General features: G+C 33.3%; 1 protein-coding gene across 1 annotated transcript; it reads right to left on the reverse strand.

The window, feature by feature from the left end:
• Positions 1–21927: 21927 nt before the first annotated feature.
• LOC130974357 (galactan beta-1,4-galactosyltransferase GALS3-like) lies at positions 21928–25466 on the reverse strand. Its single transcript, XM_057899208.1, has 2 exons — positions 24035–25466; positions 21928–22520 (listed from the first exon to the last, which is right to left on the reverse strand). The coding sequence occupies exons 1-2, from the start codon at positions 25249–25251 to the stop codon at positions 22175–22177; spliced, it is 1563 nt and encodes a 520-aa protein (XP_057755191.1). The 5' UTR covers positions 25252–25466; the 3' UTR covers positions 21928–22174.
• Between the last annotated feature and the right edge of the window lie 46623 nt (positions 25467–72089).

The following is a 72089-nucleotide window of genomic DNA, read 5'->3' on the forward strand; positions in this document are numbered from 1 at the left end:
AAAAAAAAACGATGGTGACACGTTTAAAAATTATTTTTCTTTTAGTTTTGCCAACTAGAAAGAAATTTCAAAATAAAAAAATGGTGTAACCACCGTCAAACGAGTTAAAGGTAACTTTTAACCCATCACTCCACCTGAAATTAATAATTGAGAGACGTTAAATAATTTGACTGATTTAATCAAATTTTTATCTAATAATTTTCAATTATCAATTTCATGTGAAGTTGACGGCACTTGAATTTTTATCCTATTAAAAGGATAGTTACAAATATTAGGATAAAATATATTTTTTATTCTTTAAATTTGTTAAAACTTTTTAAAATATTTTTAAATTTTATTTTATTTTAATTTCATTCCAAAAAATTTTTTATTTGTATCAAATGTAATATTTTTAAAAAATTATAACTATTTCGTAACAATTTTATAAGAACAACTATTAACACAAATAAACTATCTCAAATTAGAGATAGTTGTCATGTATTATTGTTCGATTAATCCTAAATTTTTTGAAAATTTAGTTGTCAAAAATATATTTGATGTAAATAAAAAATTTTTGAGATAAAATCAAATTAAAATAAAATTTAAGAATATTTTTAAAATTTTTGACCATTTTCAAAGACAAAAAAAATATTTTACCAAAAAGATAAATTAAAATTCCTAATATTAGTCTTTTATTATATGTCATGTGCTGTGGTTGCTTGCTTAGGAAAAGTAAACAGTTGAAAAAAAATAATGATCTCTGAAAAAAGAAAACGAGACAACAACAACAAAGTTTTATATGATATCAATTACATGTATCAAATGTACCTTTCTTTATATCATATTTATGTCTTTCTTGAAAAAAAATAAAAAATGATTTGTAGAACCAGAAAAAATTATTATTTCTTATACTAGTTAAAAGTAATTCTATTAGTTTTTGATTTTTTACTGTATTTATCACTTAAAAATTAATTTGTTGGAATCTACCGTTACTGCTATTCCAATTATCAGTTATTTTTGGTTGGGCACTTATACTCAACCACTTTTCAAAGAGTTTGTGATAAGTCACAAAAACAAAAGTTTGTGATATATAGCACATGAGTGGCCCAATCAATGAATTTATATCTTTTGGGCCGCATGACACATATTATTGCTTTAGACAGTCTTTTGTTTTTAACAAAGTCCTTTTCTTCTGACCAAAAACACAAGAAAAAGTTTAGAAAGCCAACTAGAACTTAAGTCAATTTAAATTAATTTTTTGTATTTCTAATTTTAAAATTTAAAAAATTAGAATAGTGAGGAGTTATTTCTTTTTATATAACAACCCTCCTACTTTCCAACTAATTGGCTCAGTTGACTACCCTCTTAGTTGGTTCCTAACCAAACCGAAAATATCATTGTTAGAAAAAAAAAATATGGTTTAATCGTATTGGGTTTTAGGAACAAATATAATGGGACATAGCTATAAGTAGTTGTAGGCCCAGGCCTTAAACCATGGATTGTAATAAATAGTCATGGTTTCATGACCAAAAAGAGAAAAGAAAAAGATAGTCATTGTAGTATGTAGCAACAACCAGCAATTCACACATTTTTTGATTATTTTTCACTGTTATATAAACTGTTTTTATGAATTATTAGTACTATTTTAATTTTGACTTAAAATTGGCAAGTATGGCTCAACTTTAATTTCTCTGAGATTAAAGTATATCTAGGCTGTGATTTTTCAATAATCTAATTTTAGATCTCCTGATAAGTATACTTTAAATACATTTATTCTCAAGCCATAAGGTAATAATAATAATAATAATAATAATAATAATAATAATAATAATAATAATAATAATAAACTTCTACCTAAGAATAACTGTATTAATTAAACATTACTCCATCAAATAGAAACAGCAAAGCATGAAAAATTATGCAATTTTCTTTTTAATTCCAGAAGTAGCCTACCTATTATGACTGATGAGTATAGTGCTCATCAACTTAATTAGAAATTTTTAGATCCTTGTCTCATTGTAATAATTAAGAGGGATAGGTTAGAGATTCCGATATCCATAAAGTAATTGCGTCGAAAGCAAAACTAGAACCACCACCCTTGCAATAATAATGAAAATAAAACAGCCTCTTCTATTATTGTGGCTGCTAAGAAGCCTCGAATTTTATGGCAAAATTTGTTTACTAGAATTACACAAAATACAACTAAATTGGCTTGGTCGTGTATGTGGCCAACTCACTTGTCCGCTTAAAGTTAAATAAGTGTTGAAGGTTTTAATTCCATCTTGTATATGCAATAATTCATTAACAACGACAAATCTTTAAATGAAACTCAAATCCACGCCAAATTAATACTTAATCTAGTGGGCTGGAAGATATAGCAGAAAATAAAACAAGAATTTGACAAAATACATGAAAGAACCAATTAAAAAGATAAAGTGTATGCTATACAAACGTCAGAGTCATTCTAGTTTTTTACCATTACTGTCACAGCCATTTTGTTAGACTATATGTAACACTAGCTACTACAAATACATTTGTAACAAGTCTTCCTTGAGCTTCGATTAGATTATATCTAAAATTTTTTAGGCAAATAAATATGAAAAGGGGTGAAAGTAGTGCTTTAGTTTTTTAAGTTTTAGTTGAATTTTTTAATTTTATTTCTAAACATTTAAATCATCTAAGTTTTATTTTAAATATTTTATTTCGTTCTAATTTTATTCTCTGATTAAAATTAATTTTTTTTAAATATTTTTTCCATTATTCTCTTTTTTTTCCTCTTATTCTTTTGACAGTTTCATTTTAAAATCACTACTACAATTATATTATTATTATTATTATTATTATTATTATTATTATTAGCTTAAATCATCAATTGTATATATGAGTCTATTTTTGTCTTATGCTAAAATTTTTTTGAGAATAATAAAAATCAAAATTTATATTTTTTTAATCATGATATACTCTCTAATACCAGAATATAAAATTATTTATCCCTAAATTTATAACTAGTAAATAGAGATACATAAATAACTACATAATTAACCGAGAAAGAAAGAAGGATTATCTGGTTGGGTAGAGAATTATTGATTCGATTAATAGTGAAAGGAAAAGCTAAAGCTGTGTTATTGGCTTATTGGCTTATTGGCTTATTCCCTTATTGGCATAAACAAATTGTCTATATCTCCGTTGGCTAATTATAATTGCATTATATATATTTGGTTTCCGTGAACAATAATAAACTTCCTATATATAATAAGTGACGAGTCTTTAATAATTCTACTTTCTTAGTCCAATGATTGTTATAGGTTATTAGTAACATGATTACATGTATGAAACTTAATCTCATCAAGAGCTCCTAAATAGGAAGGTATCATCTAAGGCATATTCAACATTTTTATGGTAATACTAACAACAAACAACAATAACAACAAAATTTTGTCTCACTAAGTGGAGTCGATTACATGAATCAAATAATATTATTGTGCTCTGTTATATACCATATCTACAAAAAGACCGTTTACATGTAGATCTCGTTTGACCACCTCATGGATGGTCTTCTTAGGTCTTCCTTTGCCTTTCGCCCATTGTCCATCTTCCATCTCATCTACCCCCTGAATGAATGTTCTATCGGTCTTTTTCTCACACGTCCAAATCACCTGAGATGCGATTCAACCATCTTTTCCACAATGGGTGCTACTCCAACTCTCTCCCTTATATCTTCGTTCTTTATTTTATCCAATCGCGTATGACCACTCATCCATCTCAACGTCTTCATCTCTGTCACACTCAGCTTATGTTCGTGCTCTCCTTTAGCCGTCCAACACTCCGGACCATAAAGCATAGCAGATCTTATAGCGGTGCGATAAAATTTACCTTTAAGTTTTAAAGACACTTTTTTGTCGCATATAAAACCAAATTCACTCCGCCATTTTGACCAACCTGTTTGGATCCTATGATTTACATCCTGTTCAATCTCTCCATTATCTTGTATGATGTACCCAAGATACTTAAAACTTTTAATTTTTGTAGGATATTTTCTCTAATCTTCACCTCTATATTAGAATTTTTCCTTCTCAGACTAAACTTACATTCCATATATTCCATCTTGCTACGGCTTATGCGCAGACCATACACTTCTAGAGCTTCTCTCCATAACTCCAACTTCTTATTTAGGTCTTCCCTTGGCTCTCCCATAAGGACGATATCATCGGCAAAAAGTATGCACCATGGCACAGGCTCTTGGATGTTCTCTGTGAGTACTTCCAAGACTAATGTGAAAATGTATGGACTTAAGAATGATCCCTGGTGTAATCATATACCAATAAGAAATTCCTTTGTCACACCACCTTGAGTCTTCACACTAGTTGTGACCCCATCATACATGTCTTTAATTGCACGAATATATGCGATCCTTACTCTCCTCTTTACTAAAACCTTCCATAAGACCTCCCTTGGTACTCTATCATACGCTTTTTCCAAATCAATAAGCACCATATGTAGATCCCTTTTATTAATACGATACCTCTCCATCATCATTCTTAATAGGTATATCCAGTGATGGATCTAGAAAATTTTGGGAGTGGGAACAAAATAATATAATAAAATAATAAAAAAATATTAATATTAATATATTTAAATATTTAAATTTTGGAGTATATTAGCTAATCAAATTTTTAATAAATAAATATAATTAATACATCTAAAAATATAGTAATTTAATTTAAAAATATTTTTTTATTTTAATATTTCGATAATATTGCATAAGTAATACATTTATTATTAATATTTACGCCTAGTCAAGCATCTAATATTCGTCAAATTATATTTATATTGATTATTTTTTATATGATACAAAAAAAAATTATAACTTAATAGCTAAAAAATCTATGAAAAATATAACTCGAATGAACTAATTTAAAATTTTGACTATTGTTTATTTTAGTGTCTGAATTTTTCCTAAAATTATGTGAGAAAGACAAAAATTTGTGAAAAAAAAAATTAAAATCAAACGACCACAATCATCTTTATATGTAGGTATAGATAAAATAATATATTTTTTCTATTAAACGAATATCAAATAACTTTTCGATATTTAATTGCAAAGTTGACATTTTATAATATTATAGTAAGTTTTTTTTTTAACGAAAACAATATTATATGTATGTATAAACAAAATTAAATTAAACAAAACAATAAAAACTAAATAAATGATATATATTATAAAAAAGTATTAAATATTAATAATCCCATTTATATTTAAAAAGTTAAGTCTAATAAGCAATTAAATAATTAGATTATTATTAGTTGTTATTAATATTTGTTTTAAATTTATATAATACAATAATTTTTATTATTGTATTAATATTTAATAATATAAATGTTTTATACAGATCATTTTTTTTGAAGTGTGGGAGCAAATAAATTATTATAAGGGGGCAATTCTCTACACATATATATACTTGTTATTAGTTTTCAAAAGTTCAATGGGGCAATTGCCCCCACACAGTTACACATGGATCCGTCCCTGGGTATATCGCTTCAGTGGTAGGTCTGCCTGACATAAATTTAAATTGGTTCTCTGTTATTTGTGTCTCTTTTTTCAACCTCCGTTCTATCACCCTTTCCCATAACTTCATGATATGACTCATGAGTTTGATCCCTCTATAGTTTCTACAATTTTGTATATCCCCCTTATTCTTATAGATAGGTACCAATGTGCTCTTTCTCCACTCATCAGGCATCTTCTTTGACCTTAAAATCTCATTAAAAAACTTGGTTAACCAATTGATGCCTTTTTCTCCAATACCCTTCCAAACCTCAATCAGAATATTATCAGGTCCAACTGCCCTGCCATTTTTCATCTGCTTTAGAGCCTCTTTTACCTCGTAGTCTCGGATCCTTTGATAGTAGTCAAAGTTTTTATCTTCTTCCCTTGTGCATAACCGACCAAGGCTCGGAAGAGTCTTCTGTCCCTCATTAAATACTCGTAGAAGTAGCTCTTTCACCTTTCATTAATCTTCTGCTCTTGAGCCAATACATCTCCATCCTTATCCTTTATGCACTTAACCTGATCTAAATCTCTCGTTCTTCTTTCACGGCTCTTTGCGATTCTATATATACTTTTTCTCCTTCTTTCGTGCCCAAAGACTGGTAGAGACCCTCATATATTATTGTTCTTTCTTCACTTACAGCCACTTTTGTCTCTTTCTTAGCCGCCTTATATTTTTCCCAGTTATCTGTGTTACAGCACAAAGACCACTCTTTAAAACACTCCTTTTTTATTTTTATCTTATCTTGTACACTCGCATTCCACCACCAGGACTCCTTGTCTCTTGGTCCTATTCCTTTAGATTCACCAAAGCTTTCTTTTGTTGTTCTTCTAATAACTGCTGCCATCTCCCTCCACATCTCTTCCGTGTTTCCATTCCCATCCCACTTTGCCTCTTCTCCTACCCGTCTTAGGAAGCTTCTTTGTTCCTCACCTTTCATCCGCCACTACCTCGTCCTTGGGTTCTTTGTATGATGTCTTTTCCTCAACTTTTGCTCAACACGAAAATCCATGACGAGCACCCTATGTCTTTTATGGTAATACTAAAGAGATGAAGAATAAGATTTAATTATTCTGTTGTTTTTATAATTTTATTAAATTTTTAGTTAGATTTTTATACTTTTTTTCTTTTCAATTGAGTCTTTACACTCTTTTTAATTTTGTAATTACATTATTTTCATGTTAAAAATATTAAAATTAACATAATATTTTTACCAAAATACATGTGGTCAAAAATTTAATTAAGTTTTTAATTATAAATATCTTCAATTTGCGAAAAAATATTCAGTTAACTCTAATATTTTATTACATTAGGAAGGACTTAATTACAAAATTAAAGCAGTATAGAGACCAATTAAAAAAAAAAAGTATAGGGACCTAATTAAAAATTTAGTAAAACTACAGGAGGCAAAAGAGTAATTAAACCAAAAAAATAATTAGTTCAATCAGTTTAAATTTATTTTATTTAGTATTTATTTGTTATATAATATATTAAATAAAATTAAAAATAATAAATTTTGAACAATTTTTAATTAATATATTTTAATTACAAAATATTTTTGTTATAATTAATGTTAATGCAAAACTTAATCAGTCAATGTTAAAATTAGTCTTTAAAAAATTATGTCACGTAACACTTAATAATTAATGATACATTAACAATAAAAAGTTAATAGAAAGACTAAATTGATTTACTCATGATTTTTTAGAAATTATTTTAAGCAATAACCCAAAACTTAACGCCAGTTTTTATTTTATATATCTATAGAAATAAAGAATGAACAGGCTAATTAAGAAGAACTATTTTTTATTCGTTTACAATAATTATGGGTCGTATGCATATCACGTTGCATGTGCTAGATTCGGAGAAGAAGAGACTTGGAAGAATGATATTGATCTATTTATTTGTAGCTGTTTAAGCTTTTCTGGAAATCAACGAAGGAAAATGCCCCTTTTCTTTAATAGCAAGAGTCAAAACACAAAGTCTTTTCAACCAGAAATTAAATAAAGATTAGATTGCATAACTCTTAGTTAGTAGTTGCCCTAAATCCTAATCTACTAGATTAATATATGCAATTTCTCAAAATTAAAGATTCTATATATATATATTCCTTCGCTTGGAACTTAAAGGATGAAAATTTCATTAGGCCGTAAAAAATTAACCCTTTTTTTAAATGTCATTGTTCTAAAAATTTATTATCAAAATATCAATAATTAGATGTTATTATGTTTTAATCAATTTGAATTGGTTGAGTGGTCAACTCACTTATCCATTTAACCAATTTAAGTTCGAATGCCGCTTTAGCATCTTTTGCTATAGGATATGAAAACTTTTTTAACTTAAAAAAATATCTATTTCCCATTTCCATCTAATTTTCTTCTCATGCCTCACTAATTCCAAATGTGTAACATACTTACCATACACATAAGTATTTACCATAAAAATAAATCTCCCTTATATACTTATTAATCTCAAATATAAGAATTTTATGGTACCTTATATTTAGGTACTGGTTTCACCAGAAATTGTGAGGGGTTGAAAGCCCCACCAAACAGATTGAAATTGTGTATAAATAGAGTTAAAATAAAGTACTATAAACCGTGCAGTAGAGGGCAGAGTGGGAAGTAGGAAGAAGTGAGGAACAACAACCACTGAACTATATGACAACATTAACATTATTATTTCGTACGTAATGAAGTAGGTAAAGCCATTCCTCTCTCTCTCTGTTATTAAATCAACTTCTTCCTACCAAGTTAAGAAATTCATTAATTACATCCAATACAGCAAGTATGCCCCATTTTGCCTTCACAAACAACATTGAACCCCCTCTATGCTTATTTATATACTACCATTTTCGGATAAAAAACTATTCGAATATGTTACGTATATATAAAAATAAAAATATTATATGTACCTAAAAGTTAGTCACAAAATTAATATTATATATTTTTGTATAAATGTATATATTTAATTTATTTTTAATATATATTTTATATAAATAACTGATTTAATAATTTTTTATACATATGACACGATTAATATAAAAATTAGTCAATATTAATTTGATAATTACAAGTTAAATAATAATTAGCAACTGTGGAAAAAGATAATGATTAGAGTTTCCTCTTTAATGGTAAAGGAAATATTTTTCCTATAATAATTATTGATTATTACTTGTCTTATAGTTGTCAAATTAGTGCTTTTTTTAAAAAAAAATAAATAGGGGGTACTCACGTATTTTTTAAGGATTATGAAATATTGACAAACTTCACTAAAATTATCCCTAAAGATATATATCAATATTTGTCAAATTCTTGTATTTTTATTTGAAAAGTTTCGGTTATTTTTAAATCTATTTATAAATAATTAAATATACCAAGTTATGATTTATGAAGCCAACGTGCAGGAGATTTATGACAAAAAGTAATGATCGATCAGCAGCTGGAAACTGGTTTGCAGAATAAAGTAAAAGTTTGTAGAGTACTTATCTAAGGACACATTTTTTATTTTTCTTTTAAAAAAGTTACTTACTGCCAATTGAACGGTGCAATATTTAATGCATTATTGATGGCTTCCTCATGTGCATCAAATAATTAACTGCTAACCTTAACCAACCAATAACTTATTCACATATTTTAAATTTTAATTTCAACAGAAATTATTTTTAATATAAAAATAAAAATAGTATTTTAGTTAAATATTAATACTTAAAATATATTATAATATTGTGAAATGTGAATGTGCAAAAAATGTATCTAACACATATTCTGTATATATTGGCAAAAATATTAATATGTATTGTCAAAATAATAACACGTATTTAACATATACACTCTGTGTATTAACACTTCACTTATAACATTCATTCACTTATAATTATACCAAATAATTTTATTTTCAACAAAAAATACTAATATTTTTTATATAAAAAAATGAACCTAATTTCAATTCTTATGGACCGTCAAATCTAGCATACTATACTCTTCTACACACAGCATAGGTTGGTTTATGATTGGTCTTAAAAGCCTCCTTGTCCTTAAACTTATTTGGATTTTAATAACATATAATTAGTATATATCTAAAACTATAACAAGTAATTTACTAATCCGATTAAATAAATATAAAAGTTTAAATTTTATTTTGTGTATATACTTAATTTAATGTTAGTGATAAATTTTTAAATAAAATTCTAATCTATTATAGGTTAAGGTAATCTATCAAAATGAAAAAAACAATAAAAAAAATAATTAATCCTTACAATTTTCTCTTAATTATCATTAATATTATTATTACATAGGTGTGTTGCTAGGCAGGTATACATACATTCAAGAATTAGCATACCCCACTCCACCAATGGTCAAATTAGGAATCAAATTGTTGAGGAAATGAAATGAACCACATGTTATATGATATAGAACAATGTATTTTGTTTCCAAAAATAATGCAGATACACGGTTCGGTTAACAACGAGCACATTATTATTGAAGAAGAATATGCTTTATCCTAAACAACTCTTTTTATTTTTGTTATATTAAGCTTTTTGATGTTATTAACAGATCACGAGAGAGCATATGGGCATAAATTAAATAAGCATCTAATAATAATACAACTTTCTCATCATTGACCATTCACTTCTTTATTTAGGGTATGCGGTCTTTATACAAGGTAGTATATGTTCGTTCTTTCAAGTAATGATATATAAACGTATTTATTTTGGAAAAAGTATGTAAGAGTGCAGAGTTTTTTAAATATTAATTTGCTAATAGAAAAAGAAAATAAAAATAGTATTATAACTGGATTTTAAATTTTAGTTTTTAAATATAAACTATTAATATAAAATAAGTTTAATTATTCTATTGACTCTTATAATTTTATTATTTTTAATTAGATTCTTATAATTTAAAATTTTGTAATTTAATCCTATATAAAATAAAATTAAAATTAGTAATTAGATTCTTAATAGTTGTTATTTTTCAAAAATAAAAGATTAATTCTATATTTTGCTTTAAAAATATTTCATAATTTATCGTCCATCAAAATAAAAAATGAAAATTTCAAAAAAAAATATTTTTTATAAAAAATAATTAGAAAGGACCTAATTAAAAGCTTGTTTATTTAATATAGGAAATCAATCACAAACTTTTAAACTATAAGAACTTAATTAAAATTTTGATGAAATTATAAAAATATAATTAACAAAATAATTAAAATTATAAAATATATATAATAAATATAGAGTTAAAATTTATTTAATTAACAAAAAATATAACACTCCTTACGTAAATAAGAAACATTTAAAAATGACCTTACATATTATATTAACTTACATTTTTATTACTCCTGAAATGAAAAATAGTCTCACTTTAAGTAGGAATTATTATACTACATTACATTTTAATTAATATAGTACAAGATATAAAATGAGTTTATGAAACATTTTTGTTTATCTTTATGGTTTTAGATATGAATATTGAATAGGGACAGCAGTGGAAAAAATAACAAACTGGAGACAATAACAACAGCAAGATTGGATGTATTCTCCAAATGATTTGTGTTGTTAAAAATGGGTTTTCATTTTCAATTTTGCCAGCTCTACCCTATGACGTGCTACCGCTGCAAATCAAAGGAGGGTCCATTAATTTGTCCTCTTCTCTCATAATAATTTATATCTCTCTTCTTTTCTTATTTTCTTTCATTCCATTTACATGCATCAGGATAACAACTTGTAATGGAATTAATACCGTTAATTTTTTTCTTATATCTATTATCTAGGACATTATTAAAATTTTAATTATATATATTGAGAAGTAAAAATATTATTTATACAAACAAATAGCTGCTATGTATTTATATATTTAATGTGTTAAATTATATTTTATATTTTATATTTTAATATATATTATTAAACTACTCTTTTACCTTAACTCATGACAACAATAAAAAATTTTGTGACCCACAAATTCAATCCAATATAATACATAAATTCAGTTATAATTTTAGTCTTTATTATTTTATTTTTATGTTATCTTCTTATCTTATCTTTATTTTCATCTTTCGTAGGCAATGTTCTATATATATATAAATTATTATTTTCCAAAATGCGCATGGATGAAAAATTGGAATAAAATACGCATGGCCATTTCAGGGGCAGCACACACGAAATGGAATTACACTCCATTCTAAGGATGGTACATACGAAATGGAGCTTCCAACTCACTTGCATCACCCACCAAATGGGGCACAGTCTGACAGGCTCTATTTTGCGTCTGTCCTGGCTGTAATGGTAGCTCCATTTCGTGGGTGATGCAAGTGAGTTGGGAGTTCCATTTCGTGTGCACCATCCTTAAAATGGAGTGTAATTTCATTTCGTGTGTGCTGTCCAGAGATGGCCATGCGTATTTTATTCCAATTTTTCATCTATGCGCATTATGGAAAATAATCATATTTTTATACATTTATAAATAAAAAAGACGAATAAACAATCAATAAGATTTCTTCATCTTTTCTTTTCCTATTCTTTCTCAATTTTATCATGGTATCAGAGTCTTGGTATCCTCTTTGAAGAGGAATAAGCTATCATCTTTCCGGTGCGAAATCACCCTACTTCTTTTTTAACCTCCTCCCACAATAAATAATCAATCTTCCAATTTAGCTCAGAATCTAACCAATCTATATTACATCCATCCAAGTAAAAATCCAACATCAGTCTTGGTTATCCATGTTCTAACAGGAAATAACTATCATTCATGGAATAGTCACTATGGCCTGCACCTTCTTCTGGCAATTCCATCTGCCCCAGTTTCGTCTGCATTCTATTTCAGCAGTCCAATCTTCCTCACATCCTAACCCTAGACACCATGGAAGAAGCGTAGAGCGTCTTCAACACCTTCGACATTGTTTCCGACGTCTCGAACCACCACTTCCTCCTTCCAGACGAAAAATAGGTTAAAGTACAGTGGCAGCCCAGGTGCGAAAATGGTACCTGATGAAGGCCTACGTAGATCTTGGGCGGCCTACGAACCAGGTAATTTCCGAGTTGCCACGTGAGCCTGAACATGGTCTCGCTATACTCACGTGACCACGTCTCATGAAAAGTTTTGTTTACCTGAATCTACCAAAACTCGTTGAAGTATGGTTTTTCATTGAGAACGAGAGCTTGGATTGAGAGCAAGACTTGGAACAATTTCGAGCCTTGTGGGTCCCACTATTCGCCAGACCACGTGTTGAGAAGGCTCAAGCAAACCTTGCCAGAGTTGTAGAGGTTCGGGTTGAGACCAAGCTCAAAGAAGTGGAAGTATAAGATCGGAGGGTTGTTTGGATATTCCAAGGGGAGATTTATGTCGAAGAAGAAGAGACCATACGTCATGGTTGGATATTACTGCTGCAAGGGTCTATCACCGAGTTTGCCCTATTCGGAGGCGAAAATTTTGGGATCTTCTCGGAAGATGTTGAGGGAAGACTTGTACCCCAAACTGGTTCAAATGTTTAAATTAAATTAAATTCAATCAATAAATAATCAATAAAATTTCTTAATCTTTTTTCTCTATTCTTTCACAATTTTATGATGGCATCAAAGTCTTGGTATCCTCCTTGAATAGGAACAAGCTATCATCTTTCTGGTGAGAAATCACCCTGCTTCTTTTTCAACCTCCTCCCACAATGAATAATCAATCTTCCAATTTAGCTTAGAATCCAACCAATCGCTATTACATCCATTCCAGGAAAAATCCAACAACAGTCTTGGTTACCCATGTTCTAACAAGAAATAACTATCATTCATGGAATAGTCACTATGGCCTCTCTGCGCCTTCTACCGGCAGTTCCATCTGCGCCTTCTTCCGACAGTTCCGTCTGCATTTTATTTTAACAGTCATGTCTGCATTCTGTTTCAGTAGTCTAATCCTCCTCAAATCCTAACCCTATACACTATGGAAGAAGTGGAGAGCGTCTTCAACACCTTCGACATTGTTTTTGACATCTTGGACCACCACTTCCTCCTTCCAGACGATAGAGATTCTAGTACGGTGGCAGCCCGGGTGCGAAAATGGTTCCTAATGAAGGCTTCGTAATTCTTGGGCGGCCTGCGAACCAGGTGATTCCCGAATTGCCACGTGAGCCTGAACACGGTCTTGCTATACTCACGTGACCACGCCTTAAGAAAAATTTTGTTTACGTGAATCTGCCAAGGCTCGTTAAAGTAGGGTTTTCCATTGAGAATGAGAGTTTGGACTTTGGATTGAGAGCAAGACCCGGAACAATGTTGAGCTTTGTGGGTTCCACTTTTTGCCAGACCACGTGTTGAGAAGGCTCAAGCAGACCTTACCGGAGTTGTAGAGGATCGGGTTGACACCGAGTCCAAAGGAGTGGAAGTATAAGATCGGAGGGTTGTATGGATATTCCGAGGGGAGCTTTATGTCGAAGAAGAAGAGACCATCGCGTCATAGTTGGATATTACTGCTGCAAGGGTTTATCACCAAGTTTGCCATGTTCGAATGCAAAAATTTTGGAATCTTCTCGAAAGATGTTAAGGGAAGACTTGTACCCTAAACTGGTTCAAATGTTTCAATTAAATTTAATTTAATCAATAAACAATCAATAAAATTTATTCATCTTTTCTTTTCCGATTCTTTCAAATTTTATCATGGTATCATAGTCTTAGTATCCTCTTTAAAGAGGAATAAGCTATCATCTTTTCGGTGAGAAATCACCCTACTTCTTTTTCAACCTCCTCCCACAATGAATAATCAATCTTCCAATTTAGCTCAGAATCCAACCAATCTCTATTACATCCATCCAAGTAAAAATTCAACATCAGCCTTGGTTACCCCTGTTCTAACAGGAAACAACTATCATTCATTGAATAGTCACCATGGCCTGTCTATGCTTTCTTCCGGCAGTTTCATCTGCGCCTTCTTCTGGTAGATTCGTCAGCATTCTATTTCAGTAGTCATGTCTGCATTCTGTTTCAACAGTTCAATCCTCCTAACATCCTAACCCTAGACACCATGGAGGAAGTGGAGAGCATCTTCAACGCATTCGACATTGTTTCTGACGTCTCGGACCACCACTTTTTCCTTCCAAATGAAAAAGAAGATCTAGTACGGTGGCAGCCCGGGTGTGAAAATTGTTCCTGATGAAGGCCTCGTAGTTCTTGGGTGGCCTGCAAACCAGGTGATTCCCGAGTTGCCACGTGAGCCTGAATACGGTCTTGCTATACTCACGTGACCACATCTCAAGAAAAGTTTTGTTTAAGTGAATCTGCCAAGGCTCGTTGAAGTAGAGTTTTTCATTGAGAACGAGAGCTTGGATTGAGAGCAAGACCTGAAACAGTGTCGAGCCTTGTGGGTCCCACTTTTTGCTGGGCCACGTGTTGAGATGGATCAAGCAGACCATGCTGGAGTTGTAGAGGTTCGGGTTGAGACCAAGCCCAAAGGAGTGGAATTATAAAATCGAAGGGTTGTTTGGATATTCCGAAGGGAGCTTTATGTTGAAGAAGAAGAGACCATCGCGTTATGGTTGGATATAACTGCTGCAAGAGTCCATCACTGAGTTTGCCTTCTTCAGAGGCGAAAATTTTGAAATTTTCTCGGAAGATGTTGAGGGAAGACTTGTACCCCAAACTGGTTCAAATGTTTCAATTAAATTCAATTCAATCAATAAACAATCAATAAAACTTCTTCATCTTTTCTTTTCCTGTTCTTTCATAATTATATGATGGTATCCAAGCCTCGGTATCCTCCTTGAAGAGGAACAAGCTATCATCTTTTCGGTGAGAAATCACCCTGCTTCTTTTTCAATCTCCTCCCACAATGAATAATCAATCTTCCAATTTAACTTAGAATCCAACCAATCTAAATTACATCCATCCAAGTAAAAATCTAACAACAGTCTTGGTTTCCCCTGTTCTAACAAGAAACAACTATCATTCATGGAATAGTTACTATGGCCTGTCTGCGCCTTCTTCCGGCGATTCTATTTGCGCCTTCTTCCGGCAGTTCCGTCTGCATTCTATTTCAGTAGTCATGTCTACATTCTGTTTCAGCAGTCCAATCCTCCTCACATCCTTACCCTAGACACCATGGAAGAAGCGGAGAGCGTCTTCAACACCTTCGACATTATTTCCGACGTCTCGGACCACCACTTCCTCCTTTCAGACGAAAAAGAAGTTCAAGTACGGTGGCAACCCAGGTGCGAAAATAGTTCCTGTTGAAGGCCTCGTAGATCTTGGGCGGCCTACGAACCAGGTGATTTCCAAGTTGCCACGTGAGCTTGAACACGGTCTCGCTATACTCACGTGACCACGCCTCACAAAAAGTTTTGTTTATGTGAATCTGCCAAGACTCGTTGAAGTAGGATTTTTCATTGGAAATGAGAGCTTGGATTGAGAGCTAGGCATGGAACAGTGTCGGTCCCACTTTTTTCTGGGCCACGTGTTGAGAAGGCTCAAGCAGATCTTGCCGGAGTTGTAGAGGTTCGGGTAGAGACCAAGCCCAAAGAAGTGAAAATATAGGATCAGAGGGTTGTTTGGATATTCTAAGGGGAGCTTTATGTCGAAGAAGAAGAGATCATCGCATCATGGTTGGATATTACTACTGCAAGGGTCTATCAACGAGTTTGCCCTATTCGGAGGCAAAAATTTCGTGATCTTCTCGGAGGATGTTGAGGGAAGACTTGTAACCCAAACTGGTTCAAATGTTACAATTAAATTCAATTCAATAAATAAACAATCAATAAAATTTCTTCATCTTTTTTTTTTTCTATTCTTTCACAATTTTATCATGGTATCAGAGTTTTGGTGTCTTTTTTGAAGAGTAATAAGCTATCATCTTTCTGGTGAGAAATCACCCTGCTTCTTTTTTAACCTCCTCCCACAATGAATAACCAATCTTACAATTTAGCTCCGAATCCAACAATTTTCTATTATACACATCCAAGTAAAAATCCAACATTAGTCTTGGTTACCCCTGCTCTAAAAGGAAACAACTATCATTCATGGAATAGTCACTATGGCTTGTCTGCGCCTTCTTCCGGCAATTCTATCTGCACCTTCTTCCGGCAATTCCGTATGCATTCTATTTCAGCAGTCATGTCTGCATTCTGTTTTAGCAGTATAATCCTCCTCACATCCTAAAGTTAGACACCATGGAAGAAGCGGAGAGCGTCTTCAACACCTTCGACATTGTTTCCGACGTTTGGATATTCCAAGGGGAGCTTTATGTCGAAGAAGAAGTGACCATCACGTCGTGGTTGGATATTACTACTGCAAGGGTCTATCACCGAGTTTGCCCTATTCGGAGGCAAAAATTTCAGGATTTTCTTGCAAGATGTTGAGAGAAGACTTGTACCCCAAATTGGTTCAAATGTTTCAGTTAAATTCAATTCAATCAATAAACAATCAATAAAATTTCTTCATCTTTTCTTTTCCTATTCTTTCACAATTTTATCATGGTATCAGAGTCTTGGTATCCTCCTTAAAGAGGAATAAGCTATCATCTTTCTAGTGAGAAATCACCCTACTTCCTTTTCAACCTCCTCTCACAATGAATAATCAATCTTCCAATTTAGCTCAGAATCCAACCCATCTCTATTACATCCATCCAAGTAAAAATCCAACATTCTCTGTTCTAACAGAAAACAACTATTCATTCATGGAATAGTCCCTATGGCCTGTCTGCGCCTTCTTCTAGTAGTTCCATCTGCGCCTTCTATTGGCAGTTCCTCTGCATTCTATTTCAGCTGTTTCAACAGTTCAATCTTATTGCGCTCCACGACCTTTTTTTATCGCGCTCTACATGCCCTCTCCTATTGCGCTCTACACACCCTCTGAAGACCTTATTGCGCTATATGCACCCTCTAAAGATCAATCTTATTGCGCCCTAAGCACTTTTTTTAAGATCACTGCTCTCTCTCCCTCAAGCACAGCATCTCCTTTTATATTTTTACCGTCGGCAGCTCTAGATCTGCCGTATGCATCTCCCTCTTCGTCACCACGTCAGACGCGTCTTCCTCAATAATTTCATCGGAACTTATCTATTGTGGATTATTGACATCTTCCATCCACCACCTTGTTGGGGCGTATTAAACTTCTCTTCTACGTTAGCCCATGACAACAATAAAAAAAGTCTCGTGACCCACAAATTCAGCCCAACAAAATATATAAATTCAGTCAAAATTTTAGTTTTATCTTATCTTATCTTATTTTTATGTTATCTTCTTATCTTGTCTTATCTTTACTTTTATCTTTTGTAGACAATGTTCTTTATATATTTAATTTTACCTTCATAATTTAATCAATAAAAATCAATAAATTTTTTTATTTTTTTTATTTTTTCACAATTTTATCATATATTTTATATAAATAATTAATTTAATAACTAGTTTTTTTTATATAGGTAACATATTAATTTATAAGTATAAATTTAGTATAATGTCCCACTGGAGAACGTTTCTATTATTGCATTAGCTTATTTAAAGTGTAAAAATAAACAAGGGGTTATATAATTTCTCATAAAAAAATAAATGATTTCTTATCCAAGGATAGATTTTGTACTTTCATTTTAATTGTGTAATAATATAAAACTTTTTAATTTTTTATATATTTAACGCATTGTAAATATAAAAAATTATTTTTAATATTTTTTAGTGAAATATTCTTTTATAATAATCTTAAAATGTGTCAAATAACAAATTTTTTAATTGTTCTCAAACTCTAACATGGATTTATACACATTGGGTATATGTAAATAATGTAACTATGATGAGACGATGCTTCTAGAATGATAGTACAGTATATATAATTGACTCATATACATATACATTGAGTTAAAATAATTGTTCTTTCCAATATTCAATAATGTAATTAAGATGAAGAAAATGATGAAGACACAAGGAAAGAGTGTATTCGAAGCCATCCCAAAAAACAAAAGCTGCCGAAGGAAGGAACACGGTTGTTGACTATTGTTTAAGGCTCATTTTATTTGGACCCCCCAAAAAAAGGAAAATGTACCAAAATTATTGGTCTTTCATTATTTGTATGCACTTAATTTATAATAATCGCTAAATGCATGTATATATTCAGCAATTAAATATACGTTATACACTAGCTCATTTTTTCAAATTTTTTTAACATTTAAATTCGATGTTATCTCAAAAAAAAAAAAAAAAAAAAACACATTATCGATTTAGTTTGATATATATGTGTGTGTCGGCTGGGTGCAAAATATAGGATACCTCACACCATAAAAGACTTTTCAACCCTTTAAAAAAATAAATAAAAAGATAAATAATAAAGCATGCTAAATTGCTAATAGGCATGTAGGACCCTAGCTTTTTGGCCGAAACAAAAAGAGGTCGTGGTCCTCATGGACCACCCTTATAATCATTCACTCACCATACACTATTCTATTCTATGCTTTTTGATTTACAGTTAGTTATTTTTAGCTTTAAAGGAATGAAAAGTGAAAAAGATAATTAAAAATAAATAATAAAAATGAGAAAAAGAAAATGGGATATATATTATAACCAAGTGATTACTAAAATTTTACTCCAATCAATGTGTGCCTCTCATTTGGTATCGCAACTTTGGAAATGGTATGTAGACATTCTTAGTTCTACCGACAAGACAACAAGCTTCCCATACTAACGGTTGAGACCCATAAAAGCCACGTATTTTAAGTGAATTCAAGCACACATTTTGAGAAATAATGTCATAAAAAAATATTTAAGATAATATAATAAATTGTCCACAATAAAATCATAGAAAAAGAATACTCGGCCTTTTAAAATATTTTGTTTCGGCTTTCATAAGAGTTTTTACATATTAAAAAGTTGTTTCTAAATAATTTATCGCATAGATATACATTGTATTAATTGGGGGAGGGGGAGGGGGGGGGGGGGGAGTTCTACTTAGTTTTTCAGTTGTTTTTTTTTTTCAAAAAATGATTATTCATAATACAAATTAGCACATTGTTATATTTCGGGGGATTCATGCACTAAATATTTAAATTATTTTTTTTCCTTTTCGAAACATCACTTCAAATCTCTATAAGATTACACGGTTTCCTCAGTTTACATTACATCTCAGATTTTTTTTCCCCTTTCATTTCAGACGCTATTTTTCTTTATTTTCATGATTTTGTACGCGGAATTGAGGTGTGACGAAAATATTGAACCAACTCTCTTATAAGTGTAACATGAATCTTTGACTAACCCACGTGCCCTTTACAATATTTGTTTTCTTGATATTACAAGGTAACTAATCCTACTATTAATAAATAATAATGCAAGCTTTAGGGTCTAAAACTGAAAATGATATATTGAAATTAATTAGCCAAGCTACTTCATTTATATTTTAAAAATCAATAAAATGCATAATACAATTGATTATTGTGCCGACATATGTTTATGTGGTTATAAATTGAGTTTTGCTAAAAACTTAGCTTTTGAGGACAATTTAATTAAATATATTAAATAATTATTTATTAATTTTAATTATTAATTTATATAAAAATAACTGTATATGATTTTTTATTTTAATTTTAGATTATTTTTAATAAAATTTTAAACAATCATGTTATATAAATACTAAAATTAAAATCAATCATTGATTAGTTATTTATACAAGAATTGAAAAAAGTATTATAATATCATTTATAATTAAACTTTATAAATAATATAATCTAACTAAATTCACATTATAACCAAAGTACGAATAAAAGATATAAAAGATAACCGTTGTTGATTTTTTGTGTTCATGTAAAGTTTTAATTATTTTAGTCTGTAAAAAAATTTTGATTACTCAATTACAAAAAATGTGATTAGTTTAGTAATTAATTATTAATTATTTAGTAAAAAAGTGTAATATATATCTATCGAAATATATCCAATTCCACCGGATCTAAACTTTTTCCACGGTGGAAAAAGCAAAAAAGCAAAGAAGAACAATACCTATTTTCTTTAAATTATTTTTTGGGTGTAAGAAGTAAGAACTAAAAGGGGGAAGGATCTAAGGGTTCCACTTTGTTGGGTCCAAGCGGAGTGCACTTAATACAATGGCTTCTGAGCCACGCAATATCATGTCTAAATATGTAACATTTATGTCAATATAATAAACCTAATTTACTACTTCAATTTTTTACAAGGAATAAATACATGTTCATCCATCTTATATACGTGACAATGATAAGACTCATGACCATACACAATAACCCTTGTGCATAACATAACCACTTTCTGAATGTGTCGGTCTTAATGTAATTTGTGGTTAGTTATATAATTAATTATTGGTGACTAATGATTCAATTATGTCGTATTATTAGCATTTTCTTTTGGTTTTATTCCACTGTCCTATTCCAATACACAAAACAGAAGGCACTCATGCCACCCACATGTCCTTTTTGACTTGTCCAAAAGTGATGAGCCCCTTTCATCAATGACCCTGTTAAAGAAGAAAATAATAAGGTACCCTTTAATTTCCTTACTGAAAGGATTTATTCACCTTATCCACTTTTAACTTCAATTTCACATCACATAATAAATAAATATAAATGTAAGTGATTAACATTTTTATATTTATTTTATAGTTAAATTAATTTTTATCCTACAATATTTCTTAGTTTTGACAAGTCTATAATTAATTTATTATGAATCTGGATTTTATTTAAAAATTTATTGTCTAACTAAATCTAATTGTCACATACATAAAGTAGGATTTGATTTCTTGACATTTATTTCACCAGATTCAATCAATTCAAATTTATTATAGTCAAATTAATATTAACCGACCAACAATGAAAATTTAATTAGTAACTCTCATGCAAAAGAAAAATATAAATTATTTAATATTAATCATCAATAAAATAAGGAATTGTATTGCTTTAATAATTAATGTCAAAGGTGGAATATCTAAAGACTATTTCAGTAAGGGATTTACATATTAATTATAGTTCTTAATTTATTTTTAATTTAATAAATTAAAAACTAATTTATAACTAATTTAAACTCTATTTAAAAATTTATGATACTCGAGGCGGAATTCAATTATAATTCTTGAGATTTGCTAATTTGGTGATCAGAATACAAGCTTCTGAGTTGTTTCCACTTTACACTTTGTAATATACGGAATAAAAGAGAAAGTGTATGCTTTCATAAAATAATATTTTAAGGAATAAGGATCTGAAATTAGAATTAAAAATTGAAAAAAAAAAGATGCATGCATAACAGCAAAGCAACAGTAGCACATTGGGCAGCATCCACAAGACCACAAGGTGTCAATAGACAAAGGTAATAGGGATACCCTATGCCCAGCCCCACACCGACAAAATAATTAAACCACCATATCAAATTCATCATTTTTTATACAAAATATATAAATAAAAATAAAGGATTTATAGAGAACACATAAAAAAAAGAATATTAAAAATGGAACATGATCATATACCCAGCTGTAAATTAAACATAAGAAATAAATAAATTAAAAATATAAAAGAAAAGGAAAACTATTAAACACAGAATAATAATAATAAAAAAAAGAAACAAAGAACCGCTGAATGAATACCTATTTCTACAAGAAGTTAAATTATTTATATAGTTTATTATTTTTTTTTCCCCTTGAACCAAAAAAAGAAATGAAAGATTGTTCGTTGTTGTCATTGGCGATTTTTCTGTAGCCTAGATCCAATCATCTTGAGCTCAAATTTCTTGATGACACCAGCAATGTCTCTCATGGTAGTGTCCAAAACATAGGGGGTTTTCTCATATGTGAGCTGTGTTGAATTCACAAGCATCTTGCATGATTCTCTCTTCTCTGCTATGGTTCCATGGTAGTGGTAATACATGATTTTCCCTTCTGTTTTGTGAGTTGTTTTCCCTGCTAGATTCTGTGACATGTGAACCCCTGTTGCATACAAGCTACGAGGTTGCACTGCATATTTTCTGTCCCTTCTTATTCCCTTCTTTGAGTCCTTGTACACCAGCTTCTCAAACCCCCATTTCCTACAAAAGTGGAAAGATGATGAGATTTTCTTTCTTAAAGAAAGAAACAGCTCAATACTTATAGTAGCACTTATTACAATTGAAGAATTAAAACATAAAAATTTTGTTTCTGCTGTCCATGTGAGACAGCAAATGAAGATGAAGGTGTTATGGGATTCACAAGTGTGTGTCTATAGTATTAGTGTGAGGATGAATGAGGTGTAGCTATCAAACCAACTAGAAGAAACAATATATTGGACAACTAAAATATGGTTTGTTCTGTTTTCTAGTGAATGGTAACAAAAAATGGAGCAACTACCTTGAGTGACAGCTAGATCTAACTGTTAATGTGGGACTTTATATTATGTACTGTAAAAAAGAAAATGAAAAAAAAAAGTAATTAGGAATAATGAAAAAGGTTTTGAGTGCACACCACCAAATCCGTCTTAATCAACGTTCATTTTGTGGACCCTGCATCATGTGTCTTAATCAAAGGATCTAAATCAGCCTAAATGAACGTTCAGGAACATATTATCAATCTCAATTTATTTATTTATTTATTATTATCATAGCAATTACCAGAACTAACAAGATTTTGACAATGTGCAATTTGGTACAGCAGACTTTAGCCAAGTTATTCAACAAGATGACATTTGTGATTGAATTTAGGAAATTCTTGTGTGATATATTAAAATACTTTGTACTAAAACAAGACCAATTTGCCATTTTTAATATTAGTTGTCATGAGTCATAACTAATAAATAAGAATTTAATCACCTTAAAACAAGGTTCAAAGCTCCAAATTCTAAAACAACCCATGTCCACCTGTCACACAATACAGGAGGAATAGGAAAATAGAATCCATACCAAAGACATGGGCTAATTAATAATTCCCAAAGAGTGAACATCAATTAATTCCCCTCACTTCCCTCACAGGGAAAACAAGAGTATCCAATCCAACCACTCAAGAATCAAGATCCACCATAAACACTAAGCATTAAAACAGAACAAAAGAAATACTGACATCCCTCATAAGATATTGGTCATTACAATTCCCCACAAGCCCACAACCATTCAATAGTCAGTTTAGCCAAAACAATACCACTATAATTCCCCACTCTAAGAGCTAAAAAAGAAATGATACAGAAACCCAATTGAAATCTTACAACTGTTAATCAAAAGCTAAATTAGTATGCAACTTCAATTTTGCAGCACATAATAATAGAGTGAAATACTAAAATTATACATAAAAAAAATATTTTACTCAATGTACTTAAAAGGCTTGCCTTGATTTGTTTTAAGAGTTTATCTAAAAAATCATTAATTTTATCAACTATTATGTTTTATTGATAATTTTAATACTCACGTAAACACCCAATATTTTCAATGCAACAACAAAAGAATAACTAGAAATGCAACCAGAAAGTATTCTTCCAATAAAATAAAAAATAATATACAGATCTAAAATCTATTTTATTGAAAAATATATTTGTAATAATTAGAATGTGAAATCTGTGAATGAACAATAATTTTACCTGTAAGTTTTTCCATAATCAGAAGACAGGCAAATCTTGGAACTCATAGGCATCTGTTCAATGGTGAACTGAGAATACTCAGAAAGTGAATCTAACACAGACTTAATAGTACTCTTGGGCGGAACATATATGTACTCATCAACATCAAAGAAGAACATCCACTTCGCCATGAATTTATATCTATGCAAGCAATCATTCACCACCATGAACTGGTTATGATAGTAACCATCAAACCTCTCTTGATCCCTTATATCCTGTAAGGTTACATACCCAAGCTCAATCCAGGGTTTCAAAACTTCGAGAACCTGCTCATGAACACCACCTGCGTCATGGATCACAAAATGTGACTTCGGACCAAAGAATTTCACGTGGTAAGCGATCCACTCGCGCACGCGCTGTGGGTTAAGATTTCCGTACAAGGAGGAACCACAGTAGAAATAATCGTACTTTGGCGGAGAGGTGAAAACTGAAAGGTCCAATGAATTTGGAGATTCATTGAGTACATCTATTGTATCTGTTATGTTAAAGTTAGTATCGCCTCCACCACTTGTTGAGGCATGAAGGACTAACTTTCCACCAGCATTACCAGCATTAACAGGAGTTGAAAATGTGCAGTTGACAATAACTACAGTGTAAACTCTCCCGTAGCCCCAATCTGGCAGGATTTTGTAACCAACAGTAGTGATTGGTGTCTGAGAAGGAGAAGAAGAGAGCCATTGACACTCATAGGTTGGTTTGGAATAAAGATGAAGAGGCTTTGAAGCCAGACCGATAATAGCGAAAGTGTTGAGGCCTCCCCTGTATGCTCCCATGGTGATGAAGTTATATGCCGCAGAACCATAAGGATTGAAGGCACGTTTTATTATGCCATTTTCGAGGACTTTATCTTGTTCCACCGTTGGTGGTGGCGGAGACGGTGATGGTCGAGGTGGTGGTGGGAGTGTGATTTTTCTTTCTTCGTGTGTTGAAAGGTGTGAAACTGAGGATGATGAAGTGGTTGTTAGTGGTGGTGAAAGTGAAGGTGGTGGTGGCGAAGATTGCACCCTTGAGATGCAGAAGCGTAGATCGGAAGCAGAAATAGTAAAACGAGAAGGGATGAATTGAAGAAAAGTTGCAACTGCACACAACAGAAGTAGCGTTGTGAGAAGAAGTTTGAGCTCTGATGCATAGTTCCCAAGTACTCCAACAAACAGCTTCTTTTCCCTTTCTTTTGCCATTTCTTTCTGCTTCAAAACTCAAATATGCTGCACTATGTTTGAAGAGAACAGAAAAGAAAAAAGAAAAAAGAAAGAGAAAATAGTAATAATGGAGAGAGAAAACAAGGTGTTGCAGATAGATGCAGAGAAAGAAGAAAGAGAGAAACAGAGTACTTATTTGTATTCGAAAGTTGGAAGGGTGTTTATAATCTGTGTTTTTAGCGCAGTGTGTATGACAGAGTGGCTTAATATAAACACCGTGATTTATATTTAAAAAATAAAATAAAATAGTGCAATGTTATGATTGTTGATTGAATGGTGTATATGAACTGTGAGATTATATATGTAATCTAATATGATTTGTAAAGTGAGAAAAATATACCTAAGATGTATACACTAATATTATCATTTAGAATAAAAATTTGGTTAGAGTTATGACTTAACTTTCATGTATATTTATTTTGATTTTGTTGTGTGTCTGTAAGTAGTGACTAAATACTTGTAATTACAAAGTTATTGAGATTGACTGAGTATACTCATTAATTTTTTTTATCCTTACAAAGAATATAATATTAATAATCACTATGAAAAAGAAAAAAAATATTTTTGAAAAAAGAGAAAGTGAATTTTAGATTACATTATTCTTGTCAAAAAGTTATAGTTATTAGAGCCTAAATCTAAAAGTAGTGGGACTGTGAAACAGGACTAGAGAACACAAGGTAAGATAATATGATCTAGAGTATTATTTTTTAATATATTTAATATTTAGTAAAAAATTTATGTATCAAAATAAGTGATGAGTGAGTATATATAATTTGAAAGCAAATAATTAATGAATGTACTTAATAAATATCTAAAAGTTTTTAAAAAAATTAAGGGAAGAGAGAGAATGATTGGAGATTGATGGTGGAATTTTTTACCGTTGAGTTGGATTGGATGATAATAGGATAGATAAATGGTGTCCAGTGTTCATTGTCCACCGATGCAGTGTCAAGTGTCAGCAGCCCTTACGCTAATATCAACTCATCTTTTCCTTCTGGGTTCACTTATCTATCCTTCTATCCTTTTATCCTTTTTTGTTTTACAAGTAATTTCTTTAGATAGGTATTCTAACAAAAATCTTATAGTTGTCTTTATATTAAAATGTTTTATTTTGATCATTAGATATAGGTTATATAATTTAATTTTAATATATTATAAAATATTACTTTTATTTTAAATATGGTCAAATAAATAAATTATATTTTTAAGCAAAAAATATTTATAAAAAATATTTTGATATTTTTAGTAGAGTATATATTTTGATTATTTTCTATTTAAATAAAACTAAAAGTCTAAAATAGAAATACTTTTTAGTGAAAATTCATATATAATTAATTTCATGTGAAGTTAATAATTGAGAGCAACAATTTAGTCAAACTCATTAAATATTCTTAATTATCAAGTTTATATAAAATTAATTACACTTGTGTTTTCGTTATCTTTTTTTTCCAAAAAATTACAATAAAACAAGAACATAGTACTAAAACAAAGTTTAGAAAAACTTTTAAATATATCAATACACTAGTATTTTAGTGATTTTTAATACGATGATCTTAATTATAAATATATAATACATATAATTAAAATCAACAATTAAAATTTATTGATACACTGAGTACCGATATATTTAAAAGCTTTTCCAAAATTTATAACATTTCTCTAATAAAAAATTATATTTATTAAATAAAAAATGTGTGAATTAAATTTAACTTAACAACAGTCACCAAAAAAATTTAACTTAACAACAAAATTATTGAATCCTGTTACACATACAAGCCTTTTTGGCTTACAAGCTATACAAGTTGGTCGGTCCAAGTCCAAGAAAAAACACGCGCACCATTTCTTTAAAATCGAGTGTCCAATGCATGCGTTCATTATGCCACACTCTTCCTCTTCTTCCTCAATCAAAACACAAACCATCAAGATTCGCACTCTTCCTCTTCTTCCTCAATCAAAACGCAAATCGTCAAGATTCAAGCGACATTCGAAACAAAAGACACGTTCCAACTCTTCGCGAAAAGTAGAAGAAATCAAGAAGAAAAGATATAAATCTCCATAAAAAATCACCAGAAAAAACGAAGAAATATTATTCAAGGTACTGTGTTACTGTTCTTCTAGGTTTTTTTTCTAGATTGTCTTTGTCATGTGCCTCATCCTTAACCAGCAAAACAGTAAAAGATTTCAAGAAGAAATATACTGTCTTTCCCATGTTTTGGGTGTATTTCTTAAATTCTTTGAGTGTATTTCTGTAATTCTTTGGGTGTATTTCTGTAACCGTTTCTGTAACCGTTTGGGGTATTTTTGTAATCGTTTGGGTATATTTCTGAAGTTCCATTATCTTCAAAATAATTTCAAAGGTTAATTTCAGAAACCATGAAAATCGAAAAAAAAAACGAAGCAAGAAGGAGATCCAACAAATTTGGCAAGAAATTCGAAAAAAATGAAATCTTTTGAAGAATGGAAGTTATATATTTGTGCGTTAATTGATTTGAATTGATTTAAAAATCTGTTAAAGAGGCACGTAATATAAGCAGCGCGTTTAGTGGGTTTTATTTTCTTCAAACTTATAAAACTTGTAACTTGTAAGCGTAAAACACTTGTATGGAGAGATTATGTATTAAAGTTTAATTATATTATTGTATGAAAAACTAATTTTACTCATTTTGTCGGAACAGCTGTTTGATTAATATTATTTTAAACGACATTTGTTTGACACTTAATTTAGAGAATTTCGATAAAATTCTTATTAATATTATTGTTAAGAAGATAAAATATTTTTATAATATTCATTCATGTTTTGATTTAAAATCTATTATTTTAATGATAACTATTACTTAAAAGAATTAAATTTTAAGGTAATTTTTGAATTTGTCCAATCTCTTTTCTCAAGTTGTAATTGTCTCAAGTTTTTTCATGCACTTAATAAAAACGATTCATAGTTGTCTCTGAGAGTATTGTCAGTGATGAAATGTTGACGTGTCATTCCTGTATTGATAAAATGTTGTCGTTTTATTTTTGGCACTCAAATAGAATAGAAACGACCCATTAGAATATTTAAAGGAGTTTTTAATATGTTAGTATTACTGTTTTTTTCTATCTCATGAAGTCTCTTCTTCTTCTTATTTTCTTCTATAATACCTCTTTGAGAGGAGATTTTGTCTGATGTTCTCTTCGAAACAGGTTCTAAAAACAGGACCAGTCATTAAACTGTTTTAATAATTAATTTATTGGTCTAATTATAGTTCAACCGAAAAAATTATTTTATAATAAAATGATAAACAAATTATAAATAAACACTTTAAAACATAATTATAATATAATATAAATCTTAAAATAACTTTTAAATTTAAAGTTAATACATTACATGAAATGACAATGTCAAAAGTTAGAAAATATTTTTTTTACAGTAGAGGTAAATACATCAGAATGTAATGACAATGTTAAATTTAGTAGATGTGTGTATAGACCACAACAAAAAGGTCACAAAAAAAAAATGTATCACAAGTAGTATTTCACCGTCTCTTTCTAATAAGTCCTTATACATTTTTGCTTTTATTTTATCCTGTTTTAATTACCTAAATTTTACAATGGTTGATTGTGATTTTCATTTTGTTGTGCTGCTTGTAATAATAATAATAATAATAATAATAATAATAATAATAATAATAATAATAATATATTGCAAATGCTCAGATACAATCTTTTAACTTTAACAAAAATTTTAACTCAGCTCAATCTCCTGAACTGAATTCCGATGGAAATACAACTTACTCATGATCTTTGGATCATATCTAACTCACAGAAAAAACAGATAATGCCAAGGGATTTAGAAGGATCACAACCAAGCCTATGCACCTTATGAAAAAATAATTTAGAACAAAGATATGATTTCATTACCAATTTTTTCTTTGTTGTTATCTCAAACAAGACCTACCATGGAGAAGGTTTGACACTCTTCATAGCAAGTCATATGCTGCCACTTAAGAAAGATGGTATAAATAGTGGAGGGCTTGGTCTTGTGAATCCTTGCCACCCTCACCTAGATGAGTACTCTTTTGTGGTGGTGGAGTTTGATACTCACTCAGATCCTTGGGACCCAATAGGCCCAGAGTCATAATCTAAGCATAATTAACTAATTAAGTCACAAAATAGTAAAACACAAACCAACAGCACATTAGTATGCAAAAAAAAAAAAAAAACCCACAAAATAGTAGCACAGTAAAGCGACCATAGCTAATCAATAATCAAATAATCATTCAATAAAAACACAAAATATTCAATAATCAATATGATTTTTGCATAGAACAATCTAAGCATAATTAACTAATTAAGTCATAAAATAGTAAAACACAAACCAGCAGCACATCAGTATGCAAAAAAAATCACAAAATAACAGCACAACAGAGCATCCAGAGCTAATCAATAATCAAATGATCATACAATAAAAACACACAACATTCAATAATCAATATGATTTCTGAATAGAGCATTAAAAAAACCGAAGAGCACTAAGCTTCGATCTGAGCAGGGCAGAGTATGATGGAGAGCGGTTGAACGCGATGGATGACGGCGACCAGACGATGGCAAGTAGGGGAAGAACATGCGACGACCACACCATTGGTGATTGAAGAGATGATGGATGAGCTCGAGGAAGTAGTTGCAACCGATGACAATGAACAGAGGTTGGAGACTTTGAGCACGAGGGAAGCTAGATGGATGGATGGACGGACAACAAACTTTGAGTGTGACAGAAGACGATAGTATGCCACTCCTTGCAGTGGTGGTGTAGGCTTAGATGGCTAAGGTTTTTTGGTTCTGGGTTCTGTGATTCAATGAAAGAAAGAAAGGGGAAGAGGGGCTCGGGAGAAAGGGGCTTTGAGTTCTGTGATCCACAGACGGACGGCGGCAGTGGTTCGATGAATAGGCAGCGGCAGTGACTCGGAGAGAGGCTAGGGTTGGAGAAGGGGGAGTGAGGCTGAGAGTGAGAGGAATGACTGAATGAGAGTGAGAGGCAGGTTCAGTAAGCCAAATTCGCCAGAATGACACAGTTTCTTTCAAATCGGCGGGAATTGGTTTTTTGAGCAGCAGTTTTAAGAGGCTAACCGGACCGTGATTGCTGTTGATTCACGGTTAGACCGATCAGACTGACCAATCCGGTCTAATTTTTAGAATCATGTTCCAAAGGCAAGCAACCATACTGGAATCGTCTCATCTCTGTTGCATACAGAGTAGTATGCGAAGAAGCATTTTGGTTCATAGAGGAAGCTAAAATAGAAAGGAGGAACTAAATACCCACTATCTATTGCTCTTTTTTTATCATGGCTTTTTCATGTTTTTTTTCTGCATTGTTAAGTTGGTATCCATTCGTTCATCTTTTTTTTTTTTGTTTTTGCATTTGTGTTTTGGCTGTGAGTTTGTGAGGGTTTTCTTTTGTGATGTTGGGATATTTTTTAAATACTCTATGTATGAAATGTTTTTTGATAATGTCCACCTTCACACAGACAAGTTTGGATATACTATAAATGGTGTGAATTTATTGGTGAATGTTTAGTTTTATTATTACTATTACTTAGCTTCATTTTTTTCATATTGAATTTGCAAGTTAGCAACAACAATGACAAAACAGAACAATAATTTATTCTATTCATCTGTTTTTAGGTACAATAATCACAACCAACAATTTAGGCTTTTCTATTATACAATATCCAAATTTAACTTTTCCACTTTCATACTACACACACAACTACAACAATTACTAAGATAATAACCAACAACAAATACAATGCCAATTTCAGAGCCCTAACTTCAAATTCCAAGCTTTTAATCTTTCAGACAAATTTTATTCTCCATTTTTCTATTTCAAATCCAGGATCTGCTCTCCCATTTACTTCTTCTTTCTCCTGAACTTTGTTGGCCTAAATAAAAAAACCACACCAAATCACTACGAGAAAAACGTTGAGAATAGTCGGAGTTATCATCGGATTTAGTGGCATCGATTACCAGCGGATTTAGCATCGGGTTTTGCGTTAGATACAAGGCAGCTTGGGTTTCTTGAAATGTTTACCGTCGGGTTTTATATTCCGATGCTAAATCCAACGGTGATTAGTGGCACAAACTATTGATTTGTGGGCGCGAACTTTATCGTCGATTTTACCGTTGGATTTAGTCGATGGTAAATCGCTTTAGTCAAATGTTGCGTTTGACCAATTTACCGTCGGAGTATTCTGACGGTAAATCTGACTGTAAGAAGGGTTTAAAATTCATATACGAACTCTTCCTCCCTCACTTGTCCGAGTTCTCTCTCTCTCTCTCTCTCTCTCTCTCTCTCTCTCTCTCTCTTTCTCTATCTCTTTCTCTCTCCTCTCGTGTTCTCTCGTCGGAGGAGGTGCTGCCAGCGTCACCGTCACCTGCCGGATCCTCTGGTGCCGCTGTCGCTGGAAGTTCTCGCTGCTGGAGCTGTTGGTCACCGCTGGAAAGGTTGGGAACACTGTCGCTATTTCTTGGTGGCCATTGCTTTCGGTGTCGCCGTCACTACTGGTACCACCATGCCTCCAGCATCCTGCAGTCACTATCAAAGGTAATTTTGGCATAATTTTTTAATTTTATTAAGATTTTTATGTGAGTTTAGGATTTTTTGTTAAATAGTTTATGAAATTATTAATTACATTAGTGTAATAAATTCTGTGAATAGGATTTGGTATAGTTTTTTTTTAGATTTTTCGTGACTTTAGGATTTTGTTAAGTATTTCACCAAATTATTGATTAAATTATGGTAACGAAGTTTATGGTTAGGGTTTAGTTTTTTCAGAATTTTTGTGAGTCTAGGATTTTGTTGTTTTTAATTATCAAATAATTGATTAAAATAGGGTAATAAAATTTGTGATTAAGATTTATTATGTTAATTTAATGTAAATAGAAATTATAATTAAGTTAATGTAGGTTAAGTAGGGTGAGATTAAGGGTGTTCAACATTGTTAGTGGATGACTAAGTGGTTAGGACCTACGGATATAATGCTTCACCTTTACCGTAATGGATTCAAGGATGAATATTGGGTGTGGACGGAACACAAAGAAATGGACTAATAAGGAATTAATAGGTCTGCCTCGAATTTGAATAGGTCCAACTGTTGGTCAACATGGGTTTAGGTGGAAAGAGAACTAAACAAGGAAGACATGACTTAAGAAAGTAACCAAGAAAGAGACAACGAGATGGTGTTTGATGCAACATATGTTATAGAATTGGAAGAGGCTGATAAGAGCCTAACCCAGAGGCAAGGATATTTTATCATCTGTTAGAATCTGTTGCGAGACTGTTGTTTGAGGGTTGCATTCATTCAGAGTTGTTTGCATGTATTAGAATAATGTCTATTAAGTCAGAGTCAAATCATACGCAGGAGTCTTTTGATAAGTGGGCTACTCTTTACAATAAACTGGTACCTGTCGGGACCTCTAGCATCCCCCGAAACCACTACGAAGCAAAGAAGCTAGTTTTAAAATTGGTTCTAAATTTGTTGAAAATTGATTCTTGTTTGAATGGGTATATGCTTTATTATAACAAGGATGCAGACTTAGCTGAATGTAGATTTTGTAAATCACTGAGGTTCCAAGTCGAGAGAGAACAGAATGGTAAATGCCGGTTAAAGAGAGTTTCAATAAAACGGATGCACTACTTGCCTTTAATCCCTTGGTTGAAACGATTGTATGCATCAATGAGTTCGGCTCCTTACACGACCTGGCATAGTAACACAACAGAGATGATAGAATATAACGCACCTATCACACAAAAAAACTTAAAAGTATTTTGATCGGGTGCATCCCACATTTGCGAGCGAAGCGAAAAATATTAGACTAATTTTGTGCGCTGATTCAGCAACTTATAATCGTGACACATGCCCCCTTTTATTATTGTAACACCTCATGTTTCACTTCATTTAATTCATTGGAAGCCAAAGAAACCAAAGAAATTGGCCGAAGCCTTTAAGGAACAAAGAAAGAAATGAAACGTGGCTTAATTTTATATATATATAATCATCTTCCTTTTCTTTTCATTTCACCACCGAATTGAGCTTTAAAGATGAGAGAGAGACCGAGAGTGCTCTTATAAGAACTGTGACCATGAAGCTTCCGGCTTCGATTTCTTGTGATCCGTAACTCTAATAAAAAATCAAATCTGATAACAGTGTTCGTATCCTCCTCTTCTACGTATTAACATCATTTTTTTTTGGTAGAAGTTGACGGTGACGTAGTTCCCCTTCTCTTTGAGTTCGGCCAATTGGAGTTCTAAGAGGCACAGACGATTTCTGACGTGTTCTTTTCCAGTAGCTCGATCAAAAAGCTTCTTCAGAGTTTTCGTTGATTTTGAATTCATACGAAAGTAGGGTTTGGTAACTTTATAATAATTAAATGTGAATTTGATAAGTGAATGTTGATTTGATTGATTACTGTTTGAGTTTGATTAAGTTTACATTGAAATTTTGTGAAATTATTGTCGTTTTTTGTGAATTGCGGTTCGGCCATGCAGAACAGCCCAGTTGAGGTTATTTTGATAATTTTGGGGCTATTGTGAATGAGAATTATTGATTAAAATTGATAAGTTTTGATGCTGAGAGATTAAACTAAAAATGTGAAAAATCAGTAACCAAAAAACTCAAAAAGGGATTAAAATACAAGTAATATTTTAAAAGAAAAGGGTTAAGGGTTTTGATTTTGGTATAAAAGAAATAATAGTAATTACATTTTATTTTTTAAGGGTAATATTGTATTTGTATATGAAAATCGAGGTATAATTTGCAATTGTATAAGTTTTCGGGTATGTTGGGTAATAAGTAAAGTTCAGGGGTAAAATGGATATTTTATAAAAGTTCAGGTTATTTTTATAAATATGAAAATAAATGAAGGTTCAAATATAATTTTAGAAAATATTAAAGTTTAAAGTAGAATATTAAAAAGTTCGTGATTTAAAAAATAATTAATAAAAGTTTAAAAATAAGGTTTTATAAACTAAGTTTTAAAAGAAGATTATAATATTATTTTAAACACTTCTTTAAAATTAGTCATTTATATTAAAATAAATCATTATAATTATTAGTATTTATCAAAGATATTATTTTGTAAGAATATTATAATGTGTAATATTAATGAGAAAGCAAACAAGCAGAGTAATCTTAAAAATTTTAGAGAACGCAGACTTAATTAAAGAACTTTATAATTTTTTCCGTAAGACACTTAGGGAGAGGCGAGGGAAGAATGCGAAAATAATTTATATTATGAAATAATAGGAAAGAAAAGAAGAAGAAAGAAAAGAAAAAGGAAAGAAAAATATTAAAGAAACCTCTGCCACAAAAGAGCACAGAGCAAAGATTAAAAGGATCTAAAAGAATCCCTGTTGCAGGAGGGCAGAGCACAGAAAAGAAATGAAAGAAAGAAAGAATGAAAAGAAAATGAGATAAGCAGAGATATTGTTTGGCATTGAGAACGAGCTGAGATGATTGTGTACCTGCTGAAAATGAGCAGAGATATGGTGGTGAGTCCACTGAGATTTGCTTCCAGAGATACATCGGTCAGTCCAGGGGATGGTCACACTTGTAAGACAGAGGTTGCTTACAGAGATTATCGATATACATACATTGGCTAGAGAGAGCCTCACCTATAAGACCGAGGTTGCTTACAGAGGTTATGTTTACATACATCGATTCAAGAGAGTCAAACTTGTAAGACAGAGGTTGCTTACAGAGGTTATGGAACTAAAAACCAAACTCAGACAAAAGTTGCTGAGTTACGTCGGGAGCGGGTCGAAACCGACAGATGAGCTCATTACCTGTACTAGGGATAGACATGCATCATAATTATTTGTGTATATCTTCTATGAATTCTGCTTTCTGTGATTGTGTATGTGTTGTGTTTGTTTTCTCTTTATGTTCTTTAGTTATTGTGTTTGATGCGTGATTCGGTTGTTGTTGCTGACTGAGTATAGAATTAAAACATACTTAACTAACCACCCCGACCCTACTAAGAACTCCCCCGTTCTTACCCCTGCTCTTTTCCTCTAGATGGAAACAGGAACCCTAGTCAAGATCACCCCTATATGTACGAGGACCCAGAGAAGGATATGAAGGTGATAGAGATCTCGTCTTTTAGATGCAATGATTGATTAGAGATAGTAAGAGTTGATAGCGTATTTTGGGTGGTGCTTTCAGTATGGCATAAGAATTTTGGTTTAATCTCTCACTTTTTTATAGATTCACCGAGAGATTAGGAGCTTTAAATACCGGCTAGGCTAGTTTCGGGTGCCAGTTTAGGGGCTTCCTAAATGGACCAGGATTCGGAGTGTTAATTATGTATATAGTAGCAAGATGTGAAGAGCTGTACGCTAACTTATGGTATATATGACAGTACTTTTATTTGTATATATGATCTATGATATATGTTATGTATATATATAATGTTGGTCTTGTGTATGTTTTATTTAATTCCTTATTATGGCTTGTGTATGTTTAATTAGTTGCTCTCGCAAATCTTTTTATAAAATAAAAGTTTTTCCAAAAATTCGATAGTGCACTAATACGATTATAAGCTTAATAATACATAATTAAAGTTTTGGATAAGTAAGTTGGTGACACTCAGTTTTCAATATGATCATAACGTACTGAAAATTGGATCGTTATATCTCACATCTCCATGATTCCATCTTCTTCATCGCTCGAAATATTTTTATTTTAACCTTAATAAAATATTTTTCTATTTACTTAATCTATGCATGTCTATCTTGGTGTGTTTGTTATCATATTATGTGGACATCAATATATTCAAAAAAAAAAAGTCAGTTGCAGTACATAAGTTGTGATAGATGTAAGTTGTTTTGACCTATAAGAAATCTCTGTTTTTGAATTACGAATAACCCCTTCTTTTTAAAATGCTATGGTAGTGCTTAGATTGTACTAAATAAATCATAGGAGCAAAGGGAGTCAGATTTTTTCTGTTCAGTTTGTTAGAAATTTCAGTATTCCTATCTGTTGGGGTGAATGTTGACTGAAACTTTGTTTATTTCCCTCTCCCTTAGATTGTGTGGGTTTTTGGCAATTTTGAAATTAGTGTTGTTATGACAAGACTGGAAAAATCAGGCAAATACATAGGAGCTGTGCTATGATAAATATCTACAAATCTACAAATATATGAAAACTTTTAATAGTCTTTATTTTTTTATTTTTAATATTTGTAGTTTTGTTGTGACTAATATTTGCTAATACGTAAGAGGAGATACAACCCATTATGATGCAGTTGCTAACTCTGCAGCATCTGGAGTGCTTTTAGCTGGTTTTAACTCGGGTTGTTTTCTGTTGATGTTAGTTGTAATATTTAGATACGAACAGATTATGTTTGAATATTCAATTAGCGTATTAATCCTTTAAATGTTGAGTGGAATTAGATTGGAAAGAGACTGTTAAAGTGTGAGGGTTACATCAAATACCTTAGTAATTTTACGTCACTAGGTCTCACTAAGCAAAATATTAAAACTTTTAATTTAATGCAAGCTTGTTCGGTATTAATATAGATGAGAACAATTGAGGCCCCCTGCCCATGTTCTTTTTTATTTGGGATGCAAATTACGATTGTCAGTGATTGTTGTTTGGCTACACATTTTTTGCATTAATATGCAACTTGGAAATTGATGCATTTTTGGCATCCTAACTTGTGAAGATATAATCAGGTAAACTTATGCTGTATCATTTATTTATCTTAGAAATTTTTGGTTTATCATTTTGTTTTTTTATTCCTTGTTTCTGTCGACTACAGGCCCTAAATCGTGCTGGTGAAAAATCTGTGAAGATATATATAAATGTCTGAGTGTAGCTTTGTAAATACAAGACATTTTATTGGATGTTATTATTTCAATTTTCTATATTTGATGTTTAAGATTTGAATTATATTAAAATCTACTTTTTAGATTGTATATGTAGACTTGTTATTGACATTGTATTTATTAAAATATTTTATTTTGTAGTAATTAATTTTAGTATATTTATATTATGTACAAATAATAATAATTGTACTAAAAAATAATTTAAGATTTTAGGGAAAAAAATAGGTTACTAGCTATAATAAAATGAGTATAATATAATTAAAAATGATTAAAAATTTTAGCGATAATAACAATGACAACTAAAAGTGAATAACATTATAATCTTAGAATTATTTTTTGTAGCTATATAAATTACCGAGAAAATGGCCACAAAAAGTTATAATTGTTAGCAGTCATTAAAAGGTTTTTTACTGACAATTGTATAATTACAGCAAAATGTTATAATTTTTAGCAGTCATTAAAACAGTCTTTATCATAATTGCTGCTAAAACATTTTAGCGTCAAAAAATAAGACAGCTAATGTTTAATTGCCGGTAAATATATTAGTGGCTATTTTATTGCTGCTAAAAACAAAATAAATAGTCGCTAAAAGTGATTTTTGTAATAGTGTCATATCAACAAATTTTGACGCCGTTAACAACGAAAGTGACGAAAAGACTAAAAATGACTAACTTTAAAATCTTTGAAGAACGAATTTGATTAAAAAAATCTTTTAAAGACTAATTAAAAAAATGAATAATCTTTTAAAAACTAACTTGACTATATATTTCTACCTAAAATATAATATATAAAAAATTTTAAATTGTAAATAATTAAATTATAACAACCTATTGAATTATTAAACCTAATATATGTATTGATGGTTAAAACAAGTAATGAGATAATAAATTTTTTATATTCTAAAATTTAAAATTTATGTAATTTTGTGCTCTCTTTTTTATTGTTTTTTCCATGTTGCGAGTTTTTAAAACAATAGAAATGAGATATTAAGATAAAAGTTTCTTTCAACTATTATTATTTTTTCTTTTTATAAAACCTTCACTTTTCTTCTCTGTTATTTACTTCAAGCATTTTACGATTGATGAATAAGATTTATTTTTTATTTAAATTAAACATTCATTATTTACCATCTAAATTAAAAAAAAAAATTTGTATATAATTTTGCACTTCGCTGTTTGTCTAATTTCGCAGATTGTCTAATTCTTTTGTGGAAATTTTGTTTTTTTTCTAAATACGAAACATTCTTTGCGAGCCAAATTGAAAAAGAATGGATTGTTGATCAATTTTATTGCTAGAGCCTAGAGCCAACGAAACTAAAATGAATAAACTTTTATAAATAGTTCCATTACATTCTTTTTAATTTTGTTGGCACAACTTATAAGATTAGAATAACAATAAAATTGACAAATAAAAATAAAAAATCTTTTATATGTAAATAAAATAATAAAAAGAACTTAATTTTAATATTATAAAAAAATTTAACGAGTCACCCGATTTAAATAATAATTTAGATAATTAATATAAAAAATAATTATTTTTACTAATATAATCTTACGCCATTAAATATATATATATATATATTTACGTTAAAAATAAACTCATAAAAAAAATTAAAAATTGATAAGTGAAAAATAACGAGTAAAAGATGGTCCACGCACAACTCACAACAACAAAATGTGTGGACAGAAAATATAAGATTTGGGAGTATAGGGATGTTCGATTCAGTAGGATATCAGATGTTTATTATCCCTGGTACTTGGATGGTTATTCTGGATAGCATAGGTATATTGTGTTTGAGAAATTAGTAGTATTTTTACCCCGGATGTTTATTTTTTAACTCATATTGGGCCAAATAAATAGCCTATTGTACACATTGTACAAATACTCCATTGACTCTCTAGAAGGATTCTTTTGAATTTCACTTTAGAAGGTAAAATATGATTTATCATTATTTATTTTATAGGTAGGATCAAGAGAAAACATGAGAGAGAAAACATTCAATGGTGAGAGATCTCACTTTATCCTTTAAAGTGAAAATCTAAAATTTAAAAAAATTCAAATTCAGAAATATATGATATATGTTAGTATTTGGGGAATATATATTTTTATTTTTTTTAACAATTAAAGGAATAAAATGTGATCTTTTATTATTAATTTTATAAGTCGATCCAAAAAAATATAAAAGAAAAATATTAAAGAGTTAGATATCACACTTTATTCTGACAATTGTTAAAGAAAATGAAGAGGATCAATTTTTTGTCCTTTGCTTCTTTGTATCTTTCTTTTTCTCTGTCGGTCTTCCTATGTATATGAGTAAGATGCATGCTTGTAAACAGAGTTTATAATATCATTTTAAAAATTTTAATGTTTTATAGCAATGTTAAAGTGATTTAATATATTTATTATTAATTATATATATATATAAACTTTTTTGAAAAAATGTAATGAAAAAATAGTATATTATTTGAATGTAAGCATTTTACGCATATTATTTTACATCATGGTTCTAAAAATCGGACCGGACTTGTCGGTTTAACCGGTCTAATCGTGAACCAACAATAATTATGGTTTGGTTAACATTTTAAAACTAATTTTCATAAAACCGATAGAAAACTATCAAATCGGTTGAGAATCGGCCAGTTGAATTGGACCGAAAACAGGCCGATTTAAAAGTAATGGTGTCGTTTTTGACAAATTTAGCTTACTATCATGGTTATAAAAATCAGGCCTAACCGGCTGGTCAAACTGATTGAACTGGAAACTGGAAATAAAAATGGTCTGATCCAGTACTTAAAATTGTCAAATCAGAAACCTCTTGGAAATCGTTAAACCGGCTAGTTACTGACAGTTGGATCAGACTGGGAACCGACCGGTTCTTATAAACGACGTAGTAAAGCGTAACGCGTCACCCTCCCTTCCCCCAACACCCACCTTGTGAGTTGTGACTCATTAAGAATCAGAAAAGTAAAGGTTCAAAGTTCAAAAATTAGGGTTCTAAGTTCCCATCCTTCCGTGGCTTCTCCGGTTGAGGGTTGTAGCTGCTTACCGTCGTGTCGCCGTCGTCTCCCCTGTCGTGGCTTACTAGTTACTATCACTCTCATTCCTCTCAGCCTTTGCAGAACTCTGAAACAGTCACTCCCCCTTCTCCAACCCTAGCCTCTCTTTGAGCCACTGCTGCTGCCCGTTCGTCGATCTCAGCTGTCGTCTGTCCTCTCCAACCCCTCGTTCTCACAATCTCAGCTCACCTTCGAAATAAACCTTCAGAGCTCTTTCTTCAAAGAAACCCTAGCCTCCTCCACCGTCGCCGCTGTTCTTCTTACTGCTGCTGTCCATCGCGCTTAAGATCTTCATCTGTTATTCATGCTCCATCCCCTCTCCTCATTCTCCAATCTCTAGCTTCTTCGTCGTGCTCGTTGAGTAGGTGTGCTCCAACCCCTCTTCCAGCTCACTCGCTCTTCGGCCACCGTCCCTCGTCGTACTCGTCACCTGATCGCCGTCGTATGTCGCGCCGGTCCTTTCTCTATCAAATTTAGGGTTATTGATGGATTTATTTTTTGATTTGATAATTTGATGCAGCAATCGGGTTTAATTTTGAAACCGTCAACATTAAATTTCAAGTTTGGGATTTAGGTAACTACTTTACTCATCTTGATTCAATGTAAATATTTTTGGCAGATTTGTGGTACTGGATTTGGAACTAATTAAAGAGATTATTCTAAATGTATGCCAATTTAGAAACTTGGCAACCCATGATTGTGGTATTGGATTTGTGTATTTGTTTCTGAATGTGGAGGGGGAGGGATTCATCCCTGGTTGTTATACACATACAATGTGAAATTCCTCTATCTCATGCTAAATACATTCTCACTGCTAGTTATAATGCACTAAGATTTTGTTAAAATTGTGCTGAAAATCTTTATGAGTAGAAAAAATTGTATTGTGTTGTTTGTGCTAAGGTTTTGTATTGCTGCATGTTTGTTCATTTCACCGCTTTATGTTTCTGGAATAGCTTTTATTGGCCTCATTTTTTAAGTATTTGTTTTATTTTTAATAATTTGTTCTTATCTCATGATATGCTTTCAGGTCTCTAGAGGTTATGCCAATGTTCTATGGGCAAAGGAATATAAAATTAAGGTAATTGAACATTGTTTGTGTAATAATTCCTTAATACATTTCATGCTGATAAACAAGAAATTGTGCTTATATTATGATTGATAAAAGAAGAAAATATGAACTTATAACTGATTGAATATGAATCTAAGTTTAGTGAATTATTGATTTATATTTCATTTAGGTTAGATTGAATTGTTTTAAAAAATTTTGTTCGTCCTTGAGCCACTATGCTTGTTATTCATGGGATCAGAATTTTGTAGTCGTATTATTTCTTGATTGCATCTATAGGTCTCACTGGTTATGTTTGATGACTTTGAAAAGTATACCTCTGTTTTGTATGTTGCAGCAGTGAAAGCTAATTTAGCCAAAAAGATCGAGTTTGAGATTTTTCAGTTTATTAAGGTAGTTACGAACAGTACTATAGTTTCCCAGTTTATAAGTGACTTGTATATGAACAAAGATATTAAGGTTTATATTAGACTATAATTATGATTTAGGATATTTATATATAATTTATTTATTATTTTATTATAAAATAATTTTTTCGGTTAAACCACGGTTAGACCAGTTGGACCAGTAAACCAGTGAACCAATGACTAGAGTGGTTCGATGACCGATCCGGTTTTCAAAAGCTTGTTTTACATAATACTTTATGAGTTTAGTTTTGATGTATTGATAATGTATAGCATTTTATATAGTTGTGTAATCACACTCGTTTTTTTGGATGACCATTCATACGATCAATATAAGAAATAGTTATTTTTGCTTATGTGACATGATAAATCCATATTTTATGATGAATTTTGGATAGAAAAGAGTGGAATTTATCAACTTATCTTTCATTTATTCATTGAAATTGCATGCTTTTGTGCATTTCTCATAATTGTGCTTAATTATAAAAAACATGTTTTTTATGTTTTAAAATTACTAAATTTAATTCATTGTTATCCTATTTGATGCCTTAATGTGTTTATTTGAGTGATTTAAGGCTTAGAAGGCAAGGATGGCTTGAATAAATGAAGAAAAAGCATGCAAAAGTGGAGGAATCATGAAGAAATAAAGTTTGAAAATCTGTCCAGTTGTGCGTACACACCGGCATGTGATTTACTTAAGTAAACACGTAACTCGCAATTTCAGGCCCAATTTTGTCCCAATCTAACTCATTTCTGATGCATATGGAGGTAAGACTCAAGGGATATTAATGAAGTAGTATAGGAAGTAGCTTAGTAGTAGGAGGATGATGTTTTAGGTAAAAATCTAGAAAGAGAAGCTCCAACTTCTCTCTATAATTTAGGGTTTCTTAGTTTAATTTTCTTTTAGTTTTATGTTTTAATTTTATCTTAGTCTATTTTTCTTTATATTTTTGTTTTATTGTCTTAATGCCCTTTGTTTTACTTGTTATTTTCTTTATTTTGTTAATTTTAATTTATGAACAGTTGTTGGATTTTAATTTTTCTTTAATGAAATTTGATGTTTTTATTATATTGATGTTCTTTTTAGTTATTATTATTACTTGCTTGCATTTGGTAGATGTAGATTTTATCATTCTTGTAATTTATGATGTTTTATTTTTATGCCTTCCAAGTGTTTGTTAAAATATCTTCTTTAGTTTTAGAGTAGAATTTTGCATTCTTGGCTTAGAATTGAAGATTTAGGTGACCTTGAGTCATTGATGTCCAATATTGATTAGTAATTTAGGGTTGTTAGTTGGTTTTGTTTCTACTGACACTAGTCTTTCACTAAGTGACAAAGGAAAATCGTCGGTTAAGAATTTTCACAAAATAATTCCGTTGAAGTATAGATCCAAATCGACAAACAACCCTCAATCAAAATTTAATTTGTTTGTCACTTAAGCAAACCACTAAAAAATGAGAGTATTTAAACCTCTGGTCGTCTCTCAAGAAATTGCAGCGGAAGTGTGCATATTATTGGTTATGAAATATTTTGGGGTTTTTGTAATAAGGGAAAAGAAATGTAAATAACAAAAGAAATAAGCTAATATCTAAGAAAAGTCTTGGCAAGAAATGAGAATTAGAAGTCCTATCCTCATTATCATCCTCAATTGTGATGGTAATTATCTCTTACTCTCACTTAGTCATCCTCTAACAATTGAAGGAAAGTCAAGTGAGCAAAGTAAACTCTAATCCATAAGTCCTAATCAAAGATTAGCTTTAGTAGAATTCAAGCCACCTAGCAATCCTCAATCACCAATCAACAAAAGAATTTGATAACTCAAGAGTCTCTAATTACTCAACCTAAGTCAAGAATACAAAATTCTACTCTAAAATCCAACCAAGCATTTTATCAAACACTTGGAAGACACAAAATAAAAACACAGTAAAATGACAAGAAATATAAAATCTAACAACTACCAATTACAAGAAAACAATAATAACAACTAAATTAAACAAGAAAAAACATAAAACATAAATTGCATTAACGAAAATAAAAATCCAACAAGAGTGCATGAACATAAAAGTAACAAAATAAAAGGAGTAGCAAATAAAAGTAAAAGAGCAAAGATTTAAGAACAATAAACTGCAAGGAAACTAAATCAAAGCAACAATTAAAAGGTAAACCTAAGAGAAATTTAATCTAATCTACCATAATTCTAGAGATAAGAGAGAGCTTTTCGCTCTAGAATATAACTTAAAGCATGTTACTAAACTATTCCTAATTGCTCTCCCCTTTTTCCATCTTGAATTCTGCCTCAAATACCTTTAGAAATGAGTTGGATTTGGGCCTGAAGCAGCTCAGAAATCGCCAGCCACACTTTCGTTAATGAAGCCACGTGACGAGTGTCACGCGTACGCGTTGCTTTACAAACTCTGGTCACGCGTACGTCTCGCATGGCAGATTTCCAAAACTTCATTTCTTCATGAATTCTCCACTTTGCATGCTTTTTCTTCACTTCTTTGATCCAATCTTTGCTTTCTAAGCCTGAAATCACTAAACAAACATATCAAGGTACGGAATGGAATTAAAGAAAATTAAATTTAGCAAATTAAGGGCGTAAAATGCATGTTTTCACTCTTAATCACAATTTAGAAGAAATTCACAAAATCATGCTATTTCATTGAATAAATGTGAGAAAAGTTGATAAAATTCACTAAATTCAACACAAAATAAACCACAAAATTTTCCACACTTAAACCAAGCATGTCGTCATGCTAAACCAAGAAAGGTACAAGAAAGGGGTAAAAACATTTATTCAATGCAAATACTATCTACATGCAAACTATCTATATGCATATAACTATTCTAATTACTATATATTTATATATAAGCATATGTAGTCAAAGTAAACCAAATTTTCAAGAAAGCATGTATGCACAATCAAGGGCCAAAATAATCATAACAAAATCAAATTCACAATTAAATTGAGTTCTTCAAACGAATTTACAAACTTGCAAGATAAGCAATCATCACAGATGGAAATATGAAAATGAGCAATTGAACCCTCACCAGATGTGTATATGCACTCTAATTGCTCAAGTGTTTAGGGTTAATCCACTCAATTTCCTCCTAATCATGCTTTCTAAAATTTGTTCTTCATCTAACCAATCAACAAATATTTAATGTACATATGCAAATATCATGAGGATTTTTCAAGGTTATAATGGGGCTAAGGGTAAAGGTAAGGATATATGTATGGCCAAGTGAGCTTGCATTTGAATCTTTGGTTAACCTAACTTCTCACCTAATACATATACAACCTACATACTTCTAGTATCAAGCTTAGCTACCCAAAATTCCACTTTTACATACACACACACACACACACTCAAGTATCAAATTCAATTCAATCACATATGCATTGATTTTTTATTAAATTTCACATTGGGGTAATTTTATTCCCTTTTTATTATTTTTTTCTTTTTCTTTCCTCTTCTCTTTTTTTATATATAAGAAATATAATATATACAAAAGACATCAATGCGTATGATTTCCATACTATTACCTGAGTGTATACCCAAATTCCCAATATTTCTCAATAAACATAAAACACATTTTCATCAACCAAAGTTCTCATATTTTTTCCACACTTAGTTGACACACACACACTCACTATCTTAAACTAACCAAAGATTTAAATAGAACAATTAATTATTTTTCGCTTAAGGTTAGTGATGTGGTAATATAAAGAACAAAAGAGGATTAAAAGGTTAAAGTGGCAAACAAAAGTAAATAAAATGGTAGGCTATTTGGGATAAGTGAGCTATAATGAAATAATGGCCTCAATCACATAAATACATAGATATACACTAAATAATGGACATATAGAATAGAACAAATCAAAGATTGCAATCATAGAGAAGAAAATACACAAGAATCAAAATCATGCTTAAATGATATAACCATACAATTAGGCTAAAAAACTCACTGGTTGTGTGTTCTTAACTCAAAAATCATATTCCAAACTATATACATCATGCAAGTTTCAGTGAAAAAGTCTCAACTCAAATCAATTTGAATCTTAATACCCATTTCAGAGAAAGAAAGAATTTCTTGGAAATTTCATCAAATTGACCAACATTTATTCTTTATATATATAGTATGATATGATGTGATTGTGAAAAATAAAAAATCCTTAGTTCGTTTCCTACTTTCAACCAAATCAATTTCTTATGTATATCGGAATAAACTAAGTTTAATTATGCGCATTTTTTCAATCACAACTAATCAACTACACTAAACTATATATATCTTTATACTACCAACATAAAAAGATGCAAACTAATTAAAAATCTAAAATATATACAAACAAAAGTATAAAGTACGATAACTAGAAAATATTCAAAATAACTAATATGTACAAAAATTCAAAAGTATACTAAAAAAAAGATGCAAATATGGAAAGTAAAATAAAATAAAAGTGTCTAGAATGGAATGGTTCACCCAAAATAACTCTGCCGATGAAGGTGGCCTCCCCACACTTAAATATTAGCATAGTCCTCGATGCTCACCAAATCAAGTTGGGTGAGAGGGATCATCGCCATATTGTCCACTGTTTGTTGCGGGTGGCTGTGGCTCTGCCGGCTCCTCATGCTGGGTCACCTCCTCTTCCTGCTCCTCCTCCTTAGACTGGTCAGATAGAGTGTCAAGCTCAAAAGGAATATCAGTGCCGCTAGAAGTCACAATCTGTCTCAAGTGTGCATAACATCGCCTGTTGTGACGCTAGCTGCTCATAACATCGCTGGTTGTGACTCTCCATCTGATCCAGACACTCAAAGAGGCGCTACACTAGACGGTAGATCGACTGTGAAGTAGATGATGGTGGTGCTGGTATAGCTGGTGTTGAAGGGGCTGAAGGTGCTGCTGAAGGTCCTGCAGGTGCTGTTGAGGATGTGGCCGCCTCTGTAGGAGTAGTAGTAGGTTCTCTGTGACCTAGAGATCTGAACCACTTGCCGTGCGGAATAACCTTCTTGCGGTCAGCAACTGGTGGTCTCTCATCCTGAGGCTCCCAAGATATCTTAGCCTGGTTAGCCATCTGAGTGATCAAACATGGGAATGCCAAGGTGCCTTTGACATGTACTTGGGACATATATCTCCTGATGAGTCTTGGAAGGTACAGGTCATTTCCTTCCAAGACACACCTTATAAGAACCACCATGTCTGCTGGCACCTCCGACTCGTGAGTGCTTGGCATTAGGGCCGTCAAAATGGGCTAAACCCATCGGGCCAACCCGTTTACCCGTTTAAATGGGCGGGCTTTGCCTCTAAAATTCAGCCCGTTTAAATTTCGGGCTAAACGGGTTGAGCCCGATTAACCCGACAAAAATGACGGGTTAAACGGGCTAGCCCGCGGGCTAAACGGGTGGCCCGTTTAATTTTTTTTACTTTTTTTTTTTTAAAAAAAGTAGCACTTTTAGCTAATATTTCTCCCTATCCGACCCGAAAATCTAATCCATCAACTAAAATATATTATTTTTTAATAGTTTTTGACCTAAAAGTGGTATTTTTTGTCAAAATATTTTTCAAAAAATAAAATAAAATGATAAACGGGCTGGCCCGTTTAACCCATCGGGCTGACCATAAACGGTCTGGGTTAGAAAATTCTGGCCCGCGAATAAAGCGGGCTTAAACGGGCCAGCCCGTTTAACCTATGAGCTTAATGGGCTGGGCCTAAATGGGCCGGGCTAGCCCGTTTGACAGCCCTACTTGGCATGACGTAGTTGCTCAGTATCTGTTGCCATAACCTAGCCTCATCATTGAGATAATCAAATTTGATAACCCGTGGAGTTGGCTTCGACGTTCCGAATGCCCACAGAACGTCAGGATGAATAACTACAGTACGAAGGGCGGTATCCCAATCAAACTCCATCAATCTAATAGCCTCCTTAGCCCTATGAAAACCATCTATATCATCTATTTTCGGCCGGAAATAGAGGATCTCTTCTATTGCTTCCTCTGTGACTAGAATCTATTTTTTCCGAAGCTGAACCGCATCAAGGGTCATTGAAGAACGAAATTCTCGCGCGATCTAGAATTTCCACAAATAAATTTTCGTTGTAAGTATAGCTTCTAGACCGATAAGAATTCCTTTCTTACAAATGTTTTGGTTGTCACAAGTAACAAACCCCTTTGAAATTGATAACCGAAGTATTTAAACCTTGGGTCGTCTTCTCAAAGAATTGCAGGGAAGTATGAATTATTATTGGTTATGCAAAGGTATATTTTGGGGTTTTGAAAAAGGTTTGAACAAGAGAAATAAATTGCAGGAATTAATAAATCAATAACTATAGTGACAGCTTCCTCTACTTGTTCCAGTACGAAGTTATGCTCTATACTGTCCACTGGAGTTTCTAGTGTCTCCTTCATGCTACGTTCTTCATTAGATTCTCCACATGAAGTCATGGGAGTTCCTTGAGTGTCCAAACGTCTGAAAGATAATTGATTTATTGCTTGCTCCAGTTGATGAAGGGTTGCATGAAATTGATCTACTGATTCTTCAAAGCGAACCTGTGATTCTTGGCTTGATGGATATGGACATGGTGCATAGGGAAGTGGTGGTCCTTGGGAGTAATTGGATTGGCGTTGGGGTGGATAAAGATCATACAGTGGCAAATGGTGAAAAGAAGCATGTGAGTGTGGTAGTTCGAAGCTATGTTGAGAGGATGGTCCATAAGCACAGGGTGGGGCCTATTGGTAACTATAAGGGGGTCCACCATATCTATCAGTTTGGTATGCATTGTGGAATGGTCCTTGTCCATGATATCTTGGAAGGTGTTGTTGCCTAAAGGGTTGATTAGATCCTCTTGGCTCCATCCATCTTTGATTGCTTAGACCTTGATGCATATTCCTGTTATAGCTTCCATTCCTATCAACAAAATTAGAACCAAACTCAAAGCGAGAGGGGTGAGAACTCATAGTAGCTATTAGAAATAAGAAGGAAAAACAAAAACAAATAAACAAGTAAAAGAAAAATATCTACAATAACCAATAATAAGGCACACGTTTGCAATTCCCCGGAAACGGCGCCATTTTGAAGAACGAAACTCTCGCGTGATCTAGAATTTCCACAAACAAATTTCCATTGTTAGTATAGCTTCTAGACCGACAAGAATTCCTTTTTTACAAACGTTTTGGTTGTCACAAGTAACAAACCTCTTTGAAATTGATAACCGAAGTATTTAAACCTCGGGTCGTCTTCTCAAGGAATTGCAGGAAAGTATGAATTATTATTGGTTATGCAAAGGTATATTTTGGGGATTTGAAAAAGGTTTGAACAAGAGAAATAAATTGCAGGAATTAATAAATCAATAACTATAAATCTCTTGGCATGGTATGAAAATTGGAATTTCTATCCTAGTTATCCTTATCAGGTGTGCTGAGAATTGGGTTTTAATCCCACTTAATTATCCCTTTTTAAATAAAGAAAAGTCAAGTAGACTAATTAAATTGATCCTCGAGTTTCAGTCAACTTTTAGAGCGATCCAAATTAATTAGCAATTGCCAATTTCAACCACTGCTGAGTTTGATAACTCAAGTATTACCAATTAATTAACCGAAGCCAAAAGGGAAGATAAATCATAAACAGAGCAAAACAATCATGAGTCTGAAATACCTCAAATTATATTAATTAAGAAAATCCTAACATGAAATGTTCATAAGTCAATTGGGCAACACAAATCAGATACAAATAGAAGCATAAGAGTAAATAAAAGTAGAAGAGAAACATAAATTATTGAACCTGGTATGAAGAAACAATCCTAATGACTAAAAGAAATCCTAAATCCTTTAAGAGGAATCCTAATCCTAAATCCTAAGAGAGAGGAGAGAGCCTCTCTCTCTAAAAACTACATCCAAAACCTAAAATTGTGAATTATCATCGATATCTTGAGTCTCTGCATGTTCCCTGACTTTAATCTATGTTTCTGGGCCAAACTCTGGGTCAAAACGCGGCCCGAAACTGTCTCCAGCGTATTCTGAAATTTCTGTAGATCACGCAGGTCACGCGTACGCGTCATTCAGCGTTTTCCTTGCCTCGCTTGCGCGTCATGCACGCGCTCGCGTTGTTTGCGCGAACTCCAATCCACGCCTACGGTTCAAGCACGCGTACGCGTCACTATGATTTTGTCTAATTCACGCGCACGCGTCAGCCATGCGTGCGCGTCGCTGTCCGCTGGTTGTCTCCTTTATTTCTTGTGCTCCTTCCCTTTTTTGCAAGCTTCCTCTCTTATTTTCTAAGCCATTCCTGCCCTATGAAGCCTGAAACACTTAACACATATATCAAGGCATCGAATGGTAATAAGAGATGATTAAAATACACAAATTAAAGACTCTAGGAAGCAAGTTTTCAATCATAGAACAATTTGGAAAGGAATTGCAAATACATGCTAATCCTATGAATAAGTGAGTAAAGACTTGATAAAAACCACTCAATTAAACACAAGATAAACCATAAAATAGTGGTTTATCAGTCATCCGATAATAGTTGCAGTAAAACTCTCGGATCCATGATGAGTTCACTTCTACCAGCTCTCTATCCAGAAATACCCAACCCCACTGTTCAATTGGCTGTTCTGTGTACTTTCTCATCTTGGGTGGTTTTATTAGCTTTCTCTCCACGTGAAGGTTCCGATTTTCCAGAAAGTGCGAAAACTTAAGTTCATAGTAGAGATTAGCAAATTTAACTATGTCAGAAGAAGGCGTAGCTTGATTAGCCTTTTCCTCTGTAGCAAATTGCTTCATAGACAAAAATTCATCCGTTGTTGTAGCGGATGACTGTGCTCTCTTCCTTTTACTAGAGCTGGCCTTGCCTTTTCCTTTTTTGTCAATCATCCTGAAAAGTATTCACAGAAAAAGGGACATCGAATAGGAGACAAGACATGAAAGGCAAAGATATAATAGGCAGGCAAGAAACAAAAATAGAGGAATTAGCATCTTAAGCATGAAATGAGTAATTGAAAGTACAATTAACTTGGAGTGGAATGAAAATAGAAATAAAAATAAATCAGAATTCACATCCCAAGTAATTGCACAAAAAGGTATTCAAATTGCTTGTCTGTTAAGAAACAAAATTACTATGCAATGAAAGAATAGTAAAAGAGTTAGTTTAAAAAGGAAGATTAAAAAGAAACATTAAAAAGTTAGTTAAACCAAAAGTTAGAGGAAAAAGAAAGAAAGTTAAATGTTAAATGCATAGCCAATATTGTTCTTAAATTAAGAAAATGTTCAAAAATAGTCAAGAACAAGCAAACTCACATTCATGTAATGTGATGTATGCATAGATGATAAAATAAATAGAGCAAAGTAAGCACAAAAGAAAGACACAATCCATCATCAATGTGTTTGATCACTAAATTGAAAAAACTGGTGTGAAAAGATTGAAACATGCACTTAATGTAACCCAAAATTCATTGAAAACCAAAAAGTTATTGAAATGGTTACAAAAGTGAAATTGTACCAATTTTAACAATTTTAATTAACCTCAATCAACAATAACCAAGATTAGGTCAAATCGAGAAATTAGGAACATAAACTTCAATGGTTGAGGGAAAGAGAATTGAAGTTGAACCATGAAGAAGCAAATTTTTTTTACCTAAACTTGAAAATTCAAAACATCAAAGAGGTTTAAAGGCAATTTCTCAACAAGGGCCTATTTGACACAGAAATCCGTCAAATAGCTCTTTGTTTCCATTAATCAAGCAATGTACGTAAGGGAACCAAAAGAATATGGAAATGCTCACCGAGCAATTTATGACTTGATGTTGGTAATGAAACGAAACTAAAGTAACAAATTACTAAATTCAATTCACAAATTGAAATTCAATTAACACACAAATGTTTAGAAATTTTAGTAGCATTCTAGCAGTAAATAGGACGTTCCCGAATTGAAACAAACAACAGAATCAACCTAAATGAGCTCAAATTAAATCAAACAGGCAGAAATCACAAAGAACTTATATGAATTGGAAAAGTAGTAAGCATAAGTAGCAACAGCAGCAAGATGTAGATTCACAAAAAAATATCAGCATCATCATCATCATTACTTAACAAAATAGGCAAGAATTCATCCAATTCAAACAATATAAGCAACAAGAATTTTTTAACCTAAATCCAATATCTAGCTCAGATTCTCTAACCACCTATAACTAACTACACATGCATCTCTAACTAACCTAATTTAACAAAAATTAACCAATTAACTAAGCTAATAGAAAATTAATTGACAAAATTAAAAGTAAAATTTAAGAACAGGAAAGAAAATGAAACCTGGGAAGAAGAAACAGAAATGGAACTAGAAGTGTGGAGAGGTGGACGCAGTAATGGTGCCAGCTCAGAGGCGGCAATGAGGGTGCACGGTGGTGCAGAGAGCAGAAACTGGGAAACAGTAGAGTTTCTATTCTGGTTGCGAAGATAGCAGAGGGGGCGAAATTAATGAAATAGTAAAGAAAGGAGGAAGAAGACAGAAGATGGTGGTCAGAGGTGGGGACACCGATGGTAGTGGTAACGAACAAGGGAGAGAGAGAGAAGAAAAGAAAGAAAGAAGAAGAAGAAGGACATGGTTCAGGGGTGGTCGGCGGTGGCGGCTCGCCGGTGATGAGGTTGGGTAGTGGTGGTTAATGATGGATGGTGGAATTTGAAATGGAGAAAAGGAGGGAAAATGGGAACGTTAGCGAAGAAAGGATAGCATGCGAATGAACTAGGGCTCTTCACGTCAGGGTTATAAATTCAAACCCACGCGTAAGCGCTGGCACTCATAGGCGTGACAAGTGAAAAGAGGGATAGGACGCATGTGCGTGCATCACGCATACGCGTGACTAAGGAAAACGTGATGCAGCGTGCTTACGCGAGAAGCTGGGGCGCAGAAAGTGCTTTCTGCCTGGGTGGAATGCGTACACGGGAGGTGACCGCGCACGCGTCTTGGGCCAAAAAAAAGCTCATGACACACACACGCGTGATATGGGCGCGCGGGAGTGTTTGGAATCGCAGGGTCACGCGTACACGTGGGTCACGCGTACGTGTGACAGGGTGCGCTGTTCTTCAAAATTTCCTTAAGTTCTAGCAGCACACCAAGTATTCCAAATGTCCAAAGAGTTACAAAAACATCACCAAACCTTATTCATGACACTAGACTACCAATTAAACTCAACCAACCAACTAAACATGAAATTAAACTTATTTACCAATATATACAAACAAAAAAGTGAAAAGAGTTTACCATGGTGGGGTGTCTTCCACCTAACACTTTTGTTTATAGTCCTTAAGTTGGACATTTGGGAGGCTCCTTGTCATGGTGGCTTGTGCTTGTACTCATCTTTGAACTTCCAAAAATGCTTGAATCTCCAAAATGCTCCGAGATCCCAATTCAATTGCACCAAACTTCGATGGAGTTCTTCATAAGCTATGGGCTCCCAAAGTTAATCCCCCTCTTGTGATCCGGGATCCCAAATCTTGTTTTCACACCCGTCTTTAAGTTGATCATCAAAATTCCAACCGGGTGGCAAGAAATTTGAATTTCTCACTCAAACACCGAATCATCCCCCTAGACCCATTCAATTTAGCATTCCTCCAACCATGGGATTTCAACCTTGATGATTCAACCAAAATGAACCTAGAATTGTATTTCCAACCACTACACAAGTCTCTCTTACTCTTCACTCCACAAAATGCTCTAAGTTGACCATCCGTTTCAAGTAAGTCATATTCAAGTGGGATAATAAAGCTTAAGGATATGTGTTTTACCCACTCAAATGATAAGATGGATGGTTGCTTAGTGAGAGAGGCTCCAACCGGCGTTGGCAAGGTAATTACAACTCCCTTTTGCTCCTCATTGATAACTTTCACCTCTTGACAAGCTTCTTTAACTTTAACCTCTTCCTCACCAAATTCTTCTAATTCTTCCCCATCACTCAAGTCATAAGTTGGAGGTTGAGTGAGATCTACATCAACTTCAAATTCAAATTCAATGGGGGAGGATTCATTAGGCTCAAAAGGATCATATGTTGATACGAAATCTTCGTCGATGGGAGGACTTGTTTCTTGCTCCACTTCTTCCAATTCTTCACTTATGACATGCTTTGGAGGTTGCGCACCCTCTTCAAGATCAAATTCAAACTTCTTGGAAGGAGGCTCTATGACTTGAGATTCCTATGGACTTTCAACATCTCCTAAGTCTTCAACCACTTCTTCCTCTTCAACAATTACGGCTTCCTTTAATTTTTCCAATACAAAGTCTCATTCCTCATTTTCCACTGGAGTTTCTAATCCCTCCTTCATGCTACGCTCTTCACTTGATTCTCCACATGTAGCCATGGGAGTGCTTTGAGTGTCTAAGCGTTGTGAGGCTAAGTTGTTTACCACCTCGGTCAAGGTAGCGATGAATTCTAGTGGTCTCTTTTGAGCTTCACGTTTCTCATGAAGTAATGAAATGAGAGAACCATTTATGAGGGTTTGAGGTGGAGAGGAGGGTTTATCATGTGGGAGAAAGGATTCATAATAGGCAGGTAGTGCACCTTGTTAAGGATATGAAGGTGGTGTATATTGAGGTGGTGGTTCTTGGGAGTATTGATGTTGGAATTGTGGTAGTTTTATGTATGGTTCATATGGGTCCAAAGGTGATTGGTATAGTGGATACGGGTTAGGGTCATATAGAGGTGTTTGATGGTAGGGGACTTGTGAGTATAGTGGTTCAAAATTATGTTAAGGAGGGGATTCATATGCATATAGTGGTTGTGGTTGATAACCACAAGGAGGTCCACCATATCCATTAGATGGGTATGCATCATGGGGTAGTTCATGCTCATAGTACATTGGAGGAGGTTGTTGCCAAGAAGGTTGTCCATAAGCTTGAGACTCCTCCCACCTTTGATTCTCCCATCCTTGATGCAAGCCTTCATTGTAGTCCTCACTTCCTACAACATAGTTGTAACCACACTCATAGCCAAAAGGGTAAGAATTCATGGTGGCAGGAGGAAATAGAAACACATACTAATGACAATTAATGAAAACAAATTCCTAAAACTAGCAAAATCTAACAAACAAACCAAAAATCAAGCTATTCAATATTAACATATATATAATAATCAATAACAAATGCACATATGCTGTTTTCTGGCAACAGCGCCGAAAACTTGACGAAGAAAAATTGTCGGTAGGGAATTTTCACAAAATAATTCCGTTGAAGTATAGTTCCAAACTGACAAACAACCCTCAATCAAAATTTAATTTGTTTGTCACTTCAGCAAACCGAGAGTATTTAAACCTCAGGCCGTCTCTCAAGAAATTGCAGCGAAGTGTGCATATTATTGGTTTTGAAATATTTTGGAATTTTTGTAATAAGGGACAAGAAATATAAATAACAAAAGAAATAAGCTAACAACTAAGAAAAGTCTTGGCAAGAAATGAGAATTGGAAGTCCTATCCTCATTATCATCCTCAATTGTGATGGTAATTATCTCTTGTTCTCACTTAGTCATCCTCTAACAAATGAAGGAAAGTCAAGTGAGCAAAGTCAACTCTAATCCACAAGTCCTACTTAAAGATTAGCTTTAGTCGAATTCAAGGCAACTAGAAATCCTCAATCACCAATCAACAAAAGAGTTTGATAATTCAAGAGTCTCCAATTATTCAACCCAAGCCAAGAATACAAAATTCTAGTTTAAAATCCAACCAAGCATTTTATCAAACACTTGGAAGACACAAAATAAAAAACGGTAAAATGACAAGAAATATAAAATCTAACAACTACCAATTACAAGAAAACAATAATAACAACTAAATTAAACAAGAAAAAACATAAAACATAAATTGCATTAATGAAAATGAAAATCCAACAAAAGTGCATGACCATAAAAGTAACAAAATAAAAGGAGTAGCAAATAAAACTAAAAGAATAAAGATATAGGAACAATAAATTGCAAGGAAACTAAATCTAAGCAACAATTAAAGGCTAAACCTAAAAGAAACTTAATCTAATCTACCCTAATTCTAGAGAGAAGAGAGAGCTTTTCTCTCTAGAATATAACCTAAAGCATGTTACTAAACTATTCCTAATTGCTTTCCCCTTGTTTCATCTTGAATTCTGCCTCAAATAGCTTCAAAATTGAGTTGGATTTGTGCTTAAAGCAGCTCTGAAATTCCTAGCCACGCTTTCTTTAATGAAGCCTTGTGACGAGTGTCACACGTACCCATAGGTCATGCGTACGCATCACTTGACGAACTCTGGTCACACGTACGCGTCGTTTGGTGAACTCTGATCACGCGTACGCCTCACATGGCAGATTTCTAAAACTTCATTTCTTCATGAATTCTCCACTTTGCATGCTTTTTCTTCACTTCTTCAATCTAATCTTTGCCTTCTAAGCCTGAAATCACTAAACAAACACATCAAGGCATCGAATGGAATTAAAGAGAATTAAATTTAGCAAATTAAGGGCCTAAAAAGCATGTTTTCACTCTTAAGTACAATTTAGGAGAAATTCACAAAACCATACTATTTCATTGAATAAATGTGAGAAAAGTTGTTAAAATCCACTAAATTCAACACAAGATAAACCACAAAATTGGGGTTTATCATTAAGTCTAATTAGTGAGTTAGCTAGGACTTGTGGATTAAGATCAATTATACCTACTTGACTTTTTTCTGATTTTTGGGAATGATGAAGTGGGATTAACTCTTCTTAATTACCATATTTGTGGTCAATGACTTAGATAGGAAATCTTAACTCTCAATCCTTGCTAAGATGTCTTTTAGAACTTGAATTTCTTTGTTTGCTCTTTACTTTCTTGCAATTTAATTTCTTGTCTTTTGCTTTCAAACCCCTTTTTTCTCAAAACCAATGATGCGCACACCTCACTGCAATTCTTTTGAGAAATGACCTGGGATTTAAAACTCCCGATTTTCATTAAATTAAATTTGTGAAAACAAACTAAACTCTGACATGGATCATATGTTGGTTTGGAATTATATTTGCGACGATATTCTTTTTGAGAAATTTCGAACCGACATTTTGCCCGTGTCAAGTTTTTTGCGCCGTTTGATGCGGATTTTATAAAACCACAAACTACTATCGGCATGTGCACCAAGTCGTACCAAGTAATACCACAAGACTGGAGTATCTTTTCCACGAGAATTAACGGACTAAGTAAGCAATGATCAATTGACTAATCTAGTTAGACAAGAAAAATTTAGGGTTTTAGAAATCTTTAACCTAAAATAGTGAACTAAATAAAAGCAAGCAGTAATTGTTAAGAAAAAAAATATGATGGAAAGAGTTAAGGTTTCAGAAATGTTGAACTTTTGGAATAATACTTTTCACTCTCTACTTTAATCATGCAAGATATATCTATAACAAATTGTTAGTAATCAAATCCCAATCCTTTGGTAATTCAATTTCTCTTAACTTAATAAACCACCAATTCTTTGATTAATTGATTATAAAAAGAGGTGAAGGGCGTTCGTTGATTTTACAAGCCACACAATTCACAAGAATTTACCCTAGTTGATTAGTGTCATTTATCAAGTCTAGTTTCAAAACATAAAGAATTGTGAGAATGGTTTTTTAAGCTTAATTCCAAAAATCACGTTTTTCAATATGATAATTAGAATTCAATTAAGATTAGAACTATTTCCCAATAGATTCAAATCCTTGTGATGAAGAACGAAAACTCTTTCTTAAGAAAATATCAATGCATTAATCAAAAGTAGAAAAGTTATACATTAGTCCATTAGAATCAGCAGAACTTTTAACCATAACCAAGGAGATTAGTGACTCGTGCTAAGCTTCAGAATTAAAAACAAAGTATGAAAAACGGCCAAAAGGTCCCGTCAATTTTTTTTAGGATCTTTTTTATATTAAACCTAAAACAAAACCTAAAATTCAAATTCAACATCTCTATCAATTCCAGGACTTCATCAGTGGTTTTTTTCATGTGTACAGATCGAAGTCAGAGTAATTCCATCATAGAAAATCTGGAGTTGCACCCAGTCAGAGAACATATCAGGGGACATTTTCTCCGTATTTCTTTGTACCTCTCCCAAGCTTCATAAAGAGATTCTCCATCTTGTTGTTTGAATGTATGGATGTCCGTTCTCAATTTTGTTAACCTTTAAGGTGTGAAAATTTTGGTTAAGAATTTATTGACCAAATCATGCTAGGTTGTTATACTCTCCTTTGGTTGAGTTTCAAGTCACTGCTTGGCCCGATCTCTCACAGAGAATGGGAACAACAACAATCAGTAAACCTCAGCAAGGACTCGATTAGTCTTGACTGTATCACAAATTTGGAGGAAGTTAGAGATATGCCGGTAAGGATCTTCTTGAGGACTTTCACCAAATTGGCAATTTTGCTGTACCAAAGTGATGAGTTAGGGCTTTAACTCAAAGTTGTTGGAATTCATATTAGGAGTGACAATGCTAGTGCCACAATATCCAAAATTGGGTGTAGTGAAAGACCTAAGAGTCCTCCTAGCTAGCTGGGCATTAATGACATTGTGGGCAATGGCATTATTGTTGTTTTCTGCCATGTTGATTTTAATTTCTTCTTCAATTTACTCTTCCATGTCTTCTTCAACTCTTTGTTCTCTAGCTTGCTTCCTTTGCCGAAAAGGGTCCATTCAATTTCAAGATCGTATTAAAGAGGCTCTTTATCCTTGTTGCAATGCATAGACACTTAGAAAACAAGGAAAATTGGAATTTTCTACGTCAAAGTGAAGAGAATTCCCAGTGATGTATATAACAAAAAATAAATAAAAAAAGAGAGTCTAATCTAGGTAATCAATTGGTCTGTTTGTTGTTAATCTCAATTATTTTCCAATAATGGAGCCAAAAAGTTGATGCAGATTTTATAAAACCACAAACTACTGTCGGCAAGTACACCGAGTCAGACCAAATAATACCACGGGAGTGGGTTATTGTTCCCACGAGGATTAATGGACTAAGCAAGCAATGATCAATTGACTAATCTAGTTAGACAAGCAAAATTTAGGGTTTTAGAAATCTTTAACCTAAAACAGTGAACTAAATAAAAGCAAGCAGTAATTATTGAGAAAGAATTATGATGGAAAGAGTTATAGTTTCAGAGATGTTAAACTTTTGGAATAATGCTTTTCAAAGTGTTCTTGGTGTTCATCTTGACAATCATACTGTTCTTGCATGCATCATGTGTTTTGATTCATAATTTTCATGTTGTGAGTCATTTTTTATGTTTTTCTCTCTCATCATTAAAAATTCAAAAATAAAAAATATCTTTTCCTTGTTTTACTCATAATTTTCGAAATTTTGGGTTGACTTAGTCAAAAATTTTTAAAATTAGTTATTTCTTGTTAGTCAAGTCAAAATTTAAATTTTAAAAATCTTATCTTTTCAAAACTTTTTCAAAAATCAAATCTTTTTCATTTTTTTACTATTTTTTCGAAAATTTTAAAAATTAATTTTCAAAATCTTTTTCTTAATTTTATCTCATAATTTTCGAAACTTTACTAACAATTAATGTGATTGATTCAAAAATTTGAAGTTTGTTACTTTCTTGTTAAGAAAGGTTCAATATTTAAATTCTAGAATCATATCTTTTAGTTTCTTGTTAGTCAAGTAATTAATTTTAAATTTTAAAATTTAATTCTTTTTCAACTATATCTTTTTAATCATATCTTTTCAAATAGTATCTTATCAAAAAAATTTTGATTTCAAAATATCTTTTCTAACTTCTTATCTTATCAAAATTGATTTTCAAATCTTTTTCAACTAACTAATTGACTTTTTGTTTGTTTCTTAACTTTTTCAAAACCACCTAACTACTTTTCTTTCTCTAATTTACGAAAATTTCTCCCTCCTTTTTTAAAATTCGTTTTAATTAATTAATTGTTTCAAATTTTAATTTTAATTTTATTTCTTTTCTTAATTTTCGAAAATCACTAACTCTTTTTCAAAATTTATTTTTGAATTTCTCCTTCTCTCATCCTATTCTACTTATTTATTTATTTACTAACACTTCTCTTCATCTCAAGAATCTAAACCTATCTTCACCCTTGTGTTTGGATTCTTACCTTTTCCTTCTTACATTCCTTTTTCGTCTACTAACATAAAGGAATCTCTCTACTGTGGTGAAGAGGATCCCTATTATTATTTTCTATTTCCTTCTTTTTCATATGAGCAGGAGCAAGGACAAGAACATTCTTGTTGAAGCAGATCCTGAATCTGAAAGGACTCTGAAGAGAAAACTAAGAGAAGCTAAATTACAACAATCCAGAGACAACCTTACATAAACTTTCGAAAAAGAAGAGGAGATGGCAGCCGAAAATAATAATGCAATGAGGATGCTTGGTGATTACACTACACCTACTTCTAAGTTTGATGGAAGAAGCATCTCAATCCCTGCCATTGGAGCAAACAATTTTGAGCTGAAACCTCAACTAGTTTCTCTACTGCAACAGAACTGCAAGTTTCATGGACTTCCATCAGAAGATCTCTACCAGTTTTTAACTGAGTTCTTGCAGATCTGTGAGACTGTTAAGACTAATGGAGTAGATCCTAAAGTCTACAAGCTCACGCTTTTCCCTTTTGCTGTAAGAGACAAAGCTAGAACATGGTTGGACTCACAACCTAAAGATAGCCTGGATTCTTGGGATAAGCTGGTCGCAACCTTCTTGGCTAAGTTCTTTCTTCCTCAAAAGCTGAGCAAGCTTAGAGTGGATGTTCAGACTTTCAAACAAAAAAGATGGTGAATTCTTCTATGAAGTTTGGGAAAGATACAAACAGATGACCAAAAGGTATCCTTCTGACATGCTTTCAGAGTGGACCATTCTGGATATATTCTATTATGGTCTATCTGAGTTCTCCAAGATGTCATTGGACCATTCTACAGGTGAATCCATTCACCTAAAGAAAATGCCTGCAAAAGCTCAAGAACTTATTGACATGGTTGCAAATAACCAGTTCATGTACACTTCTGAGAGAAATTCCGTGAACAATGGGATGCCTCAGAGGAAGAGAGTTCTTGAAATTGATGCTCTGAATGCCATATTGGCTCAGAATAAAATGTTGACTCAGCAAGTCAACATGATTTTTCAAAGTCTGAATGGATGGCAAAATGTATCCAACAGTACTAAAGAGGCATCTTCTGAAGAAGAAGCTTATGATTCAGAGAACCCTACAATGGCAAAGGTAAATTTCATGGGTGAACCTTATGGATAAACCTATAATTCTTCATGGAGAAATCATCTAAATTTCTCATGGAAGGATCAACAAAAGCCTCAACAAGGCTTTAATAATGGTGGAAGAAATAGGCTTAGCAATAATAATTCTTTTCCATCATCTTCTCAGCAACAGACAGAGAATTCTGAGCAGAGCACCTCTAACTTAGCAAACATAGTTTCTGATCTGTCTAAGGCCACTTTAAGTTTCATGAGTGAAACAAGGTCCTCCATCAGAAATTTGGAGGCACAAGTGGGCCAGATGAGTAAGAAAATCACTAAACTCCTCCTAGTACTCTCCCAAGCAACACTGAAGAGAATCCAAAAAGAGTGCGCAAGGCCATTGACATAATCAACATGGCCGAACCTAGGGAGGAAGGAGAGGACGTGAATTCCAATGAGGAAGACCTCATGGGACATCTCTCAAGCAATAAGGAGTTCCCTATTGAGGACTTAAAGGAATCTGAGGCTCATATAGAGACCATAGAGATTCCATTAAACCTCCTTCTGCCATTCATGAGCTCTGAAAACTATTCTTCCTCTGAAGAGAATGAAGATGTAACTGGAGAGCAAGTTGCTCAATATCTAGGAGCCATCATGAAGCTGAATGCCAAATTATTTGGTAATGAGACTTGGGAAGGTGAACCTCCTTTGCTCATTAATGAACTAGATACATGGATTCAGCAAACTTTATGATGAGCGGATAATTTATACGCTTTTTGGCATTGTTTTTAGGTAGTTTTTAGTAAGTTCAAGCTACTTTTAGGGATGTTTTCATTAGTTTTTATGTTAAATTCACATTTCTGGACTTTACTATGAGCTTGTGTGTTTTTCTGTGATTTCAGGTAAATTCTGGCTGAAATTGAGGGACTTGAGCAAAACTCTGAAAAAGGCTGACAAAAAGACTGCTGATGCTGTTGGAATCTGACCTCCCTGCACTCGAAATGGATTTTCTGGAGCTACAGAACTCCAAATGGCGCGCTCTCAACGGCGTTGGAAAGTAGACATCCAGAGCTTTCCAGCAATATATAATAGTTCAAACTTCATTCGGAAATTGACGATGTAACTTGACGTTGAACGCCAAGTACGTGCAGCTGTCTGGAGTTAAATGCCAGAAAAACGTCATGATCCGGAGTTGAACGCCCAAAACACGTCATAACTTGGAGTTCAACTCCAATAAAAGCCTCAGCTCGTGGATAGATCAAGCTCAGCCCAAGCATACACCAAGTGGGCCCCGGAGGTGGATTTATGCATCAATTACTTACTCATGTAAACCCTAGTAGCTAGTTTATTATAAATAGAACATCTAACTATTGTATTAGATGTCTTTTGACCACGTTTCATCTTTGGTCTCAGTTTTGTTTTATTCTTCATCTTAGGAGGCCATTGAGCACGTTTTAGGGGGCTGGCCATTCGGCCATGCCTGAACCTTTCACTTATGTATTTTCAACGGTGGAGTTTCTGCACACCATAGATTAAGGGTGTGGAGCTCTGCTGTACCTCAAGTTTCAATACAATTACTATTACTTTTTATTCAATTCTCTCTTATTCTTATTCCAAGATATACATTGCACAACACTTTGATGAATGTGATGATCCGTGACACTCATCATCATTCTCACCTATGAACGCGCGTGACTGACAACCACTTCCGTTCTACTCTAGGCCGGACGCATATCTCTTAGATTCCCCAACAGAATCTTCGTGGTATAAGCTAGATAGATGGCGGCATTCATAGGGATCCGAAAGGTCTAACCTTGTCTGTGGTATTCCGAGTAGGATCCTGGGAATCCGGAAAGTCTAACCTTGTCTGTGGTAGTCCGAGTAGGATTCCGGTATTGAATGACTGTGACGAGCTTCAAAGTTCTGAAGGCTGGGCGTTAGTGACAGACGCAAAAGGATCAATGGATTCCATTCCAACCTAATTGAGAATCGACAGATGATTAGCCGTGCTGTGACAGAGCATTTGGACCATTTTCACTGAGAGGATGGGATGTAGCTATCAACCAAAGGTGATGCCTCCAGACGATTAGCCGTGCAGTGACAGCGCATAGGACCATTTTCCCGAGAGGATTAAAAGAAGCCATTGATGATGGTGATGCCCTACATACAGCTTGCCATGGAAAGGAGTAAGAAGGATTGGATGAATATAATAGGAAAGTAGAGATTTAAGAGGAGCTCAGCATCTCCATACACTTATCTGAAATTCCCACTATTCATTTACATAAGTATCTCTATCCTATTTTATTTTCTGTTTATTTTTATTAATCATATTTGATTTTCTAAATTCCATAATCAATTGGTTTAATCTGCCTAACTGAGATTTACAAGGTGACCATAGCTTGCTTCATACCAACAATCTCTGTAGGATCGACCCTTACTCGCGTAAGGTATTACTTGGATGACCCAGTACACTTGCTGGTTAAGTTGAACGAAGTTGTGAACCATGGTATTGGCATCATGATTTTGGCGCCATTGCCAGGGAATGAAAAGCAATGAATTTTGCAAAATGGAATAACACATGAATAACAATTTCGTCCACCAAGTTTTTGGCGCCGTTGCCGGGGATTGTTGAGTTTGGACAACTGAAGGTTCATCTTGTTGCTCAGATTAGGTAATTTTCTTTTCAAAAATCTTTTTCAAAATTTTTCTTTTCTTTTTCGTTTTTCCAAAAATATTTCGAAAACAAAAATTAATAAAAATCCAAAAAAAAAAATTAGAAAATCATAAAAATCAAAAATATTTTGTGTTTCTTGTTTGAGTCTTGAGTCAATTTTTAAGTTTGGTGTCAATTGCATGCTTTAAAAAAAATTTTTCTTGCATTTTTCGAAATTCCATGCATTCATAGTGTTTTTCATGATCTTCAAGTTGTTCTTGATAAGTCTTCTTGTTTGATCTTGATGTTTTCTTGTTTTGTGTTGTTTGTTGTTTTTCAAATGCATTTTTTGTTTGTTAGAGCCCATGCATTAAAGATTTCTAAGTTTGGTGTCTTGCATGTTTTCTTTGTATCAAAAATTTTTCAAAATTATGTTCTTGATGTTCATCATGATCTTCAAAGTGTTCTTGGTGTTCATCTTGACATTCATAGTGTTCTTGCATGCATTAAGTGTTTTGATCCAAAATTTTTATGTTTTGGGTCATTTTTGTGTTTTTCTCTCTCATAATTAAAAATTCAAAAATAAAAAAATTTCTTTTCTTTTTTTTTCTCTCTCAAAATTTCGAAAATTTGAAGTTGAATTAGTCAAAAATTTTCAAAATTAGTTGTTTCTTACAAGTCAAATCAAATTTTCAATTTTAAAAATCTTATCTTTTCACAATCTTTTTAAAAAATCATATCTTTTCAAATTTTATCTTTGTTTTTCGAAAATTTCAAAAATCTTTTTCAAAATACTTTCAAAATCTTTTTCTTATCTTTATATCATATTTTCAAAATTACACTAACAATTAATGTGATTGATTCAAAAATTTGAAGTTTGTTACTTTCTTGTTAAGAAAGGTTCAATCTTTAAATTCTAGAATCTTATCTTGTAGTTTCTTGTTAGTTAAGTCATTTTAAAAATTAAATATTTTTCAAAATATCTTTCTCTTAAAATTTTTATCTTATCTTTTTATCTTACCCTTTTCAAAATTTTATCGTTTTCACAATTTGATTTCAAAATATCTTATCTAACTTCTTATCTTCTTATCTTTTTCAAATTTGATTTTAAAATCTTTTTCAATCAACTAACTAACTTTTTGTTTGTTTCTTATCTTTTTCAAAACCATCTAACTACTTTTCCCTCTTCAATTTTCGAAAATACCTCTCTCTTTTTCAAAAATTATTTTTAATTAATTAATTGTTTTAATTTTAATTATATCTTATATTTAATTTTCGAAAATTACTAACCCTTTTTCAAAATTATTTTTCGAAAATTCTCCCTTTCATTTCTTCTTCTATTTAATTATTTAATTACTAACACTTCTCTTCACATTTCTTCATCTAAAAATCCGAACCATTCTTCTTCATTCTTCTCCCCTTTCTTCTTCTACTAACATAAAGGAATCTCTATACTGTGACATAGAGGATTCCTCTTCTTTTCTTGTTTTCTTCTCTTTCATATGAGCAGGAACAGGGAAAAAGGCACTCTTGTTGAAATTGATCCAGAACCTGAAAGGACTCTGAAAAGGAAACTAAGAGAAACTAAATTACAACAAGCCAGAAACAACCTTTCAGATATTTTCGAACAAGAGAAAGAGATGGCAGCCGAAAATAATGATAATGCAAGGAGAATGCTTGGTGACTTCACAAAGCCAACGTCGAAGTTTGATGGAAGAAGCATCTCCATTCCCGCCATTGGAGCCAATAATTTTGAGCTTAAGCCTCAACTAGTTGCTTTAATGCAACAAAACTGCAAGTTTTATGGACTTCCATCTGAAGATCCTTATCAGTTTTTAACTGAGTTCTTGCAGATCTGTGAGACTGTAAAGACAAATGGAGTTGATCCTGAAGTCTACAGACTCATGCTTTTCCCTTTTGCTGTAAGAGACAGAGTTAGAATATGGTTGGATCACAACCTAAGGATAGCCTGGACTCCTAGGATAAGCTGGTCACAGCCTTCTTGGATAAATTCTTTCCTCCTCAAAAGCTGAGCAAGCTGAGAGTGGATGTTCAAACCTTCAAATAAAAAGATGGTGAATCCCTCTATGAAACTTGGGAAAGATACAAGCAGCTGACCAAAAGATGTCCATCTGACATGTTTTCAGAATGGACCATATTAGATATATTCTATTATGGTCTCTCTGAATTTTCGAAAATGTCATTGGACCATTCTGCAGGTGGATCTATTCACCTAAAGAAAACGCCTGAAGAGGCTCAAGAACTCATTGATATGGTTGCAAACAACCAATTCATGTACACTTCTGAGAGGAATTCCGTGAATAATGGGATACCTTAGAAGAAAGGAGTTCTTGAAATTGATGCTCTGAATGCCATATTGGCTCAGAACAAAGTGTTGACTCAACAGGTCAACATGATCTCTCAAAATCTGAATGGATGGCAACATGCATCCAACAGTACTAGAGAGGCAGCTTCTGAAGAAGCTTATGATTTTGAGAACCCTGCCATGGCAGAGGTTAATTACATGGGTGAACCTTATGGAAACACCTATAACTCATCATGGAGAAATCATCCAAATTTCTCATGGAAGGATCAACAAAAGCCTCAACAAGGCTTTAACAATGGTGGACGCAATAGGCTGAACAATAGCAAGCCATATCCATCATCTTCTCAGCAACAGACAGAGAATTCTGAACAAAACACTTCTAATTTAGCCAATATAGTCTCTGATCTGTCAAAGGCCACTTTCAGTTTCATGAGTGAAACAAGATCCTCCATCAGAAATCTGGAGGCACAAGTGGGCCAGCTGAGTAAGAAAGTCATTGAAACTCCTCCCAGTATTCTCCCAAGCAATACAGAAGAGAATCCAAAAGGAGAGTGCAAGGCTATTGATGTGATCAATATGGCCGAATGCACAAGGGAGGAGGAGGACGAAAATCCTAGTGAGGAAGACCTCCTGGGACGTCCCTCAAGCAAGAAGGAGTTTCCTATTAAGGATCTAAAGGAATCTGAGGCTCATATAGAGACCATAGAGATTCCATTAAATCTCCTTCTGCCATTCATGAGCTCTGAAGACTATTCTTCCTCTGAAGAGGATGAAAATGTAACTGGTGAGCAGGTTGCTCAATACTTAGGAGCTATCATGAAGCTAAATGCCAAGTTGTTTGGTAATGAGACTTGGGAAAGTGAACCTCCCTTGCTCATTAGTGAACTGGATACCTGGATTCAGCAAATTCTACCTCAAAAGAAACAAGATCCTGGCAAGTTCTTAATACCTTGTACCATAGGCACCATGACCTTTGAAAAAGCTCTGTGTGATCTGGGATCAGGGATAAATCTTATGCCACTCTCTGTAATGGAGAAGCTGGGGATCATTGAGGTACAACCTGCCTTGTTCTCATTACAATTGGCAGACAAGTCATTGAGACAAGCTTATGGAATAGTAGAGGACGTGTTAGTAAAGGTTGAAGGCCTTTACATCCCTGCTGATTTCATAATCCTAGACACTAGGAAGGAAGAGGATGATTGCATCATCCTTGGAAGACCTTTCCTAGCCACAGCAGGAGCTGTGATAGATGTCAACAGAGGTGAATTAGTCCTTCAATTGAATGGGGACTACCTTGTGTTTAAGGCACATGGTCATCCCTCTGTGACAAAAGAGAGTAAGCATGAAGAGCTTCTCTCAGTTCAGAGTCAAGAAGAGCCCACACAGTCAAACTCTAAGTTTGGTGTTGTGAGGCCACAACCAAACTCTAAGTTTGGTGTTAAGATCCCATATCCAAACTCTAAGTTTGGTGTTGGGACTACACAACATTGACCTGATCACCTTGTGGCTCCATGAGAGCCACTGTCAAGCTATTGACATTAAAGAAGCGCTTGTTGGGAGGCAACCCAATTTTATTTATCTAATTTTTATTTTATTTTATTTTATTGTTATTTTGTGTTTTATTAGGTACATGATCATGAGGAGTCACGAAAAATTCATAAAAATTAAAAACAGAGTCAAAAACAGCAGAAAAAAATTCGCACCCTGGAGGAAGCACAGGCTGGCGTTCAACGCCAGTAAGATGCATCTGGCCGGCGTTCAACGCCAGAACAGAGCATCATTCTGGTGCTGAACGCCAGAAACAAGCAATATTCTGGCGCTGAACGCCAGGAATGTGCCCAGAGAAGAAAAGCTGGCGCTGAACGCCAGTAACAAGCATGAAACTGGCGTTCAACGCCAGAAACATGCTTTACATGGGCGTTGAACGCCCAGAATGTGCACCACACGGCGTTTAAACGCCAGAATGGTGTGCAAAGGCATTTTACATGCCTATTTGGTGCAGGGATGGAATTCTTTGACACCTCAGGATCTGTGGACCCCACAGGATCACCTCAGGATCTATGGACCCCACAGGATCCCCACCTAACATATTCCCACCTTACCTCCTAATCCTATTTTACCTTTCCCCATGTCACACTTCCAAACAACTTCAATCTCTGAATCTCTCTTCCCAATAAAACACTCCTTCCCAAAACCCTTCACTAATCACCTCAATCTCTCTTCCCAATTACCCCCTTCACCACTCACATCCATCCACTCTTCCCCATAAACCCCACCTACCTTCAAAAATTCAAAACCATTTTCCCACCCATTCCCACCCAAAATAGTCGAAACTACACTCCCCCCTCTCCCTATAAATACCCTTCCATTCTACTTCATTTTCACACAACACAAACCCCTCTTCTCCCACTTAGCCGAACCTACCTCTCTCCCTCTCTACCATATTTTCTTCTTCTTCTTCTTCTCTTCTTTCTTCTCTTGCTCGAGGGCGAGCAATATTTTAAGTTTGGTGTGGTAAAAGCATAAGCTTTTTTATTTTTCCATTACCATCAATGGCACCTAAGGCCGGAGTATCCTCTAGAAAAGGAAAAGGGAAGACAAAAGCTTCCACCTCCGAGTCATGGGAGATGGAAAGATTCATCTCCAAGAGCCATCAAGACCACTTCTATGATGTTGTGGCAAAGAAGAAGGTAATCCCTGAGGTCCCTTTCAAGCTCAAGAAAAATGAGTATCCGGAGATCCGACATGAAATCCGAAGAAGAGGTTGGGAAGTCCTAACCAACCCCATGCAACAAGTCGGAATCTTAATGGTTCAAGAGTTCTATGCCAATGCATGGATCACTAGGAACCATGATCAAAGTATGAACCCGAGTCCAAAGAATTATCTCACAATGGTTCGGGGGAAATACTTAGATTTTAGTCCGGAAAATGTGAGGTTGGCATTCCACTTGCCCATGATGCAATGAGATGAACGCCCCTACACTAGAAGGGTCAACTTTAATCAAAGGTTGGACCAAGTTCTTATGGACATATGTGTGGAAGGAGCTCAATGGAAGAGAGACTCCAAAGGCAAGCCAGTTCAACTAAGAAGACTGGATCTCAAGCCTGTGGCTAGAGGATGGTTGGAGTTCATTCAACGCTCCATCATTCCTACTAGCAACCGATCTGAAGTTACTGTGGATCAGGCCATCATGATTCATGGCATCATGATTGGAGAGGAAGTAGAAGTTCATGAGGTCATCTCCAATGAAATCTACAAAATAGCCGACAAGCCCTCACCCATGGCAAGGCTAGCTTTTCCTCACCTTATTTGCCATCTGTGTTACTCAGCTGGAGTCATCATAGAAGGAGACATCCTCATTGAAGAGGATAAGCCCATCACCAAGAAGAGGATGGAGCAAGCAAGAGAGACCCCTCACGATTCTCAAGAGATGCATGAGGAAGCTCATCATCAAGAAATCCCTGAGATGCCTCAAGGGAAGCACTTTCCTCCCAACAACTATTGGGAACAACTCAACACTTCCTTAGAAGATTTGAGCCACAATGTGGAACAATTAAGGGTGGAACATCATGAGCACTCCATCATTCTCCAAGAAATAAGAGAAGACCAAAGAGCAATGAGGGAGGAGCAACAAAGGCAAGGAAGGGACATAGAAGAGCTTAAGGACATTGTTGGTCCTTCAAGAAGAAGACGCCACTAAGGTGGATTCATTCCTTGTTCTTTATTTCTTTCTGTTTTCGGTTTTTAATGTTGTGTTTATCTATGTTTTGTGTCTTTACTTCATGATCATTAGTATGTAACCATGCCTTAAAGCTATGAATAAAATCCATTAATCCTTCACCTCTCTTAAATGAAAAATGTTTTAATTCAAAAGAACAAGAAGTACATGAATTTCGAATTTATCTTTGAATTTAGTTTAATTATATTGATGTGGTGACAATACTTTTGTTTTCTGAATGAATGCTTGAACAGTGCATAATTTTTGATCTTGTTGTTTATGAATGTTAAAACTGTTGGCTCTTGAAAGAATGATGAACAAAGAGAAATGTTATTGAGGATCTGAAAAATCATGAAATTGATTCTTGAAGCAAGAAAAAGCAGTGAACAAGAAGAAGCTTGCGAAAAAAAAATGGCGAAAAAAATTAGAAAGAAAAAGAAAAAGCAAGCAGAAAAAGCCAATAGCCCTTAAAACCAAAAGGCAAGGGTAAAAAGGATCCAAGGCTTTGAGCATCAATGGATAGGAGGGTCCAAGGAAATAAAATCCAGGCCTAAGCGGCTAAACCAAGCTGTCCCTAACCATGTGCTTGTGTCATGAAGGTCCAAGTGAAAAGCTTGAGACTGAGTGGTTAAAGTCGTGATCCAAAGTAAAAAGAGTGTGCTTAAGAGCTCTGGACACCTCTAACTGGGGACTCTAGCAAAGCTGAGTCACAATCTGAAAAGGTTCACCCAGTTATGTGTCTGTGGCATTTATGTATCCGGTGGTAATACTGGAAAACAAAGTGCTTAGGGCCACGACCAAGACTCATAAAGTAGTTGTGTTCAAGAATCAACATTCTTAACTAGGAAAGTCAATAACACTATCCAAAATTCTAAGTTCCAAGAGAAGCCAATCATTCTAAACTTCAAAGGAAAAAGTGAGGTGCCAAAACTGTTCAGAAGCAAAAAGCTACAAGTCCCGCTCATTTAATTATAATTAATATTCATTGATATTCTCGAATTTATAGTATATTCTCTTCTTTTTATCCTATTTGATTTTCAGTTGCTTGGGGACAAGCAACAATTTAAGTTTGGTGTTGTGATGAGCGGATAATTTATACGCTTTTTGGCATTGTTTTTAGGTAGTTTTTAGTAAGTTCAAGCTACTTTTAGGGATGTTTTCATTAGTTTTTATGTTAAATTCACATTTCTAGACTTTACTATAAGTTTGTGTGTTTTTCTGTGATTTCAGGTAAATTCTGGCTAAAATTGAGGGACTTGAGCAAAACTCTGAAAAAGGCTGACAAAAGGACTGCTGATGCTGTTGGAATCTGACCTCCCTGCACTCGAAATGGATTTTCTGGAGCTACAGAACTCTAAATGGCGCGCTCTCAACGGCGTTGGAAAGTAGACATCCAGAGCTTTCCAGCAATATATAATAGTCCATACTTCATTCGGAAATTGACGACGTAACTTGACGTTGAACGCCAAGTACATGCTGCTGTCTAGAGTTAAACGCCAGAAAAACGTCATGATCCGGAGTTGAACGCCCAAAACACGTCATAACTTGGAGTTCAACTCCAATAAAAGCCTCAGCTCGTGGATAGATCAAGCTCAACCCAAGCATACACCAAGTGGTCCCCGGAGGTGGATTTATGCATCAATTACTTACACATGTAAACCCTAGTAGCTAGTTTATTATAAATAGAACATCTAACTATTGTATTAGATGTCTTTTGACCACGTTTCATCTTTGGTCTCAGTTTTGTTTTATTCTTCATCTTAGGAGGCCATTGAGCACGTTTTAGGGGGCTGGCCATTCGGCCATGCCTGAACCTTTCACTTATGTATTTTCAACGGTGGAGTTTCTGCACACCATAGATTAAGGGTGTGGAGCTCTGCTGTACCTCAAGTTTCAATACAATTACTATTACTTTTTATTCAATTCTCTCTTATTCTTATTCCAAGATATACGTTGCAAAATACTTTGATGAATGTGATGATCCGTGACACTCATCATCATTCTCACCTATGAACGCGCGTGACTGACAACCACTTCCGTTCTACTCTAGGCCGGACGCATATCTCTTAGATTCCCCAACAGAATCTTCGTGGTATAAGCTAGATAGATGGCGGCATTCATGGGGATCCGGAAGGTCTAACCTTGTCTGTGGTATTTCGAGTAGGATCCTGGGAATCCGAAAAGTCTAACCTTGTCTGTGGTAGTCCGAGTAGGATTCCGGTATTGAATGACTGTGACGAGCTTCAAACTCCTGAAGGCTGGGCGTTAGTGACAGATGCAAAAGGATCAATGGATTCTATTCCAACCTGATTGAGAACCGGACAGATGATTAGCCGTGCTGTGACAGAGCATTTGGACCATTTTCACTGAGAGGATGGGATGTAGCTATCAACCAAGGGTGATGCCTCCAGACGATTAGCCGTGCAGTGACAGCGCATAGGACCATTTTCCCGAGAGGATTAAAAGTAGCCATTGATGATGGTGATGCCCTACATACAGCTTGCCATGGAAAGGAGTAAGAAGGATTGGATGAATATAATAGGAAAGTAGAGATTCAAGAGGAGC

This window comes from Arachis stenosperma, chromosome 4 (assembly GCF_014773155.1).
Source record: "Arachis stenosperma cultivar V10309 chromosome 4, arast.V10309.gnm1.PFL2, whole genome shotgun sequence".
NCBI lineage: Eukaryota > Viridiplantae > Streptophyta > Magnoliopsida > Fabales > Fabaceae > Arachis > Arachis stenosperma.

Bases quoted from the DNA above. Each gene is read 5' to 3' on its own strand.
- LOC130974357 (XM_057899208.1), bottom strand. From the start codon at position 25,251: ATGGCAAAAGAAAGGGAAAAGAAGCTGTTTGTTGGAGTACTTGGGAAC. The intron at 22,521-24,034 runs GTAAAATTATTG...CCACTTTTGTAG, and splicing joins GATTATGGAAAAACTTACAG to GAAATGGGGGTTTGAGAAGC.